Source organism: Mercenaria mercenaria, chromosome 6, assembly GCF_021730395.1.
Source record: "Mercenaria mercenaria strain notata chromosome 6, MADL_Memer_1, whole genome shotgun sequence".
NCBI lineage: Eukaryota > Metazoa > Mollusca > Bivalvia > Venerida > Veneridae > Mercenaria > Mercenaria mercenaria.
Genome location: NC_069366.1, coordinates 74,053,165 through 74,125,253, shown reverse-complemented (window position 1 = coordinate 74,125,253; position 72,089 = coordinate 74,053,165). Strand labels below are relative to the sequence as shown.

Sequence of the window (72,089 nt, the reverse complement as noted above, 5' to 3'; positions counted from 1 at the left end):
GGATGTCAGAGTCCAGGACCGGAAAGGAAAATAAATCCTATTGATATTTGACCTCCAATTGTGACTTTGACGTTTGAGCTAGGGGTGAGGGTTTTGCGCAATACACATCATCTCATCATGGGGAATATTTGTGCCAAGTATTATAAAAATACCTTCATGGATGGCAGAGTTATGGACCGGACACGAAACAGACCCTGTTCATGCTATCTTAACATTTGACTGCCAAGTGTGACATTGACTTTTAAACAAGGGGTTTGAAGGTTGTACATGGCACATCGTCTTATTATGAGGTACATTTGTGCCAAGTAATATTAAAATCCCTTCATGGATGACAGAGTTATAGACGGAAAGGAAAAAAGCTCTGTTGACCTTTGACTACAAATTGTTACCTTGACCTTTCAGCTAGGGGTCCGGGTATTGCGCATAACACGTTGTCTCATCATGGGAAACATTTGTGCCAAGTAATATTAAAATCCCTTCATGGATGACAGAGTTATGGACCGGACACGAAACAGACCCTGTTCGTACCATGTTAAAACTTGACTGCCAAGCGTGACCTTGACCTTTGAGGTAGGGTCTGAAAGTTGTGCATAACACATCGTCTTATTATGAGGTACATTTGTGCCAAGTAATATTAAAATACCTTCATGGATGGCAGAGTTTTGGACCGGACACGAAATTGCGAACGGACGGACGGAATGACGGACGAACGGAAATGCGCATTCCTATAGTCCCCGAGTCTGGTTTTCAACCAGTAGGGGACTAACAAGCTTTTCCTTTATTTTGACCTGGGGGCCCCTGATGACCCAATATCGAACTCGTCCAAGATTTTATTTAGGGTTACATTCTGACCAAGTTTCATTAAGATTGGGCCAAATTTGTGACCTCTAGAGTGTATATAAGCTTTTCCTTTGATTTGACCTGGTGACCTAGTTTTTAATTTCAGATAACCCAATATCAAACTTGTCCAAGATTTTATTAAGGGTAACATTCTGACCAAGTTTCATTAAGATTGGGCCAAAAATGTGACCTCTAGAGTTTTAACAAGCTTTTCCTTTGATTTGACCGAGTGACCTAGTTTTTAACCCCAGATGACCTAATATCGAAATCATCCAAGATTTTATTGAGGGTAACATTCTGATCAAGTTTCATTAAGATTGGGCCAAAATTGTGACCTCTAGAGTTTTAACAAGCTTTTCCTTTGATTTGACCTGGTGAAGTAGTTTTTGACCCCCATATGACCCAATTTCGAATTTATCCAAGATTTTATTCGGAGTGACATTCTGACAAAGTTTCATTAAGATTGTGTCAAAATTATGACCTCTAGTGTTAACAGTCAAATTGTTGACGGCGACTGACGGACGACGTACGACGGACACAGGGCTATCACAAAGCTAATAAACACCAAGAAAAAGTAGGGCGCATGTATCTTCTAAGAGATTTCTTGTCTGGCAGGTCTTAACCATAAAATATAGTCCAAACTGACAGCTAAAATGTTGAGTATGAGCACATTGAATAGTAAGGTTTGTTCTCATACTTCATATCACAATATCTGTCACTCAAGAACGCCATATCTTACATTAAAATACTAATACTGCATCTGGTCTTCGCTCGTGAAAGTTATTTCAACAAAGAAATATTCTCTCTGTAATAAAACGATTGGTAATTTTACCAAATACAGTGACCTAAAACCTTAAAACGTTTTTAAGCAAAACCTCAATAAAGTTGAATTTGATATGCCTTATATATATATATATATATATATATATATATATATATATCGTAAAATTATAAAATGACTTCACACGCTCGCTTAGTTTTTTTTTAAATTTTATTTTGTTATGTGTTTGGGCACACTGATGAACCATTCACGGCGAAACTAGTTTGTGACTTTTATAATAAAATTTAAGAAAAACTAAGCGAGCGTGTGAAGCTATTTTATAATTTTACGATATTTTGTTCCCGTTCCGGGTTCTTTTTTATTTGTTATCTTTTTTATTTGTTTTATATATATATATATATATATATATATATATATATATATATATATATATATATATATATATATATATATATATATATATATAACGTTCATAGCAGTCAGGTAAATCTTATCTAATGAGAAATATGTCACATGTCGTACATTCCCAATTACAGGAGGTTAGTATATATACAAGAGGGCCAATATGGCCCTAAGTCGCTCAACTGAGAAAGACCATAATACACCATAACAGTGTAAGCATGTCTGACCTAGTGATTTCATGGAAAAAATATTCTGACCGATTATCATTAAAATTGGAGCAAAAACAAATATTTTCTTTGATTTGACCTAGTGACCTACTTTTTAAACCCAGATGACCCATATTCGAACTTGACCTAGATTTAATCAAGGCTATCATTCTGACAAAATTTCATGAATATCAGTTGAAAAATACAGCCCCTATCACATATACGAAGTTTTTCTTTGATTTAACCTAGTGACCTACTTTTTGACTACAGATGACCCATATTCAAATTCTTCCTAGATTTCATCAAGGCAATCATTCTGACTTACTTTCAGGAAGATCAATTGAAAAAAAACAGTCGCTATCGCATAAACAAGGTTTTCGCTTGATTTGACATAGTGACCTATTTTTTGACCCAATTAACCCATATTCGAACTTAACCTAGATTTCATCAAGGCAAACATTCTGATCAAATTAAGGAAGATCAATTGAAATATACAGCCTCTATCGCAAGCACAAGGCGTTTCTTTGATTTGGCACAGTGACTTAGTTTTTGACTACAGATGACCCATATTCAAATTCTACCTAGATTTCATCAAGGCAATCATTCTGACTTACGTTCAGGAAGATCAATTGAAAAAAAAAAAAAACAGCCTCTATCGCATACACAAAGTTTTCGTTTAATTTGACCTAGTGACCTATTTTTTGACCCAATTAATCCATATTAAAACTTAACCTAGATTTCATCAAGGCAATCATTCTGATCAAATTTAGGAAGATCAATTGAAAAATACAGCCTCTATTGCATACACAAAGTTTTTCTTTGATTTGTCCTAGTGACCTACTTTTTAAACCCAGATGACCCATATTCGAACTTGACCTAGATTTAATCAAGGCTATCATTCTGACAAAATTTCATGAATATCAGTTGAAAAATACAGCCCCTATCACATATTCGAAGTTTTTCTTTGATTTAACCTAGTGACCTACTTTTGACTACAGATGACCCATATTCAAATTCTTCCTAGATTTCACCAAGGCAATCATTCTGACTTACTTTCAGGAAGATCAATTGAAAAAAACAGTCACTATCGCATACACAAGGTTTTCGTTTGATTTGACATAGTGACCTATTTTTTGACCCAATTAACCCATATTCGAACTTAACCTAGATTTCATCAAGGCAAACATTCTGATCAAATTTAGGAAGATCAATTGAAATATACAGCCTCTATCGCAAGCACAAGGCGTTTCTTTGATTTGGCATAGTGACTTAGTTTTTGACTACAGATGACCCATATTCAAATTCTACCTAGATTTCATCAAGGCAATCATTCTGACTTACGTTCAGGAAGATCAATTGAAAAAAAACCCAGCCTCTATCGCATACACAAAGTTTTCGTTTAATTTGACCTAGTGACCTACTTTTTGACCCAATTAATCCATATTCAAACTTAACCTAGATTTCATCAAGGCAATCATTCTGATCAAATTTAGGAAGATCAATTGAAAAATACAGCCTCTATTGCATACACAAAGTTTTTCTTTGATTTGACCTAGTGACCTTCTTTTTGACTCCAGATGACCAATAATCAAACTCAATCTAGATTTTATCAAGGCAATCATTCTGACTAAATTTCATAAAGATCAATTGAAAAATACAGCCTTAAACGCATACACAAGATTTTTTATTTGATTTGATCTAGTGACCTAATTTTTGACCCCAGATGACCCATATTCGAACTTAAGCTAGATTTCATCAAGGCTATCATTCTGATCAAAATCCAAGATTAATTGAAAAATTCAGCCTCTATCAAATACACGAGGTTTTTCTTTAGTTTAACCTAGTGACCTTCTTTTAGACTACGGATGACCCATATTCAAATTCTACCTAGATTTCATCAAGGCAATCATTCTGACTTACTTTCAGAAAGATCAATTGAAAAAAAAAAAACAGCCTCTATCGCATACACAAGGTTTTCGTTTGATATGACCTAGTGACCTACTTTTTGACCCAGATAACCCATATTCTAACTTAACCTAGATTTCATCAAGGCAATCATTCTGACCAAATTTTAGGAAGATCAGTTGAAAAATACAGCCTCTATTTAGAGATAGGCCCTAAAATTTTCAATGATAGAATTACATTAAATAAAGTCTAGAAATTAATTTCCAAGTCCTTGAAATAACCAAAAATGATTTCACAAATGTGAAGTTTATGATAGTTTTGTTAATATCAATAACAGAAGTTTTATTTTTTAATTTAAAGTTGTGATCCACAAAGAATGACAACTCTTGCCTTGGGCTAGTACTTATAAGTAGAGATCTATTAGTTTACTTCCCTTGCAATTACACAATTGAGTGGAAAATGAAAACTGTTTAAGACACAATATCATACTTTTTTGCACAACACAATCATTAAGGATTTATTCATTTGTGTTTGATTTACCCCTCAAGACATGGTTCCTATGATTCTGTCAACTTACATATGGTAAAAAATTAACTTTTAACAAGCCAATAATAAAACGAAGTACCAGTAGGTAAATAATAGTGCAGATAATACAGTTTTGCTTGTATCAAAATGTCACAATAGATCCACTTTTGTAATACAGAACACCTGGTAGGATTAGTAAAGGTGCAATTATATTGATCTCTATTTCCTATGCCTACTCTATTGCATACACAAGGTTTTTCTTTGATTTGACCTAGTGACCTACTTTTTAACCCCAGATGACCAATAATCAAATTCTACCTAGATTTCATCAAGGCAATTATTCTGACTTACTGTCAGGAAGATCAATTAAAAAACAACAGCTCTATCGCATACACAAAGTTTTCGTTTGATTTGACATAGTGACCTACTTTTTGACCCAATTAACCCATATTCGAACTTAACCTAGATTTCATCAAGGCAATCATTCTGATCAAATTTAGGAAGATCAATTGAAAAAATACAGCCTCTATTGCATACACAAAGTTTTTCTTTGATTTGACCTAGTGACCTTCTTTTTGACTCCAGATGACCAATAATCAAACTCAACCTAGATTTTATCAAGGCAATCATTCTGACTAAATTTCATAAATATCAATTGAAAAATACAGCCTCTATCGCATACTCAAAGTTTTTATTTGATTTGACCTAGTGAACTACTGTTTTACCCAAGATGACCCATATTCAAACTTGACCTAGATTTCATCAAGGCAATTATTCTGGCTTAATTTCAGGAAGATCAATTGAAAAATATAACCTCTATCGCATACACAAAGTTTTCCTTTGAATTGACCTAATGACCTACTTTTTGACCCCAGATGACCCATATTCGAACTTGATCTAGACTTCATCAAGGCTATCATTCTGACCAAAATCCATGAAGATTAATTGAAAAATTCAGCCTATATCGCATACACAAGGTTTATATTTAATTTGATCTAGGAACCTAGTTTTTGACCCCAGATGACCCATTTTCGAACTCATCCTAGATTTTATCAAGGTAATCATTTTGACCAAATTCATGAAGATTAATTGAAAAATACATCCTCTATCGCAAGCACAAGGCGTTTCTTTGATTTGGCCTAGTGACCTAGTTTTTTACCCAAGATGACCCATTTTCAAGCTCGGCCTAGATTTTATCAAGGTTATCATTCTGACCAACTTTCATGAAGATCAGTTGAAAAATACTCTATCGCATACACAAGCTAAATGTTGACGGACAGACGACAGACAGACAGACAGACAGACGGACGACAGACGACGGACGCCGGACGTCGAGTGATCAGAAAAACTCGCATGAGCATTGCTCATGTGAGCTTATAAGTGCACACAGAGATGTAAACAAGCAAGAGCTGTCCGTAAAACAGCCAATGCTCGACTATTCGGATTATTTTCCCAGAAACAGGAGTATTATCCTAAACAGTAAAATATTTTCAGTTTCAATCCAGTATCTACATTAGTTTTGGAGAAAGTAACTTGCAAGCAAAACTTTAACCGACATTTTCTAAGTCCAAAAGGGGGCATAATTTGACCAAAATGCATGTCAGAGTTATGGGACTTGATGACATCACCTAGTTTTATAACCCAAAAGACACAGGTGAAGTTTCAATTCAATATCTGCATTAGCTTTGGAGACAGTACCTTGCATGCAAAAATTTAATCAGGATTTTATCTAAGCCGATAAAACTGAAGTCATTGTATTTACTTCTCAAAGAAACGAAAAACATATTGAATCGGTTACTGTGAAAATTGGAGAAAAGAACATTAAACCATCTAAATGTATAAGGAACCTTGGTGCTTTTCTAGACGCCAAAATGAGCATGGAAAAGCAAATAAACTCAGTGTGTAGATCAGGGTATGGACAGCTACGTCAAATAGGCCACATCAGGAAATATCTACAGATGCTACAAAATCTCTAGTAAATTCACTCGTCACTTCACGCCTTGATTATTGCAATGCGCTCTTGTATGGTGTTCCTAAGGTCTTGTTGAATAGACTTCAATGTCTTCAGAACACTGCAGCTCGAATTATAACGAGAATATCGCGTTATGATCACATTACGCCGGTATTAAAAGAACTGCATTAGATACCAGTTACTCATAGAGTTACTTTAAGATTCTAGTTCACACATACAAAGCACTGCATGACCAATCACCGATCTATGTTAAAGACTTGCTGGAACTCTATCAGCCAGCAAAAAATTTGAGATCCAAGAACAACTCAAAACAACTAGTTGTTCCAAAAAGCAAAACTGTGAGGTACGGTGATCGTAGTTTTTCATCAGCTGCACCGAAGTTATGGAATGCTCTTCCGGCTACCATTAGAGACGCTAAAAGCTTGGATGCTTTCAAACGATCATTGAAAACACACTTTGTCTTCAAGGTCTATTGAAACTCATTTTGCACTGGAAAACAAGCTTTGCAATGGAAATCATTTCCTATTGTTAATTGTTCTTTAAAATATCTAGTACAATTAAAATGTAAAGTAAAACTTGATTCAGGCTAAATACCTTTTATTGTTGATATATTTTTTGTGTTGTATTTTATGTCCATATCATTCTGTGATATGTAGTTTGTACAGCGGTTTTGAACGTTTATTTTATAGATGAAAAGAGCGCTATAAACTCTGGTAAATAATAATAATAAGTCGAAAAGGGGGCATAATTTGCCCGAAATACAAGTCAGAGTTATGGGTCTTGACCCAGTGAGGTTGGAAATTGACCTAGAAAAAGATAAAAAAGTCTTAAAGCTATATGTCTTTAAGTAATTGCTATATGTACTTGCACACAAAAGTTTAACCAGGATTTTCTAAGTCCAAAAGGGGCATAATTTGACCAAAATGCATGTCAGAGTTATGGAACTTGATGCTATCACCTAGATTTATAACCCTGAAGACACGTGTGAAGTTTCAATTAAATATCTGCGCATTAGTTTTGGAGATAGTAACTTGCATGTAAAGCTTTAACCAGGATTTTCTGAGTCCAAAAGGTGGAATATTTTGGCCAAAATACGTGTCGGAATTATGGGACTTGATGCTATCACCTAGCTTTATAACTCCACATGCGAAGTTTCAATTAAATATCTGCATTAGTTTTGGAGATGGTAACTTGCATGTTATGCTTTAACCAGGATTTTCTAAGTCCAAAAGAGGGCATAATTTGGCCAAAATACATGTCAGAGTTATGGGACTTGATCTAGTGAGGTTGGTAATTGACATAGAAAATGAAAAAAATAAGTTTCAAAGCTTCATGCCTTTAAATGATAGTCATTTAAACTTGCATGCAAAACGTAAACCAAAGTGTGATGCCGACGCCGCCGCTAACGCCGACGTCAATGTGAATAGAAAAGCTAGACTATTCTTAGAACAGTCGAGCTAAACATTCAATAGAGTTCGAAAAGAGAACTTCATTTAACTGAAGCTATCCGGGAAAATAGTATGAACCACTGAAACAGAAGAGTATCACCCAGATGACATTATAATGTTTTGTTAAAAGCAGTACACGAATCTGCCTGCGTATCTCAAGAAAAGCTCTCCCACTCTCCCAAAGCAATACAAAAACATATCTACAATTGGTGTAAAATCATTTTCCACTGGAATTCCAATTATCTGGTGGAAAACTGCATTTCCGTTTCCAAAACTGACATAAATGTTGTTCGATACAGGTGAGTCGCCCACAGGAGGACCTTGATCTTTTGACCTTGCTTCTGACTAAGTTTGGAGAAGATCAATATTTTATGTAGTTTAAGAAAAGAACTTACGTAAAGTGTTTTTCCCTTCATTTTTTACTTTTGGTGGCCCTCTTTTAAATATTTTTATATTTCTTAGCTCGGGCGGCCCCTTAAAGAGGCCAAGCAAAACCATTCAAATAAACTTAAGAGCCGGCGCTACAGACCAAATTTAGTGAATATACGTCATTTGACTAATAAGAAGAACCAAGCTAAACCGCTTGACAAAACTTAAGACAGGTTCATATAAGGATGCTACAGACCAAGTTTGGTCAAGTTCTTTTCAGTGCTTCATCTAAAGGATTCGTTTAAATGTTGTTTTATTTCCTCTCATTTTTTAGCACTCGCGGCATAGAAAGAGGTCAAGCAAAGCCATTATGCATACCTAATAAAGATCAATACATTGATGATACAGACGAAGTTTGGTAAAGGTTTATCAAGTGGTTCACGAGAAGACGTTGTCAGTTGTTCTATGTTTAGCTCCGCCAACCCCTACAAGAAACCGACTGCAACCATTTGAACAAAGTCAGGAAAGGTTCACCAAAGAATGCCACAGAACAGCTTTCGTGAAGATCTCTAATGTGATTCATGAGTAGAAGTCGTCTTTTAGTTATTTGTCTTATTTAACTATTGCGGCTTCTTGAAGATGCCAGGCGTTATAATTTGAACAAATATGATAGAGGTCTATAAAGTATAAAGTTTTTAAACTTTTTTAAACTCTGGGGAGTCTATTAAAAAGGAGTCAAGTGGAACCACTTAAAATTCGAGAGAGGACATTACAAAAGTGCTAGAGACCAATTTTGGTGAAGAAGCATCAAGTGGTTCATCAGCAGATTGGAGTCGTTTAAATATTTTATTTCTATTTTTAGCCCTAGTGTCCCTCCATAAGCATAAGCGGAACAAATTGAGGGAAGTCAATGCCTGGAAGATATATACCAAGTGTGGTGTAATTCGGATCAGTAGTTTCACAGGAGAAGCTATTTATGTAAAGGTAAGAGATATAAGTATAATAAAGTATAAATTTAATCTGTATTTTATATCATTGTTTATATCTATATGTAAATGAAACATTAAATAGCACCAAATGTGATTCTTCATAGCATATAGTATAGCACATTATGCAAAAGAAATAAAGAGTTTTCGGACTTTTGTTTAGCATTGACAGTAATTTTATTATGATTCATTTCGGCGCACATCGTCTAGAAAATCCCTTGGCATCGATTGAATATTTCACGCTTTAAAACACGTCCGATTTTTCTTTAGAAACCAAACACATTGCTTTGTATAAAACAAAATACACCCAGTCAGAAAAAAGCATAAAAAGGTGAATGATCTTGTATTACTCAGTACAATGTTTGCATAAACTCGGGTTCAAAAATAGGGTATTTGCTCTGATATATAAAAACAATTATCTGTTCTGTTCTGTAAAAACAATGAGGTCTTGGAAAGAATGCCCAGAGTAAACATCGGAACTGTCTGTTTCTACATAGGCTACTATATAATTATTGTGAAAACATATAATAAAGTGTTTATTAAATATAAGTTTTGAAGATAATCAGGAAGTTTTGGGAAAATATGAAAGAAGATTCAACAAGCACGTGGTCCACCTAGACCAAGTTGCGCAAAGCATGCATAAGGTGTCCAGTGGATAATTTAAAATTGTTCTCTTTAGAATATATGAATGCGGAGGAAACATCAGGAAATTTGGTCCAATTCCTATTAACTAACATGTGGGAGACGTCGCCGGCTTTGTTTTAATGCTCATTTTCTATTATGGAGGAGCATGCTTATTGTCGAACATGGACAAAGATTTGGTTCAATGCTTATTATCTATCGTAGAGGAAACCTCGCCAGATTTTGAATACATGCTTGTTATCTATAACGGAGTAAACATCACCAGATTTGTTCCAGAGCTTATTATCAATCATGGAGGAACATCGCCAGATTTGATTCAGTGTTCATTTTCAATCATAAAGGAACATCGCCAGTTTTTTTTTTACAATGCTTATTATAAATCACGGAGGAACATCGCGAGATTTTTTACAATGCTCATTTTCTGTCATGGAGGAACATCGCCAGATATCGTCTATAATAGAGAAACATCGCCTGCTTTGGTCCAGTGCTTATTATCTATCATGGAGGAACATCACCAGATATCGTCTATCATGGAGGAACATTGCCAATATTTTACAATGCTCATTTTCTATCATGGAGAAACATCGCCAGATATCGTCTATCATGCAGGAACATCGCCAGATTTGTTCCAGTGCTTACTATCTGTCACGGAGGAAACATGGCTAGATTTGATTCAGTGTTCATTTTCAATCATAAAGGAACATTGCCAGCTTTTTTACAATGCTTATTATCTATCATGGAGGAACATCGCCAGATTTTTTACAATGCTCATTTTCTATCATGGATGAACATCGCCAGATATCGTCTATAACAGAGAAACATCGCCTGCTTTGGTCCAATGCTTATTATCTATCACGGAGAACCATTGCCAGCTTTGTTCTCATGCTATTATCTATCATGGAGGAACATCGCCTGATTTGGTCCAATTCTTATTATCTATCATGGAGGAACATCACCAGATATCGTCTATCATGGAGGAACATTGCCAATATTTTACAATGCTCATTTTCTATCATGGATGAACATCGCCAGATATCGTCTATCATGCAGGAACATCGCCAGATTTGTTCCAGTGCTTACTATCTGTCACGGAGGAAACATCGCTAGATTTGATTCAGTGTTCATTTTCAATCATAAAGGAACATTGCCAGCTTTTTTACAATGCTTATTATAAATCACGGAGGAACATCGCCAGATTTTTTACAATGCTCATTTTCTATCATGGAGAAACATCGCCAGATATCGTCTATAATGGAGAAACATCGCCTGCTTTGGTCCAATGCTTATTATCTATCACGGAGGACCATTGCCAGCTTTGTTCTCATGCTATTATCTATCATGGAGGAACATCGCCTGATTTGGTCCGATGCTTATTATCTATCACGGAGGAACATCGCCTGATTTGATCCGATGTTTATTATCTATCATGGAGGAACATCGCCTGATTTGGTTCAATGCTTATTATCTATCACGATGGAACATCGCCTGATTTGATCCGATGCTTATTATCTATCATGGAGGAACATCGCCTGATTTGATCCGATGCTTATTATCTATCATGGAGGAACATCGCCTGATTTGGTTCAATGCTTATTATCTATCATGGAGGAACATCGCCTGATTTGGTTCAATGCTTATTATCTATCATGGAGGAACATCGCCTGATTTGGTTCAATGCTTATTATCTATCATGGAGGAACATCGCCTGATTTGGTTCAATGCTTATTATCTATCATGGAGGAACATCGTCTGATTTGGTCCGATGGTTATTATCTATCACGGAGGAACATCGCCTGATTTTGGTCCGATGGTTATTATCTATCACGGAGGAACATCGCCTGATTTTGGTCCGATGGTTATTATCTATCATGGTGGAACATCGCTTCAGTCTCAGCTGAGTTTGATAATGATTCTTCATTTGTCATTTATATCTAAACAGAATATTTAAAACTAAACTTTATGTTAATAACTATTTTCAAATGTCTGTTTAGTACTGATGGTCAGTCTCAGTTGGAATGTAATCTTTTTTATAATAAAATAGATATTAAAATTTCAAGCTCAAACTCAGCCGAGACCGAAAAATGTTTTGTGAACACTGGACATTCCCCGCAAAAGAACGTTTAAATCGTGGTCAATTAGACTATAACCCACAAGAAGGTCATGAGTATTGCTCATAGATTCAAATATTTTGACACTTCATTCATCCGGGAACCGGACGTCAGCTCTGTGTATGATCGTTACCAAATTAGCCGGAACTTTACGAAATTTAACGGACAAAGCATCTAAATTTGAGTGTTGTTTTCGGAGAAATAGCTAGGAAGATTTTAAGTCGTCAGTTTGTATTGTCGAGTAATAACGCATTAAAACAAGTTTTATCTATCTAAGTTATTTCACGGGACTTTTCAATGATTTATGTAGCTGGTACACCTTTTTCCCCTTTGTAATGCGAGTGATTTCGAAGCTGACGCCTAAGTTTGTAGAAAGGCCTTTTTACCAACTCGAATAAGTTTTGTAACATTGTCTTCTCACACAGCTGTGGTTACGGGATAACATTGCAAGTGTATTAAAATGTATGTATGCAGAGAGACTATCGTCTTATATTTTAAATACGACAGTATTCTATTCTTTATTATGCATAGCAATTTGTCGGAATATGGCACTTAATTTTGTTTGTTTTAATCATTGTACAGCCATATGACGAAACACGATACCATTTCTATATTTTTAGATCTATTTATAATTTCGCCCATACGATACAAAGTGCAGTAAGGAGAATTATTTATTCATATAGGGTATATATTTGACAACTTGAAAAGGACCCAGGAAGCTTATACTTTATACAGTACCTCGCCGCACGGTCTATAACTACATTGAACGTATGTGATTCACGTATGGGGTGTCATGTTATCTCAGTAAAGGACAAATTTATGTGCTTGTCAACACTGAATGTAACGCAGAAATTTTATAGGAAAACAAGACAGATACAGAACAATCAGAGTTACTATTTTCCTTAATAACAGAAATGAACGTATTCACTCTATCTGCAGGTACAACACTAAAGCAATTGTGCATAAAGTAACCTTAGTTAGCATAGCATAAAAATGTAAAACATTCAGTTCCGCACCCTCATCAACTGAATCTACATGTAAGCGGAAATGACAGTGTATTACTACTGACGTTGCGTACGTTGTTGGCGAACATCAGAAATTTTTCAGTTTCGTTCACTTCAATGTTTCATGAAATTCGTTTTAGAAATACGGTTGTTTATCTTCTTATATCACAAGAAAGGCAAAACAATCTCCCTGTTAGTAAATATGATCGCATTTACGTTTAACAATTAGTAAAAATTTAATTCGACATAGAATCATAGAAAACAACACTAAAACGTCACGTAAGATGTAACAGAATTCACCAATGCGCATTATTTAACGGCTTGGTAAATTCATAAAATTATTTTTTTCCGTCAAATAAGAAGACTCGGTGACGTGTCGTTAACTATATTTGACGTCATTGCAGTCATTTGCTGCTCAATACTTCCTGTAACAAACAGAAAGCAAAAGACAGATCCAACTTAAAACGTAAGATTTAATGTCTTCCCTCGACAGGATTTGTTAAAATTTCTGTATTTTCTTTAACTATTGTATGCTTTCTATAATATTTATTTTGACAAAAAGTACATAAATTCTAATTTTGAATTAGTAAGTTTTTGTCGTATATTGACTTTGATAATGGCGTTTAATATATGTATACTTTAATCTAGCCGCGATGTCACACGTGTCAAAAAATGCAAAAAAATAAAATTGCGAAGTTGTTACGTGCCGAAATATTTAAAGAAATATGTATTTGTTTACAAAACAGCGACTACAGACTGAAAGTACATACAATTGTCTGCAAATTGATATGCATAAGTCTTACGTTGAATATGAATTAAATTTAACACATGAAAATTGCAAAATCTAGCCGAGATGTCACAGCCGTGAAATTAATGTAACGTCGACGTTACGTTTGAAAACTAAATAATGTATATGTATTACAACTGTATCTGAACACCGCAATATAATTCACTGTCTGATAAATAATTATATTAAATGAATATTATATAGTACATCTATATCAAATATTTCCTTAAATATCGAAACGACATGATTTATGAAAACTGTAGTCCAACCACCCCAAGTAATCCCTTTAACGTCTAAACGGCTAAAAACGACGATAACGTCAGTCACGCTAATGTACGCCAACAATGAGAGTAACGTCACTGCACAGTATTGTATGCGTAATATTATATCACTCTTAGGTTCCGTGAAAAAAAGGTTGTGTTGATCTTACAATTTCTTGGGGTTTTCTCCAGCAGAATACACACCCTCCATCTTCTTTCGATCCCTGTTTTGATCACAAAATTGTGTTGATTTTCCGTTAAATTTCGTACAGTTCCGACTAATGTGGTAACGATCATACACCGTGGTCATGCTGACGTCATAATCGATGGCATAATGTCCTCTTACCGAAATAAACACAGTTTGCTTTTTCTTTGTTTTACTGGCAATCAAATCGAGCAATGTAAGAAGTATCACATTTTTCAAAGATTTATATTAAAAGTTGTGTGTTTACTGTAAATTTGGTTTTCTGTCCTGGTTGTCCAACCTATAGGCCTATAGATTTATTTATAATAACTTTAATTTTGATAAACATGATTCGTCTATGGAATTAGATATGGATAAAATATTATTGTTTTATATTTCTCAAGAATTTACATCGGTGCAGTTGTTTATTTAGCTAAAATTCATTAGAAACGTAACGTTGTAGAATTTATATAACCCCCTCCCCAGCTTTCGCATACATACATGTATCAATTACGAAACCAAGATATAATCTAGTAGAAGTAGATCTAAATAAATTCTGAAGCAACAGGCGTTTTGGTAAATATTTTTGAAATACCCCGGTGTCTGCTAAATATGGGGCGCCGTTTTACTATTTTATAGGCATTTTATGATACCAAAAAATCATTTTTTGATATCAAAAATTCGATTTCTTGATATCAAGAATTCCATTTCTTGATATCAGAAAATCATTTCTTGATGTCAAAAAATCAGTCACATTTCTTGATATCAGAAAATCGATTTCTTGATATCAAGAATTCATTTTCTGATATCAAGAAATCGATTTTCTGATACCAAAAAGGCGATTTTTTGATATCAGGAATTCATTTTCTGATACCAAGAAATGCTGTCCATTTTCTGATATCAAAAAATAGAATTTTTGATATCAGGAAATGAATTTTTGATATCAAAAATCGGGTTATTTCTTGATATCAAGAAATCGAATTCTTGATATCAATAAATGATTATTCATTTCCTGATATCAAAAAATAAAATGAATTCCTGATATCAAAAAATCGATTTTTTGATATCAAGAAATGATTTCTTGATATCAGAAATTCGATTTTTTGATATGAAAAAATAATTCTTGATATCAAGAAATCGTATTTTTTATATCAAGAAATCATTTCTTGATATCAAAAAATGCCTAAAAAATAGTAAAATAGCGCCCCATAGCTAAAAGGAAATGTAGAACTAGAAAGTATAGTGAAATCGAAAGAAATGCAAAAAAAACGCTTTGTTTCTTAAATATATCCCTGTAAGAAACGTATTTTTGTCATTCGTAAATTGTTATAATCAACTGACCAACCTGACAATAAACATGACAGCTCATGAACTTAAAATTACTGTTCAGTCTTGACACTTGCTCTTTTGTTGCAATGAATGGAGAACAATTTCCCAACCATATTGATTAGACTTTTCTGGAAACTAAGTGAATTAGCGCTTAAAGCTACTCGCCCACAGTTTGGGTGATTTTTTTTCATCATGTTCCTTTCCACCAAGTTTTGGTATACTGTAGAATGTAGGCCTATATGAAACTGAAAATGATAAAGTGGGTGAAAATAAACGTTAGATATTGTTAAAAATGCAAGAAGATTGTAAATTTCTGCATTGTTTCAAAAGCGTTGCAACGGTTTACTACCTTCTGCACAATGTTTTTGGTTATTTATAAGAAAATCTTGCTAAAATCTTATGTAAATAAGTTTGTACCACTACTCACTTTTATGGATTTTGAAATTGTGGGTTAGTCCCTTTAATGCTTCCTTCTGTTTTAGTCTGGATTAAACAAACCACACGCCGGTATATATAGTGAGTGCTAACGCTAATTAGTTATTAACGCTTAAAATACAATTAATTAGATTAATATCAAAATATAATGTTTATTTGCATGGAAGAATAGGTTATGTATATTTAAGAGTTAACATACAATATTTATTGCCGCATTACCGTGATACAACAGTATATAACAGTAAGACATATCCGGAACAGCTACGAAGCATCTGCGCTTTGTTGTTAGTAAAAGGCCATGTTTCCTTTGTAATAAGCGAACCATAGGCGAAAACTCTCTGTAAGAAGTAACACTCTCAAATGAATGTTAAACATGGATATTACACCGTTTTTATTCTTCAACATACCTGTGTTTATCTCTTAAGTGTTATGAAGAAATCTGATAACTATTTTAAGTTAAAAATATATATTTGAGTAAGTAGTGGATTAACGAGTGGTCTCACTTTGAAAAAGATGGTGTTAAAATGTATTAAATGTCGGATTTATTTGGTAAGTAGTAAAACAACATTTTCAGGTCATTGTCTAATGTCAAAAATAGACTTTTTAACATGTTAAAATATAATTAATGAATAAATTTTAACGATTCTAGTTCTTTTAATGTACACATGTAGGAAATCGTATATTACATACTTGATAGTACTTGAGTTTTTTTGTTTTTTTTTTTTCAATATGAAATTTATTAAATGAGTTGAATGAAATAATAAAGTTTGAGAAACTGCTTTTTACTGAAAAAAGCGAAATTTCCGTTTTCTTTACTTATTGTACATTAAGCCAATTAGACTAATGTCTTCTTTACTTAAAACCAGGTTAACATGACATTGTTATTGCACTAAGGTTATATCTAAAATATGTACAAGCTTTAGATATTTCATTCAACGACGTCAGTTATTGCACACTTCCCTATATTGATCAAAATTGTAAGCAAATGTAAATTTTTCTAGAGATACCGAAAAATGCACATATAAAATATTATGTTTTAACCGCTTCATTACATGATCATCTGCAAGCGGATGGGAAAAAAACGGAATAGAAGAAAGAGACAGTTTTTTGCAAGGGATAAGAACGCCGCTCCAGCCCAGTTCACTGTGATTAAGTTATTTTTAAAGTTTGCTTGATCGTCCGAAAGATGATGAAAAAAATGAAACAGCAGAAAGAGACAGTTTTTTTTGCAACTGATAAGGACGCCGCTCCAGCCCAGTTCACTGTGATTAAGTTTTTTGAAAGATCTGAAAGATGATAAAAAAAACGGAATAGCAGAAAGCGACAGTTTTTTGCAACTGACGAGCCCTCCAAAATGAACGGTTAAAGCACGCTACTTGGGACCTCTTTTTAAAAGATGTAATATTTTTCTTTAAATTGTCCAGCCTCCCGTTGGGTTTGAATAGACAGGCATCAGTCGTTAGAGTCCTTTAAAATAAATATCGCTGCCATGAAAATCCTCTCAGATAGCACTCTGAAAAAATACAATATCTCTTATCTCTGACTGAGATGAGCCATTTCTTAGAAATTATCAGTGTCATTATGAAGAAAGAAATAAACTTTATTACAAATTACTTGATCTCAACAGACCTTGTAAGTCTAGTGTTTGAGCTACGACCATCTACTTGCGATACAAGTGCGCTAGACATTGAACTATAGAGAAACTTTAGTTTACAATGCACTCTTTTAAGGTTTAAATATGTTACTGAGGGGTTGGTAAACTTAAAATAGGGTCAGTTGAATCAACTCGATATCTGTAATTAGATGTATATTTGTCGATTCCATTTCAAACCATTTTTATTAACCATTTACTTCATAGACAGTGATCTTTTTGTAACATATCAATAGAATTTTATATAGTCACACTTTTTAATGTGTTTGATTAATTAGCTTGTATATTTACTCAGATGGTTGACAGTCCGAAAGATGTGTATTTGAATATTTATTTAAATCGTTGATTAAAATTTAAAACCACACCAATTAGGTTTTTTTTTCATTTTCGTAGACACTGTGCACAAATTCTATCAGTTGCCGTGGTTGTTGCTGAAACATACGTTCAATTACATATTAACTCTTATTCGTTCCTTTTTTATTCTTAAAAACAGAGTACATGTAATCATTATTAAGTATGGAATTTTATAGATTTCTGTAAATATGATAAACAATGTTACACAAGGTAATTTTTATTTTATTTCTTTAATTATAATGTTCTTTTTATGAGTTTTACGCCCCTTTTGTAAATGGACAAAAGGATGGATTACTTAATGAGTATGTAGTTCATGAACGGCTTAAATACTGAAGTCAAGATTTTGTCTAATGTTCTCAGAAAATGGTTCCTTCGTGCATGCATGAAGGTCCCGACCTATTCATAAATATAAGGCACAAAAAGTGTATCTTCGCACGCCAACCGCCGTTTCTGCCGACGAAAAGTATGAGGCACTTTTATTAGTTTTTAAACTGTCACAAAAAAAAACTTTTAACTTTTAAACTTTATGTGACGAGAAACAAGCGAGTGGAGCTATAAAATTTCGTTATGTCATAATTCATAAGTTACTATTAACATTTGTGACTGTCTCCACTTTAAGTGTAAACTCAACAAAAAACGCGGAATGTTTTTTTTACTTACTTTACGACACAATACCACTATTTTCATCAAAGCAGGCATGCACCGCTTATCACTTAACTTGTATGTTTTGTCCTTCCGCTTAGTAGTAAAAATAATTAACCATCTTCCTAAAAATGATGCGGAACATCCCTTTTATTCATTTTTTTCTTGTTGTAGTGTTACGTTCTTTTTTATCAACTCGTGAATTGCAGTAAAATTGTCGTTACTCAGTCGCTACGTGCATTAAGAACCCTAAGTATTCGGTTTTCTTTACTGCTTTTCTGTCTATGTAAGGAGTCTGGCAGTCTTAAAAGTTGTATGCCTGTTGGTTGTAAAGTCATAAAAAATGAAGGAAGATCGTCAGGGTTTTGTATGTCGCCCATGTTGCATTTTATATCTTGATAAAATAAAAATCCATTTCAGCAGTGCATGTCGCCACTCTATACAAATCTGACGTGCTATTAAATCTATATCGGTTGATACTGCTTAGAGACTTCCTACATCAGTGGAATAAAATTGCCGATTTTCTGTACGTAAATACGTTAATAAATTTGATACATTTCTTTTTCAATATATAAAAAATATGTAATATTTTCAACACGTTTAACATGTTTCTTAGTATCTGTCGTGTCGTATCGTATCTGTCGTGTCGTATCGTATCTGTCGTATCGTATCTGTCGTGTCGTATCGTATCTGTCGTGTCGTGTCGTATCATATCTGTCGTGTCGTATCGTATCTGTCGTATCGTATCTGTCGTGTCGTGTCGTATCTGTCGTATCGTATCTGTCGTGTCGTGTCTGTCGTATCGTATTGTATTAACAGCAACTTTACCTAACAAGTCTTCTACTTCGGAATCTCAATGATATATATATATATATATATATATATATATATATATATATATATATATATATATATATATATATTCGCCAACTTTTTAAAAATGTATTATTTGTTGTTTTAAATAATAGTGATCAAAAATCAAGGTCAGGGTTTAACATTCTGTGATGTAGTTAACTCCTGATCTAGCTGATCGTGGGCAAAAATATACCTTCTTCACTTGAGCACACAGATTAGATTTTAACCCTTACCCTGCTTAATTTCTGTAATGAACTTGACCATCTTTCAATTTGGACAGTACCATTAACTGTTACAAAGGGTGCACACCAAAAATAAACTGAATGAATGGCGAACAGTGCAGGTCATGATCAGACTGCACGGGTGTGCAGGCTGATCATGATCTGCACTGGTCGCAAAGGCAGAATCAATCGTTTCTAGCATGATAAGGGTTAAAAGCTGTAATACACGGAATTCTGTGAGTTTCTTTCTGTTCTTATTATGACGATTCCTTTTTCTGTCTTTTCAGAAGCTGAAACTAAAAGACTATCAACAGAACTTCCGGAATACGTTAATCATCTGAACAGTTCTTAGAAGCAAATAGACAAGGGGAAAATATTTCACAGAAGATTTGGGCATTTGACAGTCGTTCGGTTTTTGGATTTTAACAAGTTTAGAAATAATGGATTTCTCATGCAAAGCGTGTCTCTTTATATCAGTTGTGTTAATGCACGTGGGTCTGAATTCAGCAGCATTTTGGAATCCGCCAGATATCTCGGGTAAGTTCATTAATTCAGTAATACTATATGAAGAACAATTTTGAAATAAACAGTTCAGTAAAACTATATGTAATTAAGAAAATGTTAGTAATACTGTGAATTAATGAATGATAAATAGAGTATAATTCAAGTAGAGTTTAATTCCATTATACTTTGTAGTTATGAACAAAACAACATTACTGGCAATTCAGTAAAGTTATGTTTAATGTAAACATGTTTGAACTTTGTTAATTCCACACCTGTGTTAAAGTTGTGACAGGACATCTTAAAAAACAAATTCGGAAAAAAATGTTATAAAGTTGAAACAATGATACTACGATGATGAAAGGCGGAAACAACCATTTTTAATGTCGAAATTACGATCGAAACAAACCGAACAACAACATAAATACAATGGTGAAACCTTTAAGTTATTTCGTACGTGTCCTCTACATTTGATTCCTATATAAGGTAGTTGCTCGTTTCTTGCCAAGACTAGGAAAACACAACCTGTCAAAAAGACAATGTCGGATGCTTGGTATTCTACTTGCTATTAAAACTGACTTGTCATGCTGCACAGGTACATTGTGTAAACGGATGAAAAATGAGAAATGGGGACGGGGGTGCATTCATTACATTGTATAGATGGGATTTTTTTTCCAGATGGATTGAATTTCGCACGAATATTAATGTGATAGTCAGAAAATATATCAGATGCAAGATAACAAGATATTTTGCATAATCAAAATATGCAGATGGATTGAATTTCGCACGAATATTAATGTGATAGTCAGAAAATATATCGGATGCAAGATAACAAGATATTTTGCATAATCAAAATATGCAAATGTAGTTTAAAGATGTACTTTGCTCATGTATCACTAGAATATGGAATCATTAGAGATTGATTTATATCTAAAAAATTCTTATAATATATACAAACTGTGTATGTTTGTACAGCTGTAATTGCATTTAGATATTATAATATTACATTCTCATTTCTTCACACTGCCATTCATTTTTAGCTGGACAATTCTACGAATAAGAAGAGGTATTCACTCGCCCTGACGTGTTAGTATGACAAGATGCGTAACTCGTCCTGCAGTATTTCTAGAGACATACCCCTTATTGTTTAGAAATATTTGTTTTATTAAGTTCAGTCTCTTCTTCGTTACTTAAGATATTTAATTGAAACTTCGTGTACTTTCTCATAATGCCAATGTACATTAGTTTGACACGATGCATAACTCTCCCTGCATTATTTCTAGAGTTATGTCCCTTTTTCACTAAGACATTTTAGTTTAATTTATTTTTATTAACTCCCATAACTCTTACATATAATATAAGAAAATCACCCCCCCCCCCCGCCCACCCCCTTGGTGTTGAAGGTTTGCATACATTTGCCCTCTCCGAAGTCAATACAGATATTAAATTGAAACTGTATACAAGTTGTTGAGATGGGTAAAACATTCTGAAATGTGCATGTCCCATAACTCTAAATTGTTTTTGGCAAACATATGTTTGAACTTGCAGAAAACTGTTTTGGATAGAAATTACTCTCCAAAACTGATGCAGTTACCTGGTTGAATCTTCACTTAGATGTTGGGCGCAATTTAACAAAATTATCGCAGCAAGTCCTATAACTCTTACATGGATTCAGACCATATATCTATTCTTAGGTAAAAATATATTTTACTGACAGGCCTGGTTGAGACAGCTTTTGTGATTTTGTTTACGTTAATATTAGAGTACTTTTATTTGTTGTTTCTTTTTTTTTTTTTTTTTTGTTTTTTTTTGGGGGGATTTTTTTTTGTCGTTTTTGAATAGGAAATATACTTCTGTCAAACTTGTATTGGGTAATTCTTGTATATACCAAACGTAAAAAGAAATAATACTTTTTTTGCTTATAACCGCTTAACATATCAATGAAAACCAAATTTCAATACGTAATGAACAAAGTTCAATTGGACTTGAAACGAGTTTGAAATGAACGTGGCCTGTGAAATTGTTATCCCGTATATATATATAAATTTTGATATTGTAAACGTTTCTTTCTTTCGTCTGTTGCAAAAACGCCCTTACAGAAATGCTTTAAAGGGGATTTTTGAACGTTTCCTTTAATCCTTCTGAAACCATCTCTCTTGATTGATCGAGAGCGCTGCGCGTGCAGGTCCAATATATGATGAAAAACATTGTTGATCTGTCGGAATGTAAAACTGAGTGCGGAATCGTTTTCTGATTTTTCCAGATTATGAAGACCACCCGTGCCGGCGGGATTGTTTGAGATCTACATCTATGACTTGTAAATATAACTTTACAATTGAACATTACCAGACATTGTCACGTGCCTGTTTCAACTGTCCCAATAATATGTCTGACTGTAGTCGGCCGCACTGCGTCCCTGCTGACGGATTTCTGCGTGCAATAAAAGTGGTCAATAGAATGATGCCGGGACCGGCACTTCATGTAAGTATTACTGACATTTCACTTGGGGTTAACATGACTCCTTATATCAATTCAAGGTCCATATTTTGTGGTATTAACCGGTCTATAACTGCACACAGAATTTTGTTGAGCTAACAATTCCGATAAGGAGAAGAATTCTATAAGACTATTAGTCTTTCATTCTTATCTTTTCCTACTTATCTTGTTCAAACTATGATGTAGTTATTTAAATTGTACATGTATATATTACTGGGAATAAATATATTTAAACTTATTCCGATAACAAAATTATTGCATGGCTTGCAGCCCAATGGTCAAAGCTATTTGCCATTAGTACTTCGGTGATCTATTCATTAGGTGTCTATAAACTGCGAGTTTGTTATTCTATGTGGTCACGGCCACATAAATGTCCATAACCAGTGATATTTTAACCTTGACCGTGAAGCTTTTCTTCAAACACCATATCTTCTGAATGTTTTTAGATGAGTGGTTAGTGCAGATGGGTTGACGTTCTCTCTCTATATATATATATTATTACATACTCGTTTCTATTCCCCGTTAAGTTACACTGGTACCGGAAACGTCAATATTTTTCCATATACTGACGCCTGAATTTCATATCGGGTGCTTGACGTAATTCAGTGTGTGTTGTTGCACTATTTTCTTCTATTTAGTTCAGTATTGTCAATCCTATTCAGGGTATTGAACATATTTATGGTACTTACATTATATTTATACGTGTAGATGAGTATGTAATAAAAAGGTTATTATCTTTGCATCGGGAAATATGCACTCGTTCTTCAGCGGAAGAATATTGCGCTCCTAAAGTCGCGCAATATTTTCGCTGAAGAACTCGTGCATATTTCCCGATACAAAGCTAATAACCTATAAGTATTCAACAGGGAAAAACAAAAACCAGACGTTGAATAGCATTAATATTTTATGAAAGAAATGGGAAGCAGTTCATTTATAGATATCAGGACCTGACCAAGCTGATACATCACCATTGGTCAGGTCGATCATTGGATATCTCCACAGTATCGTAGCTGATACATCACCATTGGTCAGGTCGATCATTGGATATCTCCACAATATCGTAGCTGATACATCACCATTGGTCAGGTCGATCATTTGATATCTCCACAGTATCGTAGCTGATACATCACCATTGGTCAGGTCGATCATTAAATCTAAATACAATTCGTAACCAAATATAACTTTACAATTATTATACAATTAAAGCATACTTCTTGACTCCTTATTTTTAAACATACATGTCCTAAAGACTGTATGTCGGAAAAAATGACTTCGGATAATCAGTTAAAGTATTGGGTGCAACTATCAAGCTGTGTGTTAGAAAAAAAACTATAATGCAAAATAGTCTTATTACAAGATATAGAATATCAGTCTTTAGCAAACAGTACCCGAGATATCGGCGCATGGTATATTTTTTAAAAGTACATTGTAGGCCTACTTAAATTTTATTTTACGTCGTTTTTAAGAGGTGTCATAGTTTTGATTTCCTCTCTAGTGTAAATTTGATCATTATATTATTAAAAGCGTGTTATCATGAAATTACATTTGTTGTAATATTGCTTAGGTTACTTATATTTATACATTAATTAGAATGATATTATGAATAGTACAAAAGCAGTGGTCCATTGGTAACACTGTCTGACGACGAAACCAGGCATGGTCGCGAGTTCGAACCCTCGCTCCTTCAAATAAAATAACTAACATTAGAATAAGAGTTCCGTGTGTGGTTACTTTATACCTGGCACGCTAAAGAACCAGGGAGACTTTTGGAATTGGAGCATCTTCTTTATATCACGTTATTCCCACGGCTAAAATAACTAGGTTACCTGTAATGATTTTAAATAAACTTAATTAAAAGCAATAAGGTATATAAACACTTGAGATTCGGACATGCTTTTATTTACAGACGGTCAGTTCCGGCCTCTTGCCTTTTTCGTTTAGCATATATACTCACACGAGCTTAACGTACAATTATAAAAAGACGCTTGATAAATATCTGACAACGTTTTAAAATGTCGTTCTAGTTTATACCACCGAGTGTTAAGTTATTAAGTAAAGTGCGACCTCTCTAGAGCGGAAAAAAGTGTTGTTGTAGAAAGGTTATTGTTCTGAGGAAGTATTTTTGCTAAGAATTACTAATAATTTAAAATAAGTGTAAGTTGACCAAGTCAATATAAACATGCTTATTTCTGTTTTGTTGTCTGGCAGTCATAATGCAAGTACTTTCTCTCTAACTGATTGGTTCACTCATATCAAATAATTTACATGTTTATATTGATCTACTGAAGTGACACATTATCCTAGATCATTAGTATATCTAATCTGAATGTATACATACAACATGTAACTGTCGAATGTGTACTGGAGTCCTGAACAGAGGTTATGCTTAACTTTAACTAATACGCTTTAGTATCTTCTACACAATAGTCAATGGATTTATACTCAAAAACTTACATGATTCAGAAATGTACAGCACAGAATTTTCCAAATTGCATTAAATTACATACTTACTCTTGTCTTTGTATATATACTTTTATCTATGTCGCACATTCGCGCTTTTTATGTCTTTGGTGTTATGCCGAACTTAAACGGAAAACATAATGTTTCCATTAGTTCCTGAAAAAATGTTTTACATGAAGTTAATTCTCAAATTGTGTTTACATGCATGGATGGGTATTAATCTGACATGCAGCATTACTTAATTTGGCACAAATTATTTTTAAAAAAAAACATAGATAAATGAGCCGCGCCATGAGAAAACTAACATAGTGCGTTTGCGACCAGCATGGATCCAGACCAGCCTGCGCATCCGCGCAGTCTGGTCAGGATCCATGCTGTTCGCTTTCAAAGCCTATTGCAATTAGAGAAACCGTTAGCGAACAGCATGGATCCTGACCAGACTGCGCGGATGCGCAGGTTGGTCTGGATCCATGCTGGTCGCAAAGCAACTAATTTGGTTTTCTCAGGCATGGCGCGACTCAAATAGATAAAACACAAAACTCATAGTCTTAGTTTAAATCGAGACTGTCTGTTGAAAACAGACAAAGTAAGGTTTTTTCATCAAAATTTGCTTAGATATAATAAAATAAAAGCACTAAACGGGTTTTGAGTGCACTAAACATTGTAACTTTTATCTAAATGTATACTTCATATGGACACAGTGAACAAACAACACCGAGATCAGATATAGTGACCATTAACCTCAGTATTTGCAATGGCAAATCAACGAACCTTTTGTAAAAAAAACGCTAAGTCTTTGAAAATATCATGGTGAAATAACAAATGCACAGTTTTCAATAAAAACGGCCTTTGAAAACATAGTGCTGAAATTAATGTACACATGGCAATTTGATAAACCTTCACAACAGCAGTGTCACGTCACAAAGTGGTACAAAACATTTTGGTACTGGGTACCGAAATTCTACCGAGTTGTGGTACAGAGTACCGAAATTCAGCTGAGCTTAGGTACTGAGTACCAAACTTAGACAGAGTGTTAACCAGTGACTACAAAATTACGTTTGAAACTACGAGAAGCCAAAATGCTAAATATATCTGTACTCAAAAACGTAAAAAGTTATTACTGAAGCTGATGCTTATATAAAAACATTCACAATACATGATAGATGACCTGTACATGCAATGATTGCCTTGACCTTTTGTTACTACTTCCTGTATCCGAGTAGTGTGCGTTATAGTTTTGTTCAAAATGCATTTCCTGGGACAATAATCATTTCTGTGTAGAGTTTTGGTTCACATGACCAAGGAAGACATGCCTTTAAAACAAATATATACCAAATTCGTATCATTCTGTGTACGTAGACAGTTCGCATGCACGTTTTCAACTCATTTTGATACCCGCACACTACGTTATTCTTTCTGGTATAGAGTAATCATGGAGTCCATTCAACGCTAAATATTATTATTTCTGGTAAAGTGTAATCATGAAGTCCATTCTACAGTTCGTTTTCGTAAACAAAATGTTTGTAAACATAAAAGATGGCGTTTTGTAACCTTTACTCAGCGTTCCATATTTTAGTGTGTCTTGTATAAGAAAAACGTGAGCTCAAGCTAAAACAAAACATAATTAAAAAGTAGAAATAGACTAAAGGGTCATTTTGCAAGTAGAGAAATTTTGGTTTGAAAACGTGTAAACACGTATGACCTAGTAATCGAACTTGTAGCATGAAACTGGTGTTTTTGTTATTTTCAGGGGAGTGTTTAACAGGAGAGTAAACGTATGTTAACAGGGAGATTCACGCGTTGTTAACACACTTTTTTACATACGCGCGTTCCGTGGTAAAGCGTTAACGTATTACGGCTCCATAAAGGATAGTTCAAAAGGAATTGACGTCAGCGTGGTTAAACGAAATTCTTGCATAAAAACTACTTTTTTCACTGGATCCGCCCATGTATAAACGGGAGAAAAATCGTGTGCAAACAAGGCAATTCACAAGCTGTTAATACATGATTTTTATTTTTGAAATGCTTTGCCAGGGACGTATGTATGTATTTCTGCGCAGACTGATACTTGGCATCTGCATCTTGTTTCTTCCATAATAACCTCTTCTTGTAGCATTATAGATACAATGTAATCCATAGTATGTTTAGCTGTATCAGTTTCCAACCCCAAACGTACTGCCCCCATCAATGTACGCACTAGCTTCTCTTAGAGTTTACTCCCTTTACAAAGCGTCTGTTCAGTTATTGTAAATAACTGTGAATAAGTAAGTATCGCGTGTAAGTTGTGCTATTGCCCGTTTTTAGGTATTATATTAATGATTTTTGTTAGTATCAGTCGGTTTGTTTTTACCTGATTGTTCGCAGAATTCATATAATAAACCTCGAAAGCTAGTCACTAGCTTCGTACTCATCCGTACTCTGTTTGTTCGTACTCAAAATAATTCGAATGTAAAGTTGTTGTTCTTAAAATAAATGTGTTCCTGTCTATCAAATTTTTTAGTTATATGCAAAATTATGTGTAATGTAACGTTTGTAATAACTAAAAATAAAAATAAGATGCTCAAAAACCTTCAAATCACGCTTTTAGTAGTGTTGTTGTTATGTGTGCCCCGGTTATGGATATTTAAAACATGTTTACCGTTTCCAAGAACAACAAGAATGGTAAATAAAAAATGTACCGGAATCGTCAAGTCATCACATATGAAAACAATGCATTTAGTCGTCGTGTAATGTTTTTTTATGCAAGAATAGCGACAATACACGTTTGTTTTGTGTATTAACGCCTGCAGAACCCCTTTGGATATGTTTGTGACAATCCCGATGTACGAACAAGCCGATTTTAATGCCCTCAGACAAAAGTTTCGAACTGTAGACTGGGACTCATGCTATCAAGATGACATAAACACCCATGTATCCAATGTCACTGAGAAAATTCTCCAGATAAGTAAAACGTCTATCCCAAACAAAACTGTAATGATACGTCCTGACGATGTTCCATGGATGACAAATACAGTTCGTAGAAGTATTCGGAGGCGCAAGCGGGCATACAGAAATGCCAAAAGCCACAACACCGAGGCTCATTGGCTGACCTTTCGAAGAATTCGTAATGATACAGTGACACTTATCAGAAGAGCGAAAAGAGAATACTATGAACACATGTCAGAAAAACTTAACTCAAGATTGCTATCTCCAAAAGACTGGTGGACTACACTGAAAGCTTTCATTTCAAAAGACTCCCAGAAGTCACTGCCTCCTCTTATAAATTCTGATTCAAACACTTTAACATTTGGCTCCCTCGAGAAAGCTGAGCTTCTGAACAATTTCTTTGTGGGACAGACTCAACTGAATGATCATGCATGGCAAAACTGTTCCAGCGCCTAATGTTCTGTCTGAAGATGTTCAACTATCATCTATTGCTATCCAACCTAAAGAAGTTGAAGACGTTCATAGAAATCTTCCGATTGCAAAAGCGACCGGTCCTGACGGTGTAGGCTATCGTATTCTCCGTGAAGGGTCTCACGAACTTTCATTTCCACTTTGTTCTCTCTTTAACCATTCTCTTCAGCAATGTGTAGTTCCAGATTCTTGGAAGGAAGCTCATGTATGTGCTGTCTTCAAGAAAGGTGATCCAGCGCTTGTTAATAATTACCGCCCTATCTCGCTTCTTTGTTGTATTGAAAAGGTTTTTGAAAGAATTGTGTTTAAACACACTTACAACCATCTACTCGATACGCACTTTATTTCTCCTTATCAGTCTGGTTTCAGGCCAGGGGACTCAACAGTTAACCAGCTTGCCTTTCTCTATGATACTTTCTGCAAAGCCCTTGACGACGGACTTGAAGTTAGGGCGGTCTTTTTCGATATCAGCAAAGCCTTTGACAGGGTGTGGCATCAGGGCCTCTTAATAAAACTCCAAAATGCCGGTGTATCAGGGAATCTTTTAAAATGGTTCACCAACTATCTGTCTGGACGGCGTCAACGTGTTGTACTTCCTGGTATTTCTTCATCCTGGGCATATATTGCTGCCGGTGTTCCCCAGGGATCAATATTGGGTCCCCTTTTGTTCTTAATATTTATAAATGATATCGTCCTTGATCTTGGTAGTCATATCCGCCTTTTTGCAGATGACACTAGTCTTTACATCATTGTTGACTTTCCGGTCCCAGCGGCGGAGCTTCTGCAATCGGACATTCTTAAAATCATGTCATGGGCTGATCAATGGCTTGTAGATTTCAATCCTTCAAAGTCAGAATCACTTCTTATATCCAGAAAAACAACACAGTTGCTTCATCCTGCTCTGACTATGTATGGCCAAGTGATTCCGGAAGTGTCACATCATAAACATCTTGGACTCATACTTACTAATGACTGTTCTTGGCATGAACATGTCAACTACATCACTGAAAAAGCCTGGACACGAGTGCACATTATGCGTAAATTGAAAATGACTCTCGACAGGAAATCCCTTGAAACGATATACATGTATACTTCTTTTGTTCGCCTATTTTAGAGTATGCCGACGTTATCTGGAATAACTGTACAGCTTTTGAAAAGGATCAGTTAGACAAAATTCAGAATGAATGTGCGCGAATTGTGACAGGAGCAACTAGACCAGTATCCCTAGAAAATCTCCAACGCAAAACCCATTGGAAATCCTATGAAAACAGAAGAAGAGACCACAGATTGATTTTATCTTATAAAATGAAAAAAGGACTGACCCCGGAGTATCTACAACAGTTAATTCCTCCGTCAGCAGGAGCTTCAACCCAATACAATCTTCGCAATCCTGATTTTATAAGACCGGTATACTCGCGCACTTCACAGTACTTCAACTCATTCTTACCTGCTACTATACGTGATTGGAACAATTTGTCCACTGAAATCCGAAATGCGCCAACTTTGACTAGCTTCAAGAATCTTTTGAAAAATAACGTTAACAAAACTCCAAAATTCTATTACACTGGCAATAGAAGAGCCCAGGTCCTTCACGCGAGACTTCGGATGAAGTGCAGTAGCTTGAATTATCACTTGTTTCTACGTAATATTGTTGAATCCCCTCTCTGTCAGTGCGGTGAAGTAGAAAACAGTCACCACTTCTTATTTGTATGTAGAGCTTATGACAACTGTCGCACCTCACTTCTGGCGAGTCTTGTCCCTATCACTAGAAATATTTGTGAAACTACCCTGCTCTTTGGTGACGACTCTTTATCTGATGAAGATAACAAAGAACTATTTGCAGCTGTCCAGAAGTATATTCTTGACATTGGAAGGTTCACTAATAATTAACATTGACTTTCATTGTGACATGTGCTGTAATATCTTGATAACACCTGACATCCTTCTACGTTTTAACTTGTTCATCTGCAGGTGGATTATTTCTATTTTCATTATTTTTCACTTATTTTCATTTATTGATTTATTCCTTTCTTTTTCTACATATTTTTTCTTATAACTATCACGATTTGAAATTCTTTACTTCTCTTACTAGCACTTAACTTATTTGTGACTTCTGAAATATGACTGAACAGGCTGATAATATTTCGTCTTTTTCTTGGTAACTATAGGAATAAAAGAGCCTTGTATGATGTTAAGTGACTACGATTTTCTTACTAGCACTTAACTTATTTGTGACTTCTAAAATATGTACGAACAGGCTGTCAATATTTTGTTTTGTTCTTGGGATTTATAGCAATACAGCCTTATATGTTAAGTGTCTACGATTTTAAGAAACATCTCTTATCGTATATTTTCTTCTAAAATTGGATGTATTGCACAAGAAATATTATTCTGTTTTGTAAATTTAAGCAATGTTTTTGGTGTATATCTTATAATAGAAGATTGACCTTATAAGTACAATGTGCTTTCGTCAATATTCTTTGCATGCAAAATGGTTACTGTAATATTGTTATTTGTGAAATTCATGCAATAAATATGTTTAAACTAAACAATCCCGCGGGCTTCTGCAGACGTTAATACACACAAAAAACGTGTATTATCCCTACACTGATACTTCCGCGCAATCCATGGACTTTTAAGACATTGATGGACAATATATATTTATTTTTAAATATGCTAGAAAAGCGTTAATGCATTTTGTCTTCGTGTTATAACATCTTCAGAATCCTACTGGATGCGTTGTTACCTTCGTCCTTCCGAAATCCTTCGGGATTCTGTAGATGTTATAACACAAAAAATTGTCGTTATACGTATATTCAGTACATTATGATTATGTTATTCTCAGGTATTGGGTTGTCATGAAGTACATTCAACCTTAATCTATCTGTAATTGTGTTATCATGGGTCAGTTCAATGTTATTATTTCTGGTGTTGTGTAAACATGGAGTCAATTCAATACTAATAGATTTATTATTATACATCGAACTCAGTAAGAACACGTGTATTATTTCTTGATTATTTTTTGCATTACAGGTTTGCAAGGGTGATACGCTTGTTGTCAATGTATACAATCAGTTGAATGATTTCGAGGGGACGGCCATACACTGGCACGGTATACTGCAGGAAAACTCGCCTCATATGGATGGTGTTGCGATGGTTACACAATGTCCTATACCAGCACATTCTGTTTTCCAGTACAAGTGAGTAGTAACGTACCTATTTATAATTAATACCCCGCCACAAGTGGTGGGGGGTTATAGGAATGGTCTCCGTCCGTCCTTCCATCCATCCTTCCGTCCTTCCTTCTGTCCGTAACACTCGTGTCCGCTCCATATCTCATAAACCCCTTGAAGGATTTTCATGAAACTTGGGTCAAATGATCACCTCATCAATCAAAAAGATGTGCAGAACGCATGAGTCAGTCTTGTCGGCTCAAGGTCAAGGTCACAACTCAAGGTCAAATGTTTGAGCCTTCCATTTTGTGTCCGCTCTATATCTCCTAAACCCCTTGAAGGAATTTTAAAAAACTTGGGTCAAATGATCACCTCATCAAGACGATGTGCAGAACCCATGAGTCAGCCATGCCGGTTCAAGGTCAAGGTCACAACTTAGGGTGAAAGGTTTGAGCCTTCCATTTTGTGTCCGCTCTATATCTCCTAAACCCCTTGAAGGAATATTATAAAACTTGGGTCAAATGATTACCTCATCAGGACGATGTGCAGAACCCATGAGTCAGCCATGCCGGCTCAAGGTCAAGGTCACAACTTAGGGTGAAAGGTTTTAGCCTTCCCTTTTGTGTCCGCTCTATATCTCCTTAACCCCTTAAAGGATTTTCATCAAACTTGGGTCAAATAATCACCTCATCAAGACGATGTGCAGAACCTATGAGTCAGCCATGCCGGCTCAAGGTCAAGGTCACAAATCAAGGTCAAAGGTTTGAGCCTTCCATTTTGTGTCTGCTCTGTATCTCCTAATTCCCTTGAAGGATTCATATGAAACATGGGTCAAATGATCACCTCAGCAAGGCGATGTGCAGAACTCATTAGTCAGCCATGCGGGCTCAAGGTCAAGGTCACAAGTCAAGGTCAAAGGTTTTAGCCTTCCATTTCGTGTCCGCTCTATATCTCCTAAACCCCTTGAAGGAATTTTATAAAACTTTGGTCAAATGATCACCTCATCAAGACGATGTGCAGAATTTATGAATCAGCCGGCTCAAGGTCAAGGTCACAGCTTAGGGTCAAAGGTTTGAGCCTTCCATTTTGTGTCCGCTCTGTATCTCCTAAACCCCTCGAAGGATTTTTATCAAACTTGGGTCAAATGATCACCTCATCAAGAACTCATGAGTCAGCCGTGTCAACTTAAGGTCAAGATCACAACTCAAGGTCAAAGGTTTGAGCTCTGTATCTCCTCTTGAAGGATTTTGATGAAACTTGGGTCAAATGATCACCTCATCAAGATGTTATGCAGAATTCATGAGTCAGCCATGTCAGTTCAAGGTCAAGGTCACAGCTAAAGGTCAAAGGTTTACCCTTTCACTATCCATAGCAGTGGTGTGGGATTTAGCTGTCTTTCAGACTGCCTTGTTAATACAGCTTCATTTGAATACATTACAAGCTTTGCAACTCGACATGCATTTGGCCTACTATGATAAATAGAGAATATCTTTGTTTCAGAGTAAGATTGAAATATATTTCACCAGATGCAATATTTTCACGAGTGGCATAGCCACGACTCAAATATAAGATATGGTGTTCGTGAGTGAAATATATATATTTATCGTACATGTAAAACAAACGAGTTTTCTTCTTATTGCATGTTTTTTATCAATTCACCCATTTTATAGTTTCTTACCAGTGAACAATATATTTGATATTTTCACTGTGAAAACGCCAGATACATTTCATTCTTATATGTCGATAATTCATTGAATTGTCATCCTTTGAGACGTAAAATATTATCATAAACTATTAGAAACAAGCCATTAAAACATTAGCACATTTTTAAAGTATCTTAAAGTGGTTAAATTTTTTATATTTTTAAGTATCGATTCATGATTCATATATATGTGCAACCTCCGCGCAGAAACAATTATGTATCTGTGTTCGAGGTCGGTTCCTGTCTTGGTAACGTCAATAGCACTATGATAACATAGAACTTGATCCGAAACGGCAACTGGCATCTTAAATACTGAACAAAAAAATGCGTCTGAGATGTTTTTGAAACGACTTTCAAATACACCATTCAACATGTTTAACAATAAGATTCTTTCATTATTATACATTTTATGACAAACTATATGTGAATAAAAAACAACAAACATTTGAACAACCGAGTAGATTTAAGGTGAAGTGAAAGTGTTGAATAGGTTATGACTAAGCAGAATATAAATCAAACCTTCCAACTGTTGGTTTTAAATGCCAGTGATTATTTACTGCCCCCAAAAACTGTGTTTGTGAGAGAAATAATATACATTTTGTAACCTTTCTTTGACATTAATTTCAAAAGAAATTAAACGGGGTTTTGTTATGTTGAACAATTCATTAATTATAAAATTCCTGTTCCTGGTTTCTACACATTTCCAAGCAGGTAAAATTACATTTGAGCCGTGCCATGGGAAAACCAACATAGTGGGTGTGCGACCAGCATGGATCCAGACCAGCCTGCGCATCCGCGCAGTCTGGTCAGGATCCATGCTGTTCGCTAACGGTTTCTCCAATTCCAATAGGCTTTAAAAGCGAACAGCATGGAGCCTGACCAGACTGCGCGGATGCGCAGGCTGGTCTGGATCCATGCTGGTCGCACACCCACTATGTTGGTTTTCCCATGGCACGGCTCATTTCTTTATATACTTATTTTAGTTCAGGCTATACGTTAATACTTCCCATTCCGCTTCCCGGCTAAACCAATTCGGAGACCAGTCTCTGAAATTGTCAGCCATGCAGTTTCAAGATTGATCTCAGAAGCAATCAGTCCGATTTTAGAGTGCTAAGACTGGTCTCTAAACTACGGAATCCTGTTGGGGACATTTATAATGTCACCGTCGCGTTTGTGGGGTCGACACACGACAACGCGAAGTGACATTACGAAGTGACACCCGACAATCGCAAACGACGGCGACAATCCCAAACGACAGTGTCGTGATATCCACTTTGAAATGTCGCCTTTCAAAAGCACGATATATCGCGATGTCACTTCGCGTTGTCGAGCGTCATATCGCATTGTCGCTATGTGACTTCGTAATGTCGCGATGTCACTTCGCGTTGTCGTGTGTCGACCCTGCAAACGCGACGGCGACATTATCAAACGACATGCGATAATTTTGATATTGATAATTGATAATTTCGCCGTCGCGTTTGCAGGGTCGACACACGACAACGCCAACAATGTACTCGTTTGTTCGAATGCTTTTATCTGTAATGCTAACAAGTGTTTTGTTTAAAGTGTGCATCCTAGAAGTTAGACTTTTAAAAAGTGATAGCTCCGGTTTCTCTTAACAGATTACACAAAACTATTACAATCCTTATAAATACAAAAACATAAAGGTCACGAAATGGAATAGAACCTATAATAAAATATTTTACCCCTTATCAATTTGTAACCAAGGCAACCAGCTAGGGGCGACACCCTGGACATAAAATGTTTTACGTCATTTTGTAAGTATTCCCATCTTGAGAGAATCGTGTTACAAAATGTTGATATATGCGTACTTTAATGTGCAGTGGCAGAGGGTTCAACTCACCCCCACCCTAACCCTTCCGACCCCACTAACCATAAAACTTATTAAAGTTATTTTATTCCCATGATGACCTATAACTTTGTGTAGTTATAACCCCATGTTCAGTTTATAGATTTAAAAATCTTTGGCCATAATCAATAATGGTTTGGTTTATATATGTTCTAAATTAAAAAAAAAAAGTTTTTAAGGGTTTGAAATTTTGTGTTTTATACGCCACATTAAAGCTTGAATTATCCTTTATGTAAGTGATTCATCGGCGGTTTAATGTATGTACATCCCCTGAAAACGTATATATTTATAATTTATGAACCGATGTTTAGCTTCCAGAAAATAATTTGAATTGTGTAAAATAAGTGAATATCCGTTCAAGCGTTCAATTCATATAATTGCATTAATAGATGTATTTAATCATGGGACAGGTGAATGCCTGATTTAATAAAAGGTGCGCTAATTATAATAAAATAACAGTAACAATAATGGTAAACTCAAAATATATTAATTAAGATGTTCAACCTTTACCCTGCTAAATTTCTAAAATGCGCTGGTCCATCAGTCAATTTGGGCAGTACCATATATTATCACTGAAAAATTACTGACTGAATAGCAAACAGTGCAGACTGATCTTGGTCAGAGAGAATCACTTGCCGCCGGCAGGCGAAGTAAAATAGTTTTAAATAGTGATAATGATAGTAATAACAGTAATAATAATAATGATAATAATAATAATATTAATAATAATTATAATAATAATAATAACATATGGAATAGTTGTTCATGTTTCAAAAAGAGTCTCAGATCATCACAAACACTTTCCAGTGATACTCTGCACAAATCCACGTGTCAGGAAGTACATATATATATATACAAAAGACCACTTTCAGCAAAAAGTTATTTTGAGACATTTTAATTTTTACCGTAAAAGTTTGAAAAACCGCTTAAACATTTCCTTCTGGACAGCCTGTGTTATTGATGCTATAAATCACGTGTGTCTAATGATAATGGTGTAAGAATAAAAGTCACACAAACAAAAGTTAAATGCTTCATTAACATAATATCATTTAAGATAAAATTTTATTGTGGATTTGCTTAACCATATGTATTTGATGTACAAGTGTTCCAATTAAAGGAAATAATTGAAGGGCCTCTGTGTCCAAGTTATTAAGGTCACTCACTTCAAACTGCTATAAGTTTAAAACCCCGCTCGAGGTGTATAAATCATTCATGAGCTGGCTAACGGAAGGTCGGTGGTTTTACCCACATATCCGTTCGTGTCTGAACTAGTGCTCAGACTATGAAGATATCGATCCCACCACTAAAAGTTAGAAAAAATAGACATATGACCTGTAATAGTATATCGATGCAACGTTTTACCCAACAAAATGTTGTTTATTATTATTATGAGATGTTCTATTAAAATACAATTTGTGAAAATTATAGTATATTGGTGACTAGTTATTTCTTATATTTGTAATATTACATAAATATCAAAAAATGGAAGCCACTTCAATGTCTTCTCGATATCGCTAAGTTACGCAAGAAGAAATGTTGCGTTAAGTACATGGTTTTAACCAAGCAATAAATCAAGTTATCAGTAATTAAACATTTTTGCATTAGTACAAACCAATATTAGTCTTAGTAAGGAAATGTTACGAGGATAACATTCCAATAGGTAATATGTCTCGTTTAATATGTGATTTTACGAGATAAACCCAAGAAAGGTGTGAAATTCTCCCTCCCCTCTGGGGTTGTGTCAGTAAGTCAATATGATAAAGCCGATCATACACTGATACTAACATTTTCGTTTGGGATATGACTATATAAAACATTAATTCACTTTCAAGTTATAAATGGGAAAACGCCCTTAAAGCCCAACAAAAACCAATATAACTGTACAAATCATGTTTTGAAACAGTGCCGTAAGTCATGATGAATATAAAACAAACCTGTCTCCTTGGGTTGTGTGCAAAAGAAACAATTGAGTTTAACAGCAAATTTATTTAAGGTCCGTAGCTTAAAGGGAAAACAATGTTGTTCTAACGTATAGTCTGCCTGGTAGGGTCTTCTTCGATCATTTCAGTGATTAAAGGAATGTTTAAAACCGCTTTGAAATGAGAGAGTTAGTATCAATTTAATATTTTGTGAAAATTGCAGCTTTTTGGTTTCCATGACTACGTTAAACATACAAAAATGGGTAAGGGGTAGATAAATGGGTAGGGGAGTTTTGGAAAAGTTTTTAAAAAGCAAAGATGAATAATCAACACGGGAAGTCACATACTTTACTAATATAACCTTACATTGAATTCCTGTAATAAAAAAGTAATTTGCAATTCGTTATTTTCAGGTTCCAGGCGCAGAACTCAGGTACCCATTATTGGCATGCCCATGCAGGGTTACAGCGAGGTGACGGAATATTTGGAGCACTAGTTGTTCGGGATACTTCGGTAACTTCCGTGAAGAGTCTTTACGACGAAGACCTTCCAGAACATACAGTGTTCGTACAGGATTGGCTTGATCAGTACTCCTCTGCTAAATTTGCCTTACATCACCACGGAATGAGTGACAACCAACCGTCTTCCATTCTCATAAATGGTAAATCAAACTTATAAGCGTAAATATTCCAGATATCGCCCGGGAGTTAAGTTTATACTTTTTTTGTTTAGCTCGGTTGTGATAAAAGCTTCAAGCTTATTGGAACCACTCTCGAATCCAGCTTCCTGGTAAAATCAGTACTGGTGCCATATGAGAAGGCTCGAACCCACGATCCATGGATTGAGCAGCCGACACCTTATCCACTAGGCCACCGCTCCCCTTCAATGGGAGTTTATTAGACTCAAACTCATGAGCGATTAGTGACAACGACTACATTAAACCATGTGTATTCAGTTGCATTGTTGAATACAAATAGCCGTAGCGATACATTGATTGGATTGCCTCTTCCATGTACGTATAATGAAATTGCCACATCAATGCTTTTAGTCGATGTTACACCTTGCATTGATGCCAATATATTTCTCATAAATGTTACATTATTACATGTTACTTCAAAGGATATTACAGGCCAAACGTTGGGTGTATGTGTTATTCTTGTTTAACCCCTGTTTGTTTTTTCGTTAACTTTTTATATTATTGTTGTGTGTTTCGTTATTTATCAATAAAATGTAGTTTTCTGATGGTATTATATCTTATCTAGAACAAAAAGGTGCAAATTGGAATATTGCTCAACATCCATTTTTAAGATCCAGTAAAATATAAATTAAATAAAAAGCATTCCAAGACAGGAATACAAAAGAATAGTATTAACCTTTAGCCTGCTGTCGGCCAGTGATTTTTGTCTTTTCAAGATCTGCACATCCGTGTAAGCTGATCATGGTCTGCACTGTTCGCTATTCGGTCAATAAATTTTCTATGAGAGCCCCTTCGAATAATAAATGGCACTGCCCAAATTGAACGATAGAATAGTCCATTTTAGAAATATAGCAAGGTAAATGTATAGAATGTGTAACATGCAACAAGAACATAAAATAGTTGACAACAAAAAGAATTACATGTTGATAGCTCGTGACGTATATAATTTAGCAACGTTGTCTGCTGTAAAGGTCATTTCCTTTTTTACATAACAGTAAGTAAGTTAATATTGGTGCATTTTATTTGACAAACAATTATCCTGAAATTGAAATTGCACTTAACTTCTGTTAATTTTTGTCACTTAGTAGCAATCTTAACATAACAAAGTCACCACTAAAAATAACAGCTGTTAGATCTGTAAGTAACCCTAGTGTGATTGACTGGTTAATTGACCATCCAAATATGTTAAGAAAAGAGCATGTACTATGAATTAAGATACAAAATTTGTGTATTTACGGGTCAATATTCTACAATTATCGTTACTCACTTCTTGGCTGTACAATAGACAATGATATGCATCAGAAAAATACTATTGACCAAGGCGATAGTAAGGGTCAGAATTATTGATTTTTGTGTATGTTACATCATTGTAAATGATACCTTAATTGTATTTTCAGGAAAGGGTACAACATTCGGACACGGTTCAAAGGATTCTATGGATCATGGCGGACATTCAATGAGCGGGTCGGGTGGCATGGGTGACATGAATGATGACATGAATAAAACCCACACTACGGATCATAACGCTACAACGGATGAAATGGCGGATATGAATAAAACCAACGCTATGGACCATAACGACACGATGAAAGGAATGCCAGAATCCACGGTATCAACAGGGGAAGCAACTCAAGCTACACATGCAAATCATAATAATATGGGATCTACCACGATGGCGCCAATGAACGATCATAACATGACAAATTCAACTACACACACAAAGAAGGCGTTTGTTCCTCACAGCGTTTTTCGGTAAAAATGATTTTGGAAAATTAGGTTGCTAGGAATAGTAATTTCCAATCTTGAATAAAAAGCAAGTGTTTGACAGAACAGTAGTGTTAAAGAAATCAACCGAACAGTCTAACAAAGTAATGTTACACATGCTACTATATCCTAATATTTAGATATTTTATCTATTTGTTAAACGTAACATTATTTAGTATTGAGTTACTAAAACAGATAACTGTTTGTTTACTTTAAATAGATAATAAAAAGGTTTAAGTTTAACCCCAAGAAATACGGAACCACAAACATAAACACAACATACCTCATAATATGTCAAAACACGGCACAGTTCAGTGTAGAACAGCTCACCGAAGCACAGCACAACATAGCACAATAATGCATAACACAACACAGCAAAAAAGGCAAGCATAGTACATCAAAGCACAGTAGACCATAGCATAACACAACACTGCACGGCACAATACGGCATAGCATAGTAAAGCATAGCGAAGTACAGAAGACCGCAACACAACACAATACAACATTAAAATACACAACATATCACTGCTAACACAGCACAGAACGGCACGATAAGGACAAATAACAATCAGAAAATACGAGTATCAACTTGAAACAGTCGGTTGCCCGGACAACTCGATCAACTGGGGATTCAAACTGGTTTATTCTGTATATTTTCAGAGTTGAGCGAGGGCGGCGGTACAGATTTCGGTTTATCAGCAACGGGCTTTTAAACTGTCCACTAAAGGTGTCTGTAGAGAAGCATACTCTGACTGTCATAGCGAGCGACGGCAACGATATCAAGCCCTCAGAAGTCGAAAGTATAACAATCTTTGCAGGAGAAAGGTTTTTAAATTATTTAATTTATTAAAAAGTAAATGAAACCCGTAATTATCATTACACACTAACCATGATCCAATAAAGCTTTGGCCAGTGTGTCTTGTGTTCCGTATCTACGTCACTATTTCAAAATGTTTTGTAAACTTTCTAAGCTTTACGTTGCAATGTTTTTCTAGCCAATACATCGGTTATTGAAAAATACATTTTTATACAAACGCATTTAAGTTTTAAAATACAAAAATATTTCACTTGTGTATATGGAGATTGTCAGGTAAAAGGGGATGCCCTGCAAAGTGGCATGTGCCGTATTTCGTTGTTGAATGCGTGGTCTCGTGTTGTACGTGACATTAAAGTATAAAAAGATAGAAGGTTAAGCATTTTTCTTAATTTTTATTTAGATATGACGTCGTCTTAACAGCTAATCAGTATGTTGAAAACTATTGGATGCATGTAATTGGCCTCGGGGATTGTGAAATCAAGAAAACGTCACAAACAGCTATCATTAGATACGAAGGTGCCATGGAGATGAACCCAACAACCGGAAATACATATTCAGACGGCGATCGCAAAGGCAGGGTAAGCTACAAAACGTTTCTTATAACAAACGATAGAGTAAGTTAGGAGTGAGGTTGTTAACTGTCTTGATGAATTTAAAGTTTTACCATTTTATTGACATAATGAAATTACGGAGTGCAGCGAAGTGAAAGAAACAACTTCATTAATTTGAAGGTCAATAAATGATATATAACCTATTAGAAGTTGAAAATGTAAAATGTACGTAACCATAAGCAACCCCTTTTTATGCCCAATAAGTGATAGTTAATAACATGGACAGTCGTCATCTGAAAAGCAGCAATTTTATCGAAACATTAAATGTAAATTCTGCACTTAATAAGTGTATGGAATTTCGGTTTTTCATGGCATATGATTTGTTTATGTACAACACACCACCATTCAGACAGAGTTATGTTATTATATATATTGTTCGGAATGTGTTTTGTATATATGTGCTTATATACAGGAAGAACTTGAGCTGACCCCTCAAAATGCAGAGAAATTCAATCAATGGTAGAACTGTATTTCGAGACCAAATATTTGCCAAAATGTATTAATAAAAGGTCGGAATGTTATATTTAGGTAATGTTAGAAATTGTTGCAAATTGCAGAGCGGGAACCCGATGACGTTTCATGACGATATAGTCACCGTTGCCGACATGACGTCAGAGGTCGCACCAGACGATGTATACACCGCCCACAATGTGCAGAGGTTTTACATGAATCTGGGATATAACGAAGTAGAGAACTATCATTTCTTGGACTCTGATCACTACCCCTTGGCAGAAATGTACCAGATGCACAAGGGTTCCCATGGCAACCATCTGTTTGCCTTACAGATGAATGATATAACCTTTAAGATGCCAATGTCACCTGTATTAACGCAATACAGAGATTTGGACGAGGTATATATACATATTATAATTTACCTGGACAATATTCAAGTCTGATGTGTCATGTATGGGAGAAATTGTCAGTCAGTTTGTAAAAGGAAGAACTGGCTGTAGTACTAACATATTATACACTATGGACCTTCGAAAATCAAGTTCAGAACGCCAGTACTGTTGATGTCTGTCAAGTCACGAAATAAGGTGGACTCGAAAATTACTGTCAATAGTAGATGGATACAAACATGTTTGTTAAGAAATGTGTAAAGAAGATGATTAAAAATATAGTAGATGAGGCAATATGGAGAATATTACACTCAGTACTATCAAATATTTTTAAAAGTACAAATAATTCATACGGGTATGTTGAAGTATTGTATTGTTGGACATATGCCATGAGTAGATGGAGAAATATGTCTTAAACTTTGTATCAGTGAATCTTTGAATACATAAAAAATATATGCTGAATATTATGTTGTTAAATAGTTTTAAACACTGTATTTAAATAGTTTTAAACACTGTATTTCAGCGGATATTTTGTAACGAAACCTCGGCACCTGTCACTTGCCATAACGATTTTTGTGAATGTGTCCATCGGGTGAAAGTCGACCTCAATGCTGTTGTGGAACTTGTCCTTATTTCAAACGGTATCCATGGTCTTGGGAACCACCCCATGCATCTGCATGGCCACGCCTTCTATGTCCTGGGAATGGAAAAGGTAAAGGTCATGATTAAGATGATAAAAGCTCAAAGTTTTAAAAGCACTGCAAACTTTTACGTGTTCAAATGTCATTGTTACAACACGCATTGAAAATGCAATGTTTCAAATTGTGGTATATAAATGCAGTTCACCCATAATGTGTTTCATTAAAGGTTGCCTTCGGTATAAAAGTACTGGCATAGGAAGTTTTACAAATTATTGTTGCGCGTTTCGAAGGGAACGAAGCACCAGAGACGCTTATTAAATAATGAATAAAATATTTATTTTGCTCATATTTTAAGCCTATTTTACTTCTGTTTATATTGCTCAGTGTGTGGTGCATGCTTTTGTTAAATGACGATTTTTTCCCTAACTATGGACGCGTTTATTTACAGGCTTTTTAGCTGTCCAGTGATCGTGTACAAACTTAACAGATTTCTGCAACAATCTTTTACACGTTTTTATACCAGTGACACTTTAATATCTTTATTTCTTTTACATGTTTTGTATGTATAAATCAAGAGTGAATATGTAAACATGGGGCAAAACACTAAAAGCAACAATCAAATATAACTAGCTCGTAAAGCCAAAAAGTATTAACCTGTATTTTTCATGGTTGTCAAACCAGTTTTATGGCAGAAACGTCTGCAAATAAAATACAGTTTGGGCGAACTGCGCAATATATACATATATAGAAACAAGTTGCATGCTAATAGCTATATGTGCAAATAAAATTTTGACTGCTTTAGAGGATGTTGCCTTTCAGCAAATGACTTTAACTTGCCAACATGTTTTAGACAGAAGTGATACTAAACGCGTAGGTTGAGGAACGCCAACGCGATTCTGTAATTAACATCGTTGTTTTGTTTACTTTTGTAGCTAAATACGACCATTTCTCGGTCAGCTATTGAAGAACTTGACAGACGAGGGGTTCTCAAGAGAAATTTAAGAAATCCAATCAAGAAGGACACAGTTATGGTCCCTGATGGCGGATATACAATAATCCGATTCAAAGCGAAAAATCCAGGTAGACTTCAGATTTTCTAACTAGCATACATGATATATATTCTTTTTTATTTTGAACGGCTTCCTTCGAGACTATAGGGTGCATTCAATTTTGATGAACATTAATACTCGAGTTCCGCTTAAACTGTTGCGTGCAAGAGTGGGGGTGAACATGGGTGTGTGCGGGGAACGTTAGTGATGTTCTTCATCTTATAACCCCACATAAACAGACTGTAGAAAATTATTACGTCATTATTAATAGTACTGACATCTACCATTATCCTCCAGGTGATCGGATAAGGGAAAAAACTGAGTATATCTGTATATTTTCAGGGTTTTGGCTGTTTCATTGCCACGTGGACTTCCATTTTGCCCTCGGTATGTCCATTGTTCTCCAAGTAGGCGAAATCCATGAAATGCGACCGGTTCCCGGCAACTTTCCGAGATGCGGCAGCTGGCACTACACAGAGGATTCTACGCCATATGACATGTGTAGCAACATAAGTAACCATGGAAACAGAATTTTTAACAATCCAGCATATATTATGCTATTATTGTTATTACTTACAGTGGTACATAATTTCTTTTTGATGTTGTAGGGACTGCTATGATTCCGACAAAAGAAAGCCATTCTAATATAAAATAGTTCCAATATTTAGTTACTCTAGGTGGTGCTTCTAAGCTTCCAGACTTTATCAGTTTCCGGAATTGCACTTACATCAGAGGCTTCATCTAGGGTAGCTGGACACTCTTATACAGAGTTATTGTTTCACCGCTTCCGCTTCAGACGACAAAATCGTCAAGAGATTGGACCTTCCTTTGTGTCTGACTGTAAAATACAAAAAGCAGATCTGCATTGTTTCGTCGGATGCAAAATGGATATTTTAGTCGAATATTCGAAGAATAGGTAGAGCTGTTGCATTCACAAATGCGTCCCCAGCGTTCCGATTTAGTTAAGTTTTGTATGTAATCTGGTACTAGTATCTCAGTATTGAAACTTAACATACATGTACATTGTGATAATCTGACTCACACTGTACAGGTTCCATTATGTACCTTTTTCGTCTGAGCATTTTTGTTTGGTTTTGTATGTAAGCTAGTATCTAAGTATCCACTAACGGGAATGAATTGAAACTTTATACACATGTTCACTGTGGGGATCGGACATGATCCAATAACTCTGTTTTGCTTTTTCACACAGTTATTTCCCTTTCTCAACTTAGCAATTCTTTTTGATACTGTATGTTATTTCATTAAACATCATAAAAGTGGGAAGTTCTAAGACTCAAAGGTTTTGCCCCTTTTCTAGTTGTTTATGCCAATGTTCTCATTATTTTATCTTTTCTTCAGTGACAACGCATTTAGATAGCCGAGCGTTGTTGTCCTCCGATATCTCTTATTGTATGTAGTATTAAGTGCAATTTTCTATATAATGTAACAGAGACAACTAATGTGATTTGTGTACCATATTTATCTCAAATGTGTTTGTCTTTTGGATTTTGTTTGCGTTTGTTTGTGTTTTTCAGTGCATGATATCTGCCTTGAAGACAGTCCCCTAAATGACTTCCTGGCCTTTTTAATAAGATATCACAGTAATATTATTTTTCTTGTAGTCCTATTTCTAGGATTATCGGTGATCAGTAACAAGCTATTTTATATTTCCTCGGCAATTTTCGTATCATAGTATGCTTTTTTGGCCACAAATTGCTGTTATCGTACACGACCACTACCTTAATGAGCGTCAAATACAAACTTTTGAAGTAATTTTCTTACGCATGCCAAAGTGACTACATGTATGAAGTTAAACACGGGGGCCTTCGAGGCTGAATTGTGTCAGTCGTTGGCTTCGGATCACGCCCGATGCCGCTGTGTTTTCGAAACCTCGTCTTTCATCTGAGGGAGCCATTCACCTGCCTTACAGAAAGTGTGCCAGGTGCATGCCCCTACCTGTAATAATGCTGGGAGGGGCCCTTAAGGTCTGTCACAACGACGGGAACAAGAACAGAAAGAAAATGCCATTGTACATGTTATATACCCTACCTCTAGGTATTCTACGAGAACCATGATACCCATTGGAGAAATATACTAGCCCCTTTCAGTCGCGTATTTCTCATCTAAAAAGTTGAGTTCAGCAAATGGGTACTATATGCAATTGCTAAATTATCGTCCATCGTGCGCCAGTCACATTTTCTATATGTTTCTTATCGTGTATTTTATGTCTTCATCAGCGTTTCGGGTATTTATAAAAGTTTCTCTTGTTTAGTCTCTGCGCCTCGTTATAGGTGTAAAATTGTGAATAATATTGAATGTTGCAAATTGTAAATCATTATTTTTTAATAGACGCAATGCCATGTAACAGCTGTTGACTTACAAACGTATTTAAGGTTATCCACCGTGTGAAGTCGTTACTTTAAGAAATTGGAACAGTGTTATAGTCCGCTCTTTTTGAGATAAATCCTGTTTCTTAAAGTAACGACTTGATACGATGTTGTGTTTTCGCTTGAAAGTGTGCACTCATTTTTGAATAGAAATGTATTTTTCACCTATGTATTTCAATCAAATGTGCTAGATTTTTAGTTTAGCTCACCTTTACGAATTATATTACATTTAATCTCTGTGATTGCTAATCCATTTGACACAGACTTCAGCTATTGGCAATATCTTCATCCACATTGGAGTCATTAAACACTGCAATGAGAGCTCCAGCTTCCTAAGATTAGAAAAAATTCATACAACTGTTACTTTTTCAAAACATAAAGAAAACATCATAATGCTTGTATCGTCCGGTGTTAGGATTACGATATCGGTTCACCACATGGCTGAAATCTTTGTGAAATAATACAAAACATTATTTCATTAGTTTGCACTAAGTGAACATCAGATACAGTGACGAAAATTGCCATTGCTGCAAAAGTCACTTATAGCCAGCCATATTGTAAATATTCTTGTCTTTCGTAAAACTGTCTGTTTTCTGAACATTGAACAACTTTTGTAAGCACAGTATAATTACATAAAATGTGCTGTCGTTTACATAATTTTGCTAATATTATGACGTTCTTGCTGTTCTTGCAGGAAAATCTCTCAGTCTGTACCTCAATCTACATGTACGTTCATAATCAAACATTTGTTCTTCCGATCACATGTCTGATTTTGCAACCATACTTTAAACGTGACTGTCAACAGGCTGTTACAAGACCTTGAAATCCGAATTAGTGCTTATGTTTTTGATAATCTTCTTTGTCATTAAATTTTGATATGCAATATGTTAAAAGTTGCTATTCTTGGACAGAATTGTTCAAAACTGTGTCTAGTGGTAAAGGTTTCTTGTGAACGTTTTTGTTTTTAAAGTTGAGCCACATGTATTGATCAAAAATACAGACTAGACGTTGCTTTTACATAATCTGGTGATGTTATGATAAGACTTGGCGATTTATAAAATTACAGTATGGAGCTTTACCAGTGGATACAGCTTTATTCAACTCGATCCTGATATTTGTTATTTATGTAGAGAATTTTATTGTGTTTGCATATATATTGTATGTACATTTTGCGATAATCTGTCTGTAAAAGACTAATGTCTTCTTGAGGAAATGTGTTTATTCTACCATATTTGATGAAAAATGTATTTAGTCTGCGATATTTGACGAAAAATGGATGTGTTCTGCCGTATATTTGACGGAAATTGTATTGCGTTTTGAGATATTTGACGAAAAATGGATTTATTTTGCCATATATTTGACCAAAATATATTACGTTTGCGATATTTGACGAAAAATGGATTTATTCTGCCATATATTTGGCCAAAATGTATTTCTGTCATATTTGACGAATTCTATGATAATGATTCTATTCTGCCATGTTTGACGATAATAAAATACAAACCAGAAGCGACCGCTTCCTAATACGTTGTTTACGAGTACTTATTTTGTGAGAGAAAAAAATCGCTATTGTTATATAAATACAAGACAGAAATATCAATTTTAAGAAATCTTTTGGTTGTAAAATGGGATTCGTTTATATTTAAAAAAAATCATTAGATTAGCTTTGAATTTATAAATCATCCATTTTTAATTTCTATAAACCCATCGCAATTTGTAGCTGTTTTAAAAAAATACCCTCATGACTCTAAATACGGGCTAATTTTTATAGCATCTTCATAAGATATTAGATAGCATATAAACAAAATTTCCCTTGGCGAAATTTCCCTTAATGAAATCAATATGATTAGATTTTGTTCAAAGTTCAAAAAGTGTGAAACTTGTAAAATGATGTATAACGTATAACTGGTTATTTTAGAATTAAGAAGATGTTTAAGAAAACTTTTTTAAGGGAGCTGAGGAATCAAGTAGTAACTTTGGTAGCAACATTTTATAAGTTGGAGCAAGTCTTAATTCGTAGTTCACAAATTACAGCCTGTAGAAGAAACATTGTTGTCCACTGCATCTTATGTATTAAAGAGGCATTTGAAAAAAGGCTGCCATTAAAAAAAAAAGAAATTTATTTGCATTGTTAGAAAAAGATTTACTTAATGTATTACACACGAGAATTATACATGTATAAATCAATTTGTACAGTTAGATCTTTTGACCAACTTCTCAATAAATAAAAAATACTGCATCTGAGGTTTTGTTTTTATATGATCAACTGTTTGACGTTATATCAAAACGTTGAGGAATTGTTCTTTCCTTGTTTTCAAAGTCAGACCGACTCTGCAATATATTATACAGTGGTATCAGACCGGTAGGGGAGGTAACCGTTGCTGGGAACATTTTAAAACAAAACGTTTTTGTACCACAACCACATCATTAGGATATTGCAAAATCCTAGGCCAATGCGTAAGCGTGACAAACTGTACAAAGAACTATGAAATCCCAGAACATCAACCCCATTGTCACACAAGAGTTTTAAGTACAGTAATCTGTCATAACAAAAATACCCATGTGTTAAACGTAACACCTAAAAATGGTGTATAGCAGTTCCTCACTTACACTGTCAAAAAAAGCAATTCGAAATAGTATTTTCCAAATCTCAAACGCTCAGTCTAAAACAATTATGTAAAGTAGTTGCTTTCCCGCACAAAAGAAAACAACATATTAATACTTTGTCCAATATCAACATGTAAAATGTCTTAGACCGTAATCGTCCATGAACAACTCAATCAAGCCATGCATTTCATGTCTGACATGTCGGGCGACCTGTGACGTTCCCTCTTTTTTATTTCAGTATCTGTTGAAGGCAGTTCACCAATAAATGAAATATCATCTAAAATATTTAAAGAGCAAGAAAACGAGATATCTCCTGTCCTCACTTTCATCTTATCTTTTTTAGGAACAGGTATTGATCCCTTAGATTAGAAACGCACATTCGTCATTCCAATCAGCTGAGCTTCCAAACTCATGGAAAACATTTTGGTTTAAAATATTACGAGATATTTTACGTCCTGCTACCCCAGTTCCTGCATGGCAATTTATTAAAATTCAACTTCCCAGCCAATCTGATCACCACGGCCATTTTACGGAGGATACGGAAATACTCGATGTTTCACGATTGCTAATCAGCCTCCTAAGTCTATCTTTTCGTTACGGATATTAGTTAACCATTTGACAAGCTTAATAGTAATGAACTACATCTAGTTCACTGGAAAAAAAAAACATAAACAACCGGAGGTCCATCCTCTGGTATCACGGTGTTTTATACCCTTCTTAACGAACCGCAATCAAATAGATGTAGTAGATAGCTACACTTCTGATACCCTACCTATCCTATCTGCCGTTCCGCAAGGCTCCGTTCTTTGCAATTGAATCTTTCTTTCCTACAAAAACGACATTCCTATTCAATGAAAAGTAAAACAGATCGTTTTCTCAATGACACCATTGTATATCTGACAGTCAAATCTTCATCAGATTCCAAAACCCAACAGAACGATCTGCATGCTCTGGAACAGTAGGAACAAGGCTAGTAATGGAATTTAACACTGGATGTGAAGTGTAACGGATAACTAGAAAAAGAACCCCTATAACTCCCATACGTTACACATGGAACGAGAACTATACATTAGGAGCAATCTCCAACGATCCAAAAGATCTTGTTAGTCGATATTAATAATTATTACATAAAAGGCAAATGATTTTCCCCTTCAAATTTGAAATGATTTTAAAACAGGTTAGCGGTACGCAGTCTGTAACTATACAATCAGTGTTTCCCAAATGATGAATACCACCTGGAATCTAAACTATCTACAATCTAAACTATTGTATACGCATGTACAAATACCTACTCCGAAAAAAACGGCTTCCAAAAAAAATGAGTAATGGCAATGAGCGCAATAAGCACCAAAAAGCACATTGTCAGCTGCATAGCTGTATAAAGTAGATTGATATAGTGTGCAAGATTTAAAAAAAGTCATTTATAAAGATATTAATAATCTGGTCTGCGTTTCATTGAAAGCCTCAAGTTAGTCCTAAGCCCTAGGACCTAGGACCAAAGATAGGATGGAATAGGTTTGCACTTAAGACCGTTTCAATGAACAATCCTATCTATAGTCAGTGACAGAGGTCCAATTTGTTCTCTCATATAGAAGTTAATCTTCTTCTTCTCGTACGCGACTACACTTTCAGACCAGTAGCTTCGATGAAACTTGTGGTTTGCCGCAGATCCTCAATGCCTCCATACAATTTCTGGTGGATTGAGGTATCTATCGGCTAAGTCGCAGCTCGCTCCTGGTAATGCCTTTTACATATCTGAAGTATATGCTCCGCAGTCTGATCTTCCTCACCACATGGACAAGTTGGCGACGATGCCAGTCTGTATTTCTTGTACATGTGAGCATTGAGCTTGTTGTGCCCTGAGCGGAGCCTGACCATCATCACTTGTTCAGACAGATCAAGGAGATGAAAAGCATCCTGTGGCTGCATGTAGTGTTTCTCTCTTGCCAGATGGGTATTGAATGAAAACTCCTGCTCCTCCATCTTTGACGGCGCATGTGGCTGATCCGTCTGTATAGACAAGAGTCCATGATTCCGGAGGATAGTCTTCATTGATCATAGCAAGTTTGAGGCTCTTCCGAATGCTTTCATCCTCTTGCTTCCCGCGGTCAAGACGAGGAACAGCAAGTCTCACTGTCACTCAGGACAGATCATTCGATAATGGGTTTATAATGTCTTCACTACCTAGGGAAGTCGTTGGTATGTTCAGCTCAGTTTTGAACTTTTGGTTGAGTTTCTTTGCTCATGAACGAAGCTGCTACGTTTGAGCCGATTTTTGGTGTAGCCATCTAGCTTGGCTTTCATGGGATGGTCTTGAAAAGACCTGAACTTCTCTGCTTGAAGCAGAACTTTTGCATGTCTTCTGTCTTGTAACGGCTGTGTGCCTGTTAGCTTCTCCATGAAGGAGATTGGTGTAGACTTTGTAGCACCTGTCATGATCCGCAATGCTTGGTTCTGAACCTTGTCTAAAGCCTGTTGGTTAATTTTGGCATTAGTGGACCAGGCACTTGAACTATACTCTAAATGGGGTCTCACTGTTCCCTGATATACTGTCTTGAGTATTTGCTCATTTGCTCCCCACGTTGTTCCAGCAAGTTTGCGCATCATGGCAAGCTTCTTGCGGGCCTTCCCTTCTGCTTGACTGATGTGGGGCTTCCTGGTTAGCCGTATTGTTAACCATTATGACCCTAATCTGTAAACAAGAGTAGGCAACTCTATCAAGTATTTTTACTGAATAGGCCCCTTTTCGACTTAAAATATGCTTATCATAATGTTAAAGTTTGCGTATCACCCCAAATATTTTCAAAGTCCATTGAGATATTGCGTTGATATTTTACATTCTTGTTTACCATCATGACCCCAATCTGTAAACAGGTGTAGGCAACTCTATCAAGCATTTTGACTGAATTACTGCCCCTTTTTGACTTAGAATATGCTTATCATAATGCTGAAGTTTGCTTACCATCCCAAATATTTTCAAAATCCATTGAGATATTGCTTTGATATTTTTCATATTTGTTTACCAACATGACCCCAATCTGTAAACAGGAGTAGGCAACTCTTTCAAGTATTTTGACTGAATTATGGCCCCTTTTCGACTTAGAATATGCTTATCAGAATGTTAAAGTTTGCGAATCACCCCAAATATTTTCAAAGTCTAATGAGATATTGCTTTGATATTTTGCATACTTGTTTACCAACATGTTCCCAACTTTTAAAGAGGAGAAGGCGACTCTATCAAGCATTTTAGCTGAATTACTGCCCTTTTTCGGCTTACAATATTGGTTAATTTTTTATTGTAAAGTCAAATATCTTGAATACTCTCAAAGGTAATGACTTGAAACTTGAAATACATCTTTAATTGCAATAGGTCCGTCAGGGAAAACGATCCACAGAACTACTTTGATTTTTAACAGATTTATGCCCCATTTTTAACTTGGAAATTTTGGTTAAAGTTTTGTGAAGTCCAATATCTTGAATACCATATATAAGGTATTGAGTTGAAACTTGACTTATTTTTATCAACATTCCCGCCTAAGACAGCTATCCCCTTTAAAGTTCAATATAATGAAAACTATCAAAGGTATTCACCTGAAACTTAAACTACTTCTTTATTATCAACATCTCTACCAAGGAAAGCAGTTATGTTTTACTAACAAAACTTTTGTTTTATCGACAAGCACTAAAATAGTCGAGCGCGCTGTCAACTGACAGCTCTTGTTTGTAAATATTCTTGTAAACAACTCTCATTTAATTGGGTTTGAGATTTATTGAATATAAAATTTAATAATAAGTTGCCGACTTCCGTAAGTTACTGTTACTTACTTTAGAAAAGCATAAATTTATTACCTTCAATCCAGAGAAAAACACAAAATTGATAAATACGCGCATTGGCTAACTACTATTAATAAATTATTAAATTCGTGATCGTGTCTTTAGATTATCAAATGCATTTGTTCAGTCAGTTACAATGTATTTAAAACAACGAAAAAAAAAGCAAACAAAAACACACACACACACACACACACACACACACACACACACACAAAACACGGGTTGTTTAGGGGTCCGGTACGTGCCTCTAGACCCCGGGTCTAAAGGTCTGGTAACCGGACCCTAGCTTCTGCCATCCGTGAAATGTTTTCCCCAAAATGGATTTTCTTTACCTTTAAGCATTATATGACAACTTTTTACCGAGATAATTAATGGATTCAATTATCCTTTTGCAAAAACAAAGTTTCATTTCGAAATTATATTTATATTCCGATTTCTGACGAAAAGTTCCGATCACTCCACGGATAATAACGACTTTGCCCGACTACTCCCGATTCCATTAGCTAATGAATAGTGAAGAAAATATGCGGATCTCCTCTTGAGAGTGAAGCGTTCTGTGATTTTTTTTTCTCTGAATTCAAGGCAGTGGTAAAAGGCAAATGCGGAGGAACATTGTATTAAAAATTGAAAGACCAAAGTCCTACTTCTTTTTATGTTAAAAAGCTTAAACGATATACGAAACTCGAGATCAAGGAGTCCATTCAATGTTCGGTTGTATTAAAGGAGGGGAACACTTTTTAAAACCTGTCGAGAACCGAGATACATTCAAACCGAGTCTGGTATTACTTTTCGGCATGAGTTCTATGCTTCCAAAGGATATGCTGAACCATCTAAAGGGAGGGCAGCATTAAGCACTCGACCAAATGTCATGATTTTGGAGAGAGTTGTGAGAAATTTGTGCGACAGGGGAGGCGAAATACGATATACAATAAGAATCACGATACAGATTCGAGGTATTTCTTGTGAGTATGGATACCTGTCCCAGAATGCAACATTGCTATTGGTACATTCAAACAACCAATCAGAATGTGAGATTATAACCAGTCTAAGATCTGAAACATCTGATTAGTTGTGTTCGAGCGCAGTTTTAAAACTCGGAAGCATTTTGAAACTGTCATTTACTATATATATTGCTATATTTCATCACTCTCCCCAAAAATAAATAAACAATTGAAAAAAAAACTTATATCAGATACCATATGTAGGTTTCTTTAAAGGGGTGTTATCAAATTATTGAATATGGAATACAGTTCGTTTTCGTAAACATCATGTTTGTAAACTTTAAAGATTGCGTTTTGTAACCTTAACTCAGGGTTCCATATTTTAGTGTGTCTTGAATAAGAAAAACGTGAGCTCAAATTAAAACAAAACATAATCAAAAAGTAGAAAGGTGATTTTGCAAGTAGAGAAAATTTGTTTTGAAAACGTGTAAACACGTATGACCTCGTAATCGGATTGTAGCAAGTTCCGAGAATTATAACTGATTTAATAAAATTACCTGCATGCTTATCTGTTTTGAATAGTCCAGGTTGGTTTCAGGTTTGTAAAACATTAGGCTTATGTGTAAATATTTTAAAACAAATAAGGAAAAGAAGGAACAACACCATGTGCAGAAATATGTCACCATAGTAAAATGCCCGACTTGCTACGCACCTGTAAATGTGTTTGTGAGCAAAGACATAACATGTATTGCATGAAAAACCCATGCGCATTTTAATTCTCTTTCTGATGTCAGCCATGTGTGTCTAATAAATCGTTAAAACACATCCTTTCATAGCATGGATTTGTCTGGATTTTATATGGACAGTTTTATATTAGTTTTTGAAAAATCTTCGAAGAAACTGTAAGTTGTTTTTCTTTCGCTTCTTGGAATTAAATTGCCATATACACCGATCCGGGTAGCAGTATTTACACACACGCACACGCACACACACACACACACACACACACACACACACACACAATTTGCGGTGTAAAAATATAGTCAGTATAGGTAACTTGACTTAAAAACCCCGAGATCCCGATTTATAACCATTTTAATGCTGCTTTTGTGTTGTATTGACGTGAACGCACACTTTATTATGACCTTTGTTACAGAGTTACGAAGCCCGGAGGCTACAATAGTCCGTTGAATTGTCCCAGCATTGACCAATAAACCTGCACGAGCTTTATGTGAGATATCGCTCACATGTCAAAAAGTTGGACATAGTTTGGCGAGTGGAAAAGTAGCTGACTCGCTAAAGGTTAGAATATGATGCAGAAGAAACAGTGAGAAATGCCGGCGACGGCTTGATAGCAGCATGTTTCATATGAGCAGGTAAGTTATTACTTGATTAATTTAAAACTTGTTAAAAACAAGGTGTGATTCTAAATTGTAGTCTTATCCAGCTAAAGGACTGTGCAGGCTCTGCTTGTAATGCTTCTCCTGACAAGTTTCAAACACTCGGCCTTCAAACAACGAAAATAGTGTTCAGTCGATAACCGTCTGTGCATGCAATATTACATATCATATTGCGAACACACAAATGTATCTTAAATAACATTTTAGATACAGGTTGCTGGGTTACAGCAAAAACTTTCAAACCTAGAGGAAAAATGTGTTCGAAGCTATTTTTAGCTCCACTATTCGGAGAATAGGGGGCTATTCTACTCGCCCCGGCGTCGGCGTGACCTTTCTTGGTCAAAATTTTTCGGCAAGCTTTGTTTTTCTGTCATATCTTCGTTACTATTGCATATATCTTACTGTTACTTCACAAAAACATTGTCCAGCATACAATCAAGGTATGTGCATGGGCTGGGCCCATTATACCCAAGGTCAAGGTCACCAAGGTGTTATACTTAGGTTATTTGTAAGGTTAAAGTTTTTCGGCAACCTTTGTTTTTCTATCATATCTTTGTTTCTATAGCTAATATCTTACTGTAACTTCACATAAACAGTGTCCAGCATACAAACAAAGTATGCGCAGTGGCTGCGTCCATTGTACTCAAGGTCAAGGTCACCAAGGTGTTATACTTGGTTTATTTTTAAGGTTAAAGTTTTTCGGCAATTTGTTTTTTCTGTCATGTCTTTATTACTATGGCTTATATCTCACTGTAACTTCACATAAACATTGTCAAGCATACAAACAAAATATGTGCAGGGGCTGGGCCCATTATACCCAAGGTCAAGGTCACCAAGGTGTTATACTTTGGTTATTTTTAAGGTTAAAGTTTTTGCGCAACCTTTGCTTCTCTGTCATATCTTTGTTACTATTGCTTTTATCTTACTGTAAGTTCACATAAACATTGTCCAGCATACAAACAAAGTATGTGCAGGGGCTGTGCCCATTATACACAAGGTCAAGGTCACCAAGGTGTTATACTTTGGTTATTTTTAAGGTTAAAGTTTTTGCGCAACCTTTGCTTCTCTGTCATATCTTTGTTACTATTGCTTTTATCTTACTGTAAGTTCACATAAACATTGTCCAACGTACAAACAAAGTATGCGCAGGAGCTAGGCCCATTATACCCAAGGTCAAGATCGCAAAGTTGTTATACTTGGAATTATTTTCATGTTATTTTTTGAAAGCTTTGTTTATAGACATATCTTTGGTACATTAAAAGATAATGACTTGAAATTCAAACTATTTTTCATAATCATCATCTGCATATGTGGTTACAATCCCTCTAACTCTTATTGTATTTATGACAGAATTATGCCCCTTTCATACTTAATGTTTTTTTTTTGGCAATCTTCGCTTTCTGGATATAATTTTAGTACAACATAAGATAAAGACTTCAAACTTAAAATGTATCTTTATCGTTATCATCTGCATATGTGGTAACAGTTCCAATAACTCTGATTTATATTTTTGACCAAATTATGTTCCTTTCATACTCTGGACATAACTTTGGTGCTATGGAAGATAATGAATTGAAACTCAAAAGATCTTTACCATCATCATCATGTGTGGTAACAATCCCAATGACCCTAATTTGTGTTCTTGACAGAATTATGCCCCTTGGTACATCTTCCTTTTAAAAGTAGAGGTCTCTTTTTGAGACATATATTCATTTTACTGTCAAATCGCAGAATAGCGGAGCGCGCTGTCTTACGGACAGCTCTTGTCCAACAGTTTCTCAGTACAATAAGTGTAACCAGTGTCCCTAGAATCTGTAATAGCACAAGTAACTGCCAATTTCTACATTCAGACACGACGTATCTTTAAAACATCACAACGGGGAACAGGAGATCCTTAGATCTGCACTCTCCCTGGGATATTTCAGATGTTGTGCAATTAAACAATTATTGTCCGGTAAAACATTCAGTGACTATGTATGATTACATGATTTTCTCTATAAAGCATCGGTCCATAGTTTATGCTATATGACCAGATAACAGGCTACAGTCAAAATTTGAAAACTCTAAATTCTCATATGTCTTCTGTCGAACATCGGGCAATATGTTTTACTATTGACCGGCAAGGCATTCCTATAAATGTATACTATGGTACGTTGATATATGTAACAAGTCATGTAAAAGTTATTTATGTAGACTAATTTGAACCTTTCAGATGGCGTCAGCGGTTTTAACCAGTATCGAGTAAAAACAGATTGGGTAAGGAAAGGACTAGCAAGGCGTACCAGTTTTGTCTGAGTTGCACAAGTGCTGGGGAGGTAATGTAGCTTTAAACCGTATTTTATGACACACTGCTCTTTGGCTATCAAAACAAAATATGAAAAAAAAACTCATTACACAACAAAATGTAAATTTTTGAAGCTGTGATTTTGTCCAAGATTGTCCTTGATTGGAACTTTTAACCGTAAACATTTTGTTCTAAACTTCGATGAAAAAATAAATACAAACACGATTTCTGACACGTTCAGATCATAGCTGGGTATATTTTTGTAACAGATGCCTAAATTTTTAACAAATAATCTTTCGTAGATGATTGCCGCGGTCAAATCAAGCTCCTTACAAAGTTCGAATCTTGGACCTTTGGGTTTGGAGTACAATTTACACTCTCCTACTGAGCGAGCCGGCAATAGAATGGGTCTTAGTTTTGCGTAAGGGACATACTTGTAAACGAAAAGTTGCACACGATAAATTCATGCAGTGCCAATTGTCTTAAGATTGACATTAAACAACTATACTTTTGTTACGGAATTCGAAAAATAAATTTCTAACGACGGATAACTAATCTGTTTGTCTTGTGTTATTGCAGCGTAGTCGGACCAAAGACAGCACCTGTCTACGTCTTCAAACATTGATTGATAGATGAAAAGGTCTTGTGACGAAATGCCCATACGTGCCGATCAGAGCATGTAAGTAAAAATAAATTAAATACCAGGTTTCATCAAATGTTTGACATCGCGGGAGTGAGATAAATCCATTTCATAATATTTGGTATTGCACTAGCGTAATAAAGCTTTGACGTTTTTAGCCCGACTATTCGAGGAATAGTCTAGCTATTCTACTCACCCTGGCGCCGGCGTCGGCGTCACACCTTGGTTAAAGTTTTGCATGCAAGTACATATGGCTATCATATAAAGGCATATCTTTATAACTTGTTTTTTTCTTTATATAGGTCAATTGCCAACCTCACTGGGTCAAGTCCCATAACTCTGACATGTAATTTGAACAAATTATGACCCCTTTTCGTCTTGGAAAATCATGGTTAAAGTTTTAAATGCAAGTTCCTATCTCCAAAACTAATGCAGATATTGAATTGAAACTTTTCATGTGTCTTCTGGGTTATAACACTAGTTGAAAGAATAAAGTCCCATAACTCCGACCTGCATTTTGGCCAAATTATGCCCCCTTTTGGACTTAGAAAAAAATCCTGCAGAACAAATGCAACTGTTTTGCATTGAGATAGATAAGTTCTTGCCGCAATGATCCGGGTATCATCTTGAATTTAATATTTATCAAGGACTACCTGCATGAGCAGCTACATGGAAATTAAATAAGAAGTTTCAGAAAATCTTAAGTAACATGCTTCTGTATTAAACTAATTGTCAAACTTTATGTCATTACTACACCAATACTGACTTCCTACAAAACCATGCATGATTATCATGCGCAAAAACTTTTCAACATTTATCTTCTAATACACATGTAGTATGTATACATTAAATAGCCGTAATGCTAGCGAGCTAATAATTCAAGTTTCTTAAAAAAAAAACACCTTTATTTTTAAACATCTCTTGCCTATTTCAAGCAAGGGTCTCTTAAAATTAGCCCGAAATTAAAATAGCGCGATTCACTACATACTTTGAACTGAAAATGTTAATCTAATCTATACAAACATCTACTCGAAGTACGTTAATATTTCCAACGGCAGTCTTGCAATTTCTTTTCGTGCAAGAACTGCAGTGTTTGGAACATTGATTTCGTTGGAATAACTTGCATTATGCCTTTACATGTATCACTACGATCTCAAATTAAAAAGTTATCAATACTGAACGGTTACGTAGCTTTAATCAAACGAAAATTTCTCGTTGTAAGCAAGTGTACAATATAAGGGAGAATACTCGTAACACCGTCTCATTATGCTTGCTGGAGTAATCTCCCATTTTATACTCGTATATAAATTATTGTCTTTTTTTCCTTTTTTTTTTTAAACATCTCTAAGGTCTATAAAGTATTTACAGTCTATAACTAGCCAATGAACCATAGGTACCAACACTTCATGTGAGACAACGTATCACATATTCGCAACTGTAAAGATCAGAATCTTATTTCATACATTAAGCAGTTAAGTTTCAATGGCGATGACCAAATGTTTCGGAAATTAACATGAACTCTCGATTGTACATATTCATTTTTACACGTCTTTCACTAATTAGTTTAAAACTTGTAATTTATGCACGTTCCATTCTCTCGTCGTCGGAGGGGCGGATCCGCCCTATTGCAGCAAAATACCTCTATCTAAGACTGGTGGCTAAACTACAGATATTAATCACATATCAGCCTCCTTGATCATGGAAATTCATGACTCAAACAAAAAGCGCCATCCAGTCACACTTTCTTATGCAATCACTTAAACATACATGTACATTCTGTTACGGTCAGTACTTTCATTCGAACATACATATCTTCTCAACTGTTGCCTCTACTTCTCATAATCTCTGGAAATGTACACCCACATCCAGGACCCAATAGTACAATTTCATCAGAAAACTCATCTTTATCCGCATACAGTGAAATATTGCAAAGTGGTCTTTCTGTTATGCATCTAAATATTCAAAGTCTCAAGCCTAAAATTGGCATTTTAGAAATAGAAGCTCAGCCTTACGATATTCTTATCTTCACAGAATCCTGGCTATCTCCTGCAATATCAAATGACGATCTTCTTATACCTAACTTTCAAACACCGTTTCGCTGTGATCGTAATGATCGCATAGGTGGAGGAGTCACTATCTACATTCGAGATGGCCTTCTCGCCAAACATCGTGACGACCTTTCTGTTGCTGGAATAGAGGCTCTCTGGCTTGAAATAAATTTCAGACATCGTGTCATTCTTGTAGGAGGCATCTATCGTCCTCCGGATTCAAATAATCAGCAATGGCTTCTTCTTGAACAGTCCATAGACCAAGCTTTTAACCAACCTTGTGATAATATCCTAGTTGCTGGTGACTTTAACATCAACATCCTAAACACTCAGACAAACAAGATATCAAATCTAATTTCCTCTTACCAGGCAGAACAATTAATTTCATCACCAACACATTTCACAGAAAACTCATCCTCTCTTATTGATCTCATTTTTGTTAAAAATAATAATCATGTACTAACAAGCTTTGTTGCCGATCCATTCATTCCTGACATGATTCGATTTCACTGCCCTATTGTTGCTGTTCTTAAACTAGACAAACCTATAAATACTACATTCAAAAGAAAAGTATGGTTGTACGACAAAGGTAACTATGATCAATACAAAACAATACTGCATAATACTACCTGGGACACCATAATAGAAAACACTGACCTTAACAAAGCCACTGAAGACATCACACACGCAATATTAACTGCAGCACAACAATCAATTCCAAATAAAACAGTCACAATAAGACCAAACGACATTCCTTGGCTAAATAACACGATAAGAAAGGCTATTAGGAAGCGCAAGAAGTTACACAAAACAGCAAAACGACTTAAAACTGAACAAGCTTGGACAATGTTTAAAACAATACGTAACGAGGTTACAAAACTAATACGAATATCAAAACAAATACTACAAAATAAACTCATTGAACAAGTAAATTCAAACACAATAACAGCGAAACTTTGGTTCAAAACTGCTAAAAAACTAACAAATAAAACAACAGCTCAGACAATTCCAACGCTACAAGACCAAAATACACAAGCATCTACAGACCAAGAAAAGACAGAACTCCTTAACCATTTCTTTTGCTCACAATCCACCATAGATGACACTAATGAAATTTTGCCACCATGCCCATCCTCTACTACAGCTACCCTAACGAATATTCTTATTACACCAACAGACGTCTCTGATGCTATATCCCTCATTGATCCATCTAAAGCATGTGGTCCTGATCTCATCAGCCCTAAACTTCTTCGAGAAGGTAAGGCAGAACTTTCTGAACCTCTTTCCAAGTTTTTCAATAAGTTATTGTCGCATTCCTTCTTCCCCTCATCCTGGAAACTAGCAAACGTTACTCCAGTTTTTAAAAAATCAGATCCCTCAAAACCTTCGAACTATCGACCAATCTCCCTTCTAAGCTGCATAGGCAAACTTATGGAACGGTGTATTCACAAATATCTCTACAACTATCTCACTCAAAACAATCTTCTTACTTCTCTTCAATCAGGCTTTATCAAAGGTGACTCTACAGTGAACCAACTGGTATATCTTCATAACGACATCTGCAATGCTCTCGATAACGGCAAAGAAGTTCGAGCCGTGTTCTGTGACGTTTCAAAGGCCTTCGACAGGGTGTGGCATCGCGGACTTCTTCATAAGCTATCCTCTCTAGGTATTAAGGGCTTACTTCTTGACTGGATAACCTCATACCTTTCCACGCGTAAGCAGCGAGTTGTGTACGCAAATGCATTTTCCTCTTGGTCGACAATCAACGCTGGTGTCCCGCAAGGATCTATTCTAGGACCTTTGTTATTCCTAACATACATTAACGACATTGTTTCAAACATCGGTTCTAAAATTCGTCTTTTTGCAGATGATACTAGTCTTTATATCATCGTAGATGATCCAGCTTTAGCCAGTACCACTCTGAACACTGATCTTGAAACTATACACTCTTGGTCCAAAGCATGGCTTGTGACATTCAACCCATCAAAAACAGAATCCATGATCTTTTCAAGAAAACTCTACAAACCCAATCATCCTCAATTATATATGAACAATATACCAATCACTGAAGTGACTGAACACAAACATCTCGGTCTCACCTTTTCCTCGGATCTAAAATGGTCTTCACATATATCTATTACTTTGAAAAAAGCTTGGCAACGAATTGGAATAATGAGATCCCTTAAATTTCTATTAAATCGACAAAGTCTCGAACGAATGTACTTTTCATTTATTCGTCCAATCCTGGAATATTCTGATGTTGTTTGGGACAACAGTACAGAAGCTCTTAAGAATGAAATCGAGGCCGTCCAGAACGAGGCTGCACGTATAGTCACCGGTGCCACTAAACTCTGTAACATCCAGAAACTCTTATTCGATCTCGGTTGGGAACCTCTGACAGAACGACGAAAAAAACATCGCCTTGTTTTGTTCTATAAAATGGTCAATGGTCTATCACCCGCCTACCTGTCTTCACTAATTCCTGAAAACCAACATAATATCAATACTAGAATTAATCAAAGAAACATCAGAAATATCCTCTGCCAGTCACATTCATACAAATCTTCCTTTCTTCCTAAGACAATAAACGACTGGAACTTACTTCCTCAACATATCAAATCATCTCCTTCAGTCAATGCCTTCAAATCAAATCTGAATAAAAACCTACCGAAATCAAATCCTTTATTTAATGCTGGATCCAGAAAAGGCCAAATTCTTCATGCTCGATTACGTCTAGGTTGTAGCTCCCTTAACTATGACCTCAACCGCCGAGGAATCACAAACACCGCTAGATGTGATTGTGGTGAGATAGAAACTGTCGACCATTATCTGCTCCATTGTCGAAAATACCAAAATCTTCGAACTGACATATTTTCCAATCTCCAATGCGCTTTAACTCTTAACAATCTACTGTATGGTGATGAACATCTATCTTATCAACATAATATTTCCCTATTCACTGACGTTCAACGATTTATCATCTCAACAAATAGATTCAGTACATAAGCTGCGACAATCAACATCTCCCCTCTCCCACCCCCAAACGACGACGAGAGACAATAGCATAAAAATGCTCGTTAATTCTTCAATCACCATTAAAACACACACACACACACACACACACACACACACACACACACAAACAAAAAAACATAAAAAAAACCCACCCCAAAAAAACACACACACACAAAAACTTTGCATTATGCATTTATTTTTCACATTCATATTCCGATTAACACAACATGATACACATACTTACACAGCCTAGTTACTATTCTTCATCTAACCTCTGTTTTTCTTATGGAGCGGAATTCATATAAGTTTTAAGTAGCTTGTTTTCCAATCCATTCGATTGAAAATTTCTTTGTTTGTTTGTTTGTACTATTTTGATTGATGTATGTCTTTTTATCAAACTTTGTTAATTTCAATATAGTACTCATGTTTGTATATACAATTTGTGGAAATAAATACAGTTTAAACTAACATGCTTCAAAATGATCAAATCAAGACTTATCAGTGACCAATAATTATTTTTCTTATTGTTTTTCATAATCTAAGTATTAAGGTACTATCTCTATGTATATGCAATCTTGTGCGCGCCTAATCTCACAATTTATGTAAATAGAGTCTATATACATACAGTCTACATAATTATGCAATATTGTGTGTATCAAATTACAATATACTACGCCAGTGTGTGCGGGGCCACATTCATCACCTTTAGTAATAGCTCTAGTTTAATTTTTATGTCCTTGCATTCCCAAGCTGTTTTTTTTTTTCACATAAATAGCTAAGGCTTAAAGAAATCCTTTGTTTCCGGTAAAATGCTCAAAAAAATTAGGGTAGGTAGGTAGGTCGGGAAATTTTTTGGGGGTTTCTTTTTCATTAAGGGAGATTTTTCGGAAACTATTTTTGTGTCAAAAAATGAATACAAAAAGGGGGTTATGCCTTTAGAGCATCAGAAAGTTGATTTCTAACATTACTGACCATGTTTAAAGCATAAAAAGTGCAGTTTTGCAACTTTTTGTCAAAAAGTTGAAAAAAAATCTCCAAGACCCCCCCAAAAAACAACATTTAGAGTCGGGCCAAAAATTTAGGGTAGGTCGGGATACCGGAAACAAATTTTTTACGCCTAATTTCAATTTGCGGAATATCCTGAAGAGTTATGTCCATGTTTCGAGAAAAAAGTTCAAAGATCATCAAATCATAGAAAGAAAGAATTTTTTACAAGGTAATTAAACAGCATATAAAACATTATTATTCTACAAAACCATTCTCAATTTACTCATATTTGTAGGGACTGAATTGCATGAAGGGCCCACACTTCTGGACAGTTTACGCCTTTAAAAGCTCATTAGTTTTAAAATGCTGTTACATGCCATCATTTTGATGTATTTGCAACAATGTCTAAGTGTTTAAACTTTACGTAAGTAGATTAAAAATACTTTTAGACAAGTGTTTACTTTAATTTCTTTACAAATGTCATTGTTTTTTCAAAGCGGGATATTGTAAGTATCCAATTCTATGGAACAGAAGAGTAAAGAATGTATTGGACAGATAGGTTGTTGGAAAATATGTTATTTGTTAATTTCATAGGTTTTATGATATACTGTTAAACCCGTAAGTGTAAAAGAGCCATCAATCTTGCTAGTGGGAGGTCGACGATTCTATCCAGATTTCTCGCTCCTACCTCTCGTAATGCCCAGTTTAAACATATTTTATTGCAAACGATACATGTTTATAATACAAATAAACACATGCGTTATTTTAACATAGATTAATGAAAATTAGAAAAGCATGTTACGTAATGTATACATTGAAATCAGAAGCTCCTGCCAGTCATAATGCTCGTTGGAGATCTGGAGTCTTTCTCCAACACGAACTAGAAAATTGCCATGAGGATGTGTGACGTCAATCGAAACAAAAATCGTGCAGTGTGTTGATCTCAGATTGAATGTGCATGTTCTATCATTAATAAAGTTATGTCCCTTTTAAGAGTTAAGAAGATAGTTTCCCTTTTAAGACCTAAAGAGTTAGTTTCGTATTTGGCCCGGGTACGTTTTCTTAATAAAACAGATTGATGTATTTTAAAGTCATCTATGTTCACTTGGTTATTTATTATGTTTTTTAAACAAAAGATTTCCGTGAATGAGTAATTGATGCGTAAAATAAATAGATGCTCCAGTTGAATTTTCTAGCTCCTTGGAGAGGTTAAGTCTAAACTTAAAAAGTTAAAACCGGAAATGATCATGGATCAACATAAATTCAGCATACATTGTTACGAAATACTTTTAATGCCACTATCGCAAACTATAAAATAATTAAAATATATTTTATGCCGTTTAAGAGAAGATCTCAATGGATGTGAAAATAGGCCTTTATCGCCTGATAATTTTGAATCTTGAATGTCTTTTGCACTAAAATACTTGGGAATGAAAATGTCCCTCTTTTTTTGAACCATACCATTCTAAAGTTGTTCATCCAATCTGTTCTACATAGCCTGACACTGGGCAGGTGCAAAAAAAATAACAGAGATGTAGACCTTCTGTATTGTCTGTGGCAAAAGACATATTAGTATAGTTAAAATAGTAAAAATAACTGATGATGATGCTGATGATTATGATCATGATAGTAACAATAATAATGTAAGTAGAGTTTTCCGGTTTCTGGTCCCATACAACACTTAAGGTTTTCCATGTCTGTTGCACTAAAACACTTTGGAATGAAGTTGTCCCCTTTTTTCGCACCATACAATGCTAAAGTTGTTCATTAAATCTGTTCTACATAGCCTGACACTGGGCAGGTGCCAAAAAACAGTGATGTAGAATTTTTGCATTGTGTGTGGCAAAAGACATATTAATATAGTAATAATCAATGATGCTGCTGCTGCTGATGATGATGATATCAATAATAACAATAATGATAATAATAATTATAATGTAAGTAGAGTTTCCCAGTTGTTCACCTAATCTGTTCTACCTAGCCTGACACTGGGCAGGTGCAAAAATAACAGTGATGTAGACTTTCTGCATTATGTGGGGCAAATACATATTAATATAGCAATAATAGTGATAATCAATGATGATGCTGCTGCTGCTGATGATGATGATGATATCAATAATAATAATAATAATAATGATAATGTAAGTAGAGTTTCCCAGTTGTTTAATCTGTTCAACCTAGCCTGACACTGGGCAGGTGCCAAAAAACAGTGATGTAGACTTTTCTGCATTGTATGTGGCAAAAGACATATTAATAAAGTAATAATAAATGATGATAATAATAATAATGATATATAATAATGACATATTAATATAGTAATAATGGTAATAATCAATGATGCTGATGCTGCTACTGATGATGATGTCAATGATAATAAAAATAATAATAAAAATAATAATACTGATAATGTTAATAGAGTTGTTCAGTTGTTCATCCAATATGTTTTACCTAGCCTGACACTGGGCAGGTGCCAAAAAAAAACAGTGATGTAGACTTTCTGCATTGTGTGGCAAAAGACATATTAATAAAGTAATAATAAATGATGATAATAATAATAATGATATATAACAATGACATATTAATATAGTAATAATGGTGATAATAGCAATGATGCTTCTGCTGCTGATGATGATATCAATAATAATAATAATAATAATTATGATAATGTAAGTAGAGTTTTCCGGTTGTTCATCCAATCTGTTCTACCGCACTGAGCAGGAGCCAAAATAACAGTGATGTAGACTTTCTGTATCATGTGTGGCAAAAGACATATTAATAAAGTAATAATAGTAATAATAAATGATGATGATGATGTTGATAATGATAACAATAATAATGATAATAATGTAAGTAGACTTTTCAATTTTATGGCCTCATACAACACTTAAGGTTTTCCATGTCTATTGCACTAAATTACTTGGGAATGAAGTTGCCCCAATTTTATGCACCATACAATGCTAAAGTTGTTCATTTAATCTGTTATATCTAGCCTGACACTGGGCAGGTGCCACAAAAACAGTGATGTAGACTTTCTGCATTGTGTGCGGCAAAAGACATATTGATATGATAATAATAGTAAGAATCAATGATGCTGATGCTGATGATGATGATGATGTCAATAAAAATAATAATAATAATAATAATAATAATAATAATAATGATAATGTAAGTAGAGTTTTCCAGTTGTTCATCTGTTCTACCTAGCCTGACTCTGAGCAGGAGCCAAAATAACAGTGATGTAGACTTTCTGTATTGTGTGTGGCAAAAGACATATTAATAAAGTAATAATAGTAATAATAAATGATGATGATGATGATGATAATGATAACAATAATAATGATAATATTGTGACTAGAGTTTTCCATTTCCTGGCCCCATACAACACTTTATCCTTGCCAACATTGTAAGTGAACGACCTGTTTTAAAATAATAAGTATAGTCTTGCAGGGAAGTGGTACCTTTAAGGTGTAGGTGAGCACTTTCTAGGAAATCTACTGAAGTCAGTTAACTTAGGCTTGAAATATGTTAACAAGAGAAATGAATCCTTGACAGTTTCGTAAGTGAACAATTACTGCTGTTATAACATGTATCAAATTGATAAATATTCTTTTACAGTGAAGTGGTACCTTTAGGGTGTAGGTGAGCAATTTTTAGGTATGACTTCAGACTTCCTTCCATTTCGGTGCGGCAAGAGACACCTCCACTCGGACCGTAGCGCGTTTTGTACTAGTTCGGGCGCCGCGGTGGAACTCCATCAAACGGACCGTAGCGCGTTTTGTACTAGTTCGGGCGCCGCGGAGGAATCCCTTCATGCGGTTTGTGCGCATTACGGTGCGGCAAGGGACATTCCTCCACTCGGACCGTAGCGCGTTTTGGATGAATACCATTTTGTAAATCCTGTTGGCTGTAACTGTTATTTCAGTGTTATTGGGATATTCTTATCAAGACGATTGGAGGTTTTGTCCACATACTGGTACAATTGTAAATAAACAAAGCAAAAAATAGTGATCAATAATGCATATTTTTAAAAGGAAAATATTGTGCGCAGTTTATTTTGTACATCTTTTAATGACAGAAAAAGACCTAAAATATCCTTCTGATCATTATTGTATACAATGTACATGGCGGTACCGCAATAAAAAACTGAGCTGACTTTCTCACAGGACTATACAAATACTAATACAAATAACACTTATATAGCGCAATATATGCCTAGAATAAGCTTCTAATGCGCTCTACAAAGTCTGATCATACGTACATCAATCTAAGTGATAATTTAAGTGTAATAAAACTTCTTTGAGAATAAACGTGTCTTAAGACAACGTCTAAATTCATCTTCCTCTTTGATTTTTCTAAGTTTGTCAGATAGCTCATTCCACCATTTTGGTCCTTTCACCGCAAATGATCTATCTGCTAAACGAGTTCTTGTTCTGGGCACTAACAGAAGTGATGATTTATTTTTTAGATCTTAAACCATTTCAACAATTAACAGTTTTAATCATGTTCTGCAAATAAATTGGGAGAAGTTCCCACAACACATCTAAAAACAAGTACAATAACTTTAAACATAATTCTTGCTCGCACACGAAGCCAGTGCAAAGCTTTGAGAACGGGTGTAATATGTTCTTAATACGGTTTGCATTAATACTATTCTTGCCGCATGACTTTGTACTTTTTGCAATCTGTCTAACTGATAATCTGGAATCGCCGTGAACAGGCCATTACAAAAATCTAGATGTGAATGTATCAATCCATGTACCAAAAATTCTGTATTTTTCTTTGATAAATAGCCTCTTATACATTTGTACCATATATTATATATATATATATATATATCGTTATCGTCATCAGTTACGGCGCTTTAAATTAGATAAAACTAATACAGAACTATATACGTTCTTATTTTTAGTTACGAAATCCTAAGGAGTTGCATGGACAGTGAGAATGGTCAACAGAAATATTTCTTTTTTTTCAATCTGATTACTACACGTACCGGACACCTTTTTGCAAAGCTTTACAAAAATGCTAATCATCAATATCAGGTCTAGGGTGAACCCTTAAAGATATTTAGGAGGTTCTGTATTGCCCTCTGTTTGACAGCACTGTCATTATACATCTGACCCCTATTTATAGGGCTAGGGTGAACCCTTAAAGATATTTAGGAGGTTCTGTATTGCCCTCTGTTTGACAGCACTGTCGTTATACATCTGACCCCTATTTATAGGACTAGGGTGAACCTTTAAAGATATTTAGGAGGTTCTGTATTGCCCTATGTTTGACAGCACTCTCGTTATACATCTGACCCCTATTTATAGGGCTAGGGTGAACCTTTAAAGATATTTAGGAGGTTCTGTATTGCCCTCTGATTGACAGCACTGTCGTTATACATCTGACCCCTATTTATAGGGCTAGGGTGAACCATTAAAGATATTTAGGACGTTCTGTTTTGCCCTCTGTTTGACAGCACTGTCGTTACACATCTGACCTTTTGAATTGCTGAAATTAAGAATGTAAGATGAATTAAGTTAAAATGTACCTGTATTTCACATAATATAACAAGCATATCCGACAGGAACACAACCAAAATAGTTCTGAAGTACACACAGCTGATATTGATGACGTGCTTACCGATGTCTCCTATATATTTTCTAGGAATTCCAATCACTATTACACCTTAATTTACAAGCATTCCTTTACACGTAATGAATTGTGTATACACAAGTCCAGCAGCGTAATCTGTTTCACAAAGGCAATCTTATTGATGAGATGTGATCAAATATGTTTTTCAGCTTGATTAGTTAAGTCTTGCGGCAATACGTATTTATGCAATTTTGCACATATGGAAAGTATTGTATGGTTGAGCATATTGTTGTTGTTTTTTGTGTTACAAAGCGCATTGATACTTAATATTTCTAACCATTATGCTGTTTGATAATCAGAGGGTAGGTTTAATACCTTCATTATTCCATAGTGGCTGCTGTACAATACCGTTTGATTGGTAATTGTATGTAATGCCTATGTAATACCATAAACGGCTTCTGTTTAAAGCTGTTTGATGGGAAGAGAGTTGGTTTTAAGTGTTTATAATGTGAAACACGGCTTCTGTTTGATGCTAATGGTAGTACAGGGTGAAAAAGTGCAGCCGTACCGGGACTCACTCCCACTGGGTCTCGGATTACCGTCCAAGTTTTTTCTTCTAAATATTAGAAGCCGGGTAGCTTACACATGCGCCCCCTCCACCCTCCCAACCCCACAAACACGGTCACCGTGTTACACATGAGAAAAAATGGGCCCAGTTGATAGGAGCCGCAATGGAGTATGCGTAAAGCTTCTGAATACTGACATTGATTGCGGTGAATGTGCGATCTGGCATATCGAATATGAAGAGGAGTTTTTTAATTGATTTTTTGATACATGCCAAATGATTTCCATCTCTTTCTGTTGTTCCTATAGACATGTACGTACACATTTAACATTGAGTTTTTTTTTGACACTCTCTCTTAATGTTTGCTATTGTTTTTCTATCCGGTAGCTTTACAGAATGTCACAACATTGTCCTATATATTTCGTGAAACTATGAAATAAGTGTATAGATTCGAACCAAGTACGCTAAAACGTCTAATTTTAAGTAGTTTAGACAAGTCATTTTATGTGTATTATACTCACAAAGGAAACGTAATTCATTAATGACATGTCACATAATTTACGAACTGTAATTATATAACTGTGTCATTTAAAGCTATTATTTGATGTCGGGACTATACCTTTTCTCGATGGGGAAGACGTTGAGTTGAAAAAAGTTGTCATATATTGTCATGACTTTAATGATGTGTTAAAATAAGTAATAAAACACTGGTCACGGTTTATAACACGTTTGGAAACCAGTGGACAAGTTATATGACAAGTGCTTTTGTGGTATATTATATATAACGCAATGAAACGTACAAAGTGGTACAGAAGTAGCTGCATGGTATATTATTTCGCAATTAATATTTTATGCAGAGTATCAGCTTCATGATTAACTACTTCCTCATTTGAAACATTTTAAGCCAAAAAAAAAAAAAAAAAAAAATAAATAAATAAAATAAAAACTGAGAAAAAAGAAAAATTGCTAAATGTGTCAATTTGTCACTGAGAACAAATTTTTATTTGAATTAAGCAATGTAATAAACATGCTATATTATACGGGATTCAAATATTCATTGTCACCGTATACATGTATGATATGTATAAGAGTATGTAACTGTATAGGTCCATGACATTTTGGTTGAAACAAAGTCACAAGTTATGTTGAAAGAATAATACTGATGTTTATGTTATCTATTTCAAATTATTTGGTAAATGTATACAATGTATATTGGGGGAATGCAAATAAAATTCATTTTACAGAGTGTTTAATGCGATAAGATAGCCATGGGCATCACAATGCAAATCACCATCTTTGTTTAAACACTCTAGTACATAGCAAGAGAAATTAATATTCAGACCGGACATTTTAAACGTATCCGTCTGTATTTCATATCATATAGAATTTAGATATTGCATGAAAGGCACTCAACTCAGTAGAGATATATAAAAAGTAAGGAAAGGACTTGTCTCCCTTTTTGACTCGAAGTTATATTAAACATAAAACACAAGCAAGCAAACTCGATTTGAATAACGTCCCTATCACTGTTTTAAGTGAAATTCTGAAACAAACATTGAATAGACCAAAAGATATAACAAGAGTGACAAAACCGTAAATGAGCACTAGCTCTCCCTTTAATGTTATCTGATTAAACCCGTTTTTTATCATTTTTTCTCAACTTTTAACTATGTCCTTACACAATTTCTCACTGAGTAAAGTTGTGTCTTGGTTGGAATGGTGTCTGGATCTTTAGATTTGTATTTCTTTGTATTGCCTTGAACGTCTGATTTAAAGTACCTTTGAACGTGTACACATTCTTATGCGAATAGTACTACTTCTGATGATGATGATGATGATGATCATAATATTAATAAAAATAATAACAATAATAATAATAACAATAATAATAATAATGATAAAAATAGAAATAACTAGAGCTGCTTTTGAGAAAAGCGCATGTCTCCCACAACTGCCT

The 72,089-nt window shown here is 35.2% G+C and overlaps 1 protein-coding gene across 1 annotated transcript; it reads left to right on the top strand.

Moving 5' to 3' along the window:
* The first annotated feature begins 20,196 nt into the window (after window positions 1-20,196).
* On the top strand, window positions 20,197-48,472 carry LOC123550406 (uncharacterized). Its single transcript, XM_053546330.1, has 11 exons — window positions 20,197-20,443; window positions 22,671-22,888; window positions 31,793-31,959; window positions 37,837-38,084; window positions 39,518-39,872; window positions 40,545-40,709; window positions 41,102-41,279; window positions 41,870-42,163; window positions 42,675-42,863; window positions 43,725-43,872; window positions 44,184-48,472. Exons 1-11 carry the CDS (start codon window positions 20,347-20,349, stop codon window positions 44,447-44,449), a joined length of 2,325 nt encoding a protein of 774 aa, XP_053402305.1. The 5' UTR covers window positions 20,197-20,346; the 3' UTR covers window positions 44,450-48,472.
* Window positions 48,473-72,089: the final 23,617 nt, after the last annotated feature.

What these genes read in the sequence shown, in the direction of transcription:
- LOC123550406 (XM_053546330.1), top strand. Translation starts at nt 20,347, where the DNA reads ATGGATTTCTCATGCAAAGCGTGTCTCTTTATATCAGTTGTGTTAATG. An exon ending in CATTCTGTTTTCCAGTACAA is followed by an intron (nt 31,960 to 37,836) that starts GTGAGTAGTAAC and finishes CGTTATTTTCAG; the next exon opens with GTTCCAGGCGCAGAACTCAG. An exon ending in ACAATCTTTGCAGGAGAAAG is followed by an intron (nt 40,710 to 41,101) that starts GTTTTTAAATTA and finishes ATTTTTATTTAG; the next exon opens with ATATGACGTCGTCTTAACAG.